This window comes from Phaseolus vulgaris, chromosome 10 (genome assembly GCF_000499845.2).
Source record: "Phaseolus vulgaris cultivar G19833 chromosome 10, P. vulgaris v2.0, whole genome shotgun sequence".
NCBI classification, from domain to species: Eukaryota; Viridiplantae; Streptophyta; class Magnoliopsida; order Fabales; family Fabaceae; genus Phaseolus; species Phaseolus vulgaris.
This window is the reverse complement of record NC_023750.2, coordinates 24,176,904-24,248,992: the sequence shown is the minus strand read 5'-3', so window position 1 is coordinate 24,248,992 and position 72,089 is coordinate 24,176,904. Positions and strand designations below refer to the sequence as shown.

The 72,089-nt window shown below is 31.9% G+C and overlaps 5 protein-coding genes across 9 annotated transcripts in view; 1 reads left to right on the top strand and 4 right to left on the bottom strand.

Annotated features, from left to right (window-relative positions):
• The window catches only part of LOC137819283 (protein transport Sec1a-like), a 20,739-nt gene extending 15,212 nt beyond the window's left edge, over positions 1–5,527 (bottom strand). The window contains exons 1-4 of the mRNA XM_068623082.1: positions 5,266–5,527; positions 4,442–4,497; positions 4,255–4,336; positions 3,426–3,504 (exon numbers count right to left, since the gene is read on the bottom strand). Of these exons, the coding sequence (XP_068479183.1) occupies positions 3,426–3,504; positions 4,255–4,336; positions 4,442–4,497; positions 5,266–5,335 (287 nt within the window). The 5' untranslated portion in view covers positions 5,336–5,527. The remainder of the gene's footprint in view (positions 1–3,425; positions 3,505–4,254; positions 4,337–4,441; positions 4,498–5,265) is intronic.
• Positions 5,528–21,667: 16,140 nt separating this feature from the next.
• LOC137819089 (uncharacterized) lies at positions 21,668–24,725 on the top strand. The gene is made up of 7 exons (XM_068622829.1): positions 21,668–22,006; positions 22,120–22,176; positions 22,360–22,485; positions 23,285–23,354; positions 23,847–23,939; positions 24,032–24,145; positions 24,420–24,725. The coding sequence occupies exons 1-7, from the start codon at positions 21,855–21,857 to the stop codon at positions 24,471–24,473; spliced, it is 666 nt and encodes a 221-aa protein (XP_068478930.1). The 5' UTR covers positions 21,668–21,854; the 3' UTR covers positions 24,474–24,725.
• A 2,441-nt stretch (positions 24,726–27,166) lies between these two features.
• Positions 27,167–33,356, bottom strand: LOC137818647 (uncharacterized). 3 transcript variants are annotated; one of them, XM_068622188.1, is made up of 9 exons: positions 32,997–33,356; positions 32,059–32,266; positions 31,099–31,206; positions 30,649–30,796; positions 29,846–29,935; positions 29,287–29,341; positions 28,867–28,989; positions 27,655–27,711; positions 27,167–27,505 (listed from the first exon to the last, which is right to left on the bottom strand). In XM_068622188.1, exons 2-9 carry the CDS (start codon positions 32,229–32,231, stop codon positions 27,381–27,383), a joined length of 879 nt encoding a protein of 292 aa, XP_068478289.1. In that variant the 5' UTR covers positions 32,232–32,266; positions 32,997–33,356; the 3' UTR covers positions 27,167–27,380. The 3 variants fall into 3 exon arrangements, with proteins under 3 accessions (XP_068478289.1, XP_068478291.1, XP_068478290.1); XM_068622190.1 differs by lacking the exon at positions 32,997–33,356 and adding an exon at positions 31,553–31,629 and having other exon boundaries at positions 32,059–32,076; XM_068622189.1 differs by lacking the exon at positions 29,846–29,935.
• A 14,313-nt stretch (positions 33,357–47,669) lies between these two features.
• LOC137817302 (uncharacterized mitochondrial protein AtMg00810-like) lies at positions 47,670–48,361 on the bottom strand. The gene is made up of 3 exons (XM_068620556.1): positions 48,257–48,361; positions 47,900–48,119; positions 47,670–47,749 (listed from the first exon to the last, which is right to left on the bottom strand). Exons 1-3 carry the CDS (start codon positions 48,359–48,361, stop codon positions 47,670–47,672), a joined length of 405 nt encoding a protein of 134 aa, XP_068476657.1.
• A 2,816-nt stretch (positions 48,362–51,177) lies between these two features.
• On the bottom strand, positions 51,178–57,728 carry LOC137818750 (AT-hook motif nuclear-localized protein 7-like). 3 transcript variants are annotated; one of them, XM_068622345.1, is made up of 6 exons: positions 57,574–57,728; positions 55,778–56,198; positions 55,035–55,102; positions 53,801–53,932; positions 52,242–52,403; positions 51,178–51,808 (listed from the first exon to the last, which is right to left on the bottom strand). In XM_068622345.1, exons 2-6 carry the CDS (start codon positions 56,148–56,150, stop codon positions 51,473–51,475), a joined length of 1,071 nt encoding a protein of 356 aa, XP_068478446.1. In that variant the 5' UTR covers positions 56,151–56,198; positions 57,574–57,728; the 3' UTR covers positions 51,178–51,472. The 3 variants fall into 3 exon arrangements, with proteins under 3 accessions (XP_068478446.1, XP_068478448.1, XP_068478447.1); XM_068622347.1 differs by lacking the exon at positions 57,574–57,728 and adding an exon at positions 56,310–57,469; XM_068622346.1 differs by lacking the exon at positions 57,574–57,728 and adding an exon at positions 57,067–57,469.
• Between the last annotated feature and the right edge of the window lie 14,361 nt (positions 57,729–72,089).

Here is a 72,089-nt window from a genome sequence, read left to right as displayed (position 1 = left end):
ATTAAAACGCATAAACGCAACAACCACTTGTGATTTAGTATGCAGTAAGAAAATCCAAATATATTTAAAATAAGTATCCAAAAACAAAATATAGTACCTCGCACCATTAGACACACAGGAGATGGTCCCCTAACATCAATATATAGAAGTTGTAAAGGAGCAGTATACACAGTAGTAGTAGACGACATAAAAGGCAACTGATGAGATTTGCTCTTAGCACAAGAATCAAAAAATAAATTATGTTTGGAAAATTGTATATTACACTGGTTTAAAATTGGTTTAACATTATGAAAAGAAGAGTGTCGGAATCTAGAAGGCCAGAGATTAAACTTGGGTCTGGTTGTGACTAAATGTATTATTAGCAGAGTAAGCAAGTGAACGCCGAAACATAGGGAAAATATAAATACATCTTTAATTTTTCCTTGAAGAAGAATCTGCTGGGTGTCTTGATTTTTAACATAATGGGTAGGAATTAATTCAAAATACACGTTATTATCTTTTGCAAATTTCGATATATTGGAAGATTCTTGTAAAATACAACAAATGATTCAAATTGAAAGCAGTATTCGAATTTGGTATAGTAACACAAGTATTCCCAACATGTTTAACCGACATACCTGAGTCATTACCTAGTTTAATAGTGTCATCGTCATGATAAGTCATTTTGTAGAAAACTTTTATCATCATTTGTAACATGATGAGACATTCCACTATCAGGATATCAAAACGAATCATCAATGGTGGAAGGCACACCCAAAGTAGACGGTTCATGATACTCATTGACTGTAGATGAGAATTGAGAAAAGTTAGCATGAGCATGAGACGATGTACTCTGTTCCCACAAATTTGACATCTGGATTTGTTGTGCCAAGAAGAATTTCAAGAACCACGATTATTATTCTTGGATATCAAAAACGCATGGAATGCTAAGAATTATAATTAAAAGGCGGTCTTCTCCCCCTGCTTTGCAAACCATTGTTGCGATATCTATCTTGTTGATTTGACAAAGACCACTAACTAGAAAGAGCATTGGCTTGGAGAGGAGATTGATCAAAAGACGATGTATCTCAAACCTCTCTTCTTGAGCAAGAAGAAGTACTTTAACCTAATCAACTAAATAGAGATCTAGACGGGATGTGATGGACATAATAAAATGATCATATTCGTCACATAAGCCATCAAAGATAGCATCAGTATGATCTTCAACCGTAATGGGAGCTCCAACAACAGTCACATCATAGTATCAACTATCTTCTTGATATCAAGGAGATAAGTATTGATAGATACTGCTATCTTTCTTCGGTGTGTTCGTAACTGAAGTTTTAGTTTCTTGACTTTGGCTCAGGTTTGAGAGATAATGACATCCAAATTTGTGAAGTAGTTTCAAGACCCACCATTTTGGTGAGAATTGGAGTTGACATCGAAACAGGAAACCAAGTAACAATAAGTTGGTCTTGTTGCTCATGGCATAGGAAAACAGGATTGACATCGTTAGCTTAAAAATCTTCAGAAGCCTTGGATTCCAGAGGTATTGTTGAATTATTCAAACTATTTGTAAGTTGAAGGCCTTGAATGGTGGAAAGAACCTGTTGAGGAAATTATCACTGTGGAGTCTAAGATTGATGGGCCTGGTGAAGGTATGCAAAACAAATGTTGAAGACAAAAAAACTCAGGATTGTGCATTGCGGAGGAAAAGAAGTCATTGTTGACTCTTGATACCATGAAATAAAAGACAAAAGACGAAGAAATAGAAGAAGAAACTTATCTTTGATTTAATGTAAATATATAAGAAAGATACAAGACTATATATATAGAAAAAGATGAGGACCGTCTAATACAAGACTATAATACAAGACTAGACAAGGATCGTCTAACACATAAAAGACAAGGACCGTCCAATACATACTAGACTATGAGAATCTAATCCATAATTACACAATATTCCAAACAAAGGGAGATGGGTGCTGAAAATACCTGGATTGTTTAAAAAAAACTACAATTTTTGTTTGACGTCTTGCATTATGCAAGTCTCATACTCATGATCATCGTTCTGTTTAATCTTTTCTGTACCTCTATGAACACATTGATACTCCAAATATTTGTATGCGCGTGCAAGACAACTTCATAATTCACAAAACATCTAGAGTCAAACACCAAAACTTTAGGAAACTTCTATCTAGTCAAAAGAAAATTTTGAATATTATAAAATCCTGGCAACATGAGAACCTTTAAGTGGTGATGGTTCACAAAAACTTTGGTTTGCCTACTATAAGGTAAGAAGAAGAATCAGCTATTCTGTCTCCTAGTTATTTCTTTTAAATTTTCTTTAACATGCTCTCTCTTTTCCCACTCATTATTATATTTACAGACTTCTATCACTAAGTTAAAAGGAAAAATATAACACCACCCTCTAGTGATTCACACATATTTCTAATATAACTCTTATGTCATTTCCATCATAAGAGGTTTTGTGAGATCTTGATTTATTTTTTGTAGGCTTTATTGTATTACATCATTACTAAGATCTTTTTATAATTTTTATTCTAATGCTAGGCCTTATAAAACCCACACTCTAATATTTTATTTGGTTATGAATAGAAATATATATTTCTAAATAGAAAAATAATATTTTTTATTGTTATGATCTACAGTGTTCTTTAAAATCTAGGGACTATTTAAGATCTAAGTTCTTAAATTTTATGTCATATCAAAATACTCCAGTAAAGAAATCTTATAAAATTCAATGATTCTCGCAATAGAGATATCCTTACTAAACAATTTTATAATCAAAATTAATTAAAAATAAACACTTAACTTTTTTTATATTTTGATTCAAGATGTAGTTGTGTGGCATCAAATAATGAGATCAGGTTATATATGAATGAATGAATGAATGTTTTAACAACTTTTTCTATAAAATCTTCTAAGACAGAAACACAAGAAGAAAAAAAAAAAATATTTTCTATAAGTTAAAAATAGCTTATACACAAGTTAAAAATAAGAATTTTAAAAACTAATATGAGAAGTTTTACAAATTAGCTTGTGTATAAGTAAAGTTTAACTTACAGAGAAGTTCAATTTTTCTTTCTATTTTTTTTTCTATTAAAAGTTCTTATGAAGAAACTCATAAAAAGAGATGTATATATATTGAAATTGAATTTGGCAAACGAGAAAAGAAACAAATAAGCAGGCTAACTATACACATTTGCAAGCGTGGAAGTGAATGCTAGCAAATTTATTGTACCTATGTTTTATATAACAAGAAATAAAAATAGAAAATGCTAAAATCTATGAAAATTCAATTTATATTGTGTTATAATGAAAGAGTCGTCCTGTAATAATAAAACAATTATTTAATTTTTAGATGATACTTCTATTTTTATTGGTGACATATATGGAGAATTCTAACTAAGAGAGGAAGTTACTTCTCTTTAGAAGGTTGCATGAAATAAATAGCATCCAAAGATGGTAACGGTTGCCTTCTCCGAAAGAGGTCTTCCACCACTGCAATATGATATTAAGAAATGATACTGTATCAATATTTTTACAGAGTAATCACAGAACAGATGCTGTTTTAAAGTGGGTTCAGTAAATATGGAGAAAAAGCATAAGATAAAATGAAAAAAAAAATCTAATTTAATGTTCTACATTCAAATCTAAAAGAGCTTGACAAATGTACATTGCCAATTGGAGTGGAGAGGACTATATACTGGAAAAAGAATGAGACTAACGATATCATGTGGAAAATGATAATATGACTTAACGAATGAAAAATGTTGTGGCAAATGATTTTATATTTTGTACAAGTTCTGTTCTTCAATCAAACGATGACAGCCATATGTTGTTTATAATAGTATTAAATAACCTCTACCAAATGTGTTGCAGAATTTTTAAAAAGAATTCCATTTGTCACCCTTGAGTTATAGAACTCGATGGTAAGGATACAACTTGGATGTTAGTTTTGTTCTTTAACTCATTATTTTTCTCCAATCCCCTAAAATAGCAAACATTTTTCTCCAATCTTATTGCCTGGCTTTTTGAAATTGTTGGAAGAAAAAGAATGACATTTGAAACCCGTTATCACTCGGTATGTGTTAGACCATTGGATCGCTATCATTAATTATAAGTTCTTCGAACAAAACCAGTGATTTTACAATCGCTCCTTCACATTTTGTGCCCTCGGTCATAGAGAGTAAGTTGGCCATTTGAAAAAGACATAAAGTCAAAAGGGATATCAGTTTGAAGGGTTCTCACAGGAAATTTCTTGGTCTGTAATATCTGCCATTTTACACGAATGTGACATAACTTTCACAGTGACTTTATCCATTATGAGCACCTGTAAAAGTAAGGAAAACGTGACCAAAATATATCAGCCTGAATTAACTAAAAATGAGATGATATAAACGTGGTAATATATCCACATTAAAGTCTGAAGACACACCTTCCATGCCTTCGAGTCGGGTGACTTTGCCGATCTAAGCATTTCAAATAATAACCCTATTAGCATCCAACGAAGAAAAATGATTACGAAACAGTCACGAAAGTGAAGCCAGCACAGTACTTAATTAAATTTCCAGTCCTTTTTTATTTAAATGTATAAAATAAAACAAGGAGAGACCACAGTTACATCATGTTTCATTGCTCACAATTTTCTCTAGATGGATTCATTTTCAAGATGATTGGACTCATCAAAATTAAGGAGAAAAAATAAAAAATAAAGAATCACAAATGCAACATTTCTTTTTGTCATCATGACATTATTGTAGAATATATTACCAATAGCTTAATCGATGACCAAAAAGTCATTCATAAAATTTGAATATAAAACTTTACTTAGTCTATCTACATTCAGTTTAACATTCGTCAAACAATTTATTATTCGCTTTCAAATGACGACAGACTTCCAAACCAAACGAAATGCAGATGGAGAGGTACCAAATTTCCAGCGAGATTCACAGTTACGAAATTCATATTCCATTTCACACAACTTTCTACCAGACATACATAACCACTGATTCATTTTCTAGATGACTGTTCGTATGAAAAGTTAGTAACGAAAAAATTCAAAAAAAGAATCACAAACGCAACGTATTCGTTAGTTTCAAATGACAGTCCGAAATTCAATTTCCAAACGAAATGCAGATTGAGATATGTTGGGATGCTGAGCTCCGTTCAACAGTGAGAAATCGAAGCTTGATTTCGAATCCTAAACCAAATACATTAAACGGAGAACGAAAAAGAAAGCGGAAAGGAAAAGGATGTTACGGTCGCGGCTGATTTGGCGGAACGGCTTGTACTCCGATGTTCCGCCGTATTCGGAATCGGAAAACGACATGGTTGAATGGTTGCAGCAAGAGGTGGTGATTGGAGGTGCGAACGCAGATTTGAGAATCGGAAGCGGTTGAGAGAGAGAACTGTTGGAGGGGTTGAATGAGGCTGCGAAAGTTGTTATATATGTTAGAGGGAAGGAAGGAGCGTAGGACGTGTGACACTTGGAACTTGAGTTTCGGTTACGGTTTTGCGCTCTCAATCTCCATTCATGTCAAACTCAAGGTGCCTCACGAAGTACCATACTCATTATTTTTAAAAAATATTATTTCCTAATTCAATAAATTCAATTTCTGTTTTATTAATCGATATAGAATTAGAAAAAAAATAAGTGAATTAAATTAGATATTAGTCTTGAATTTATATATATAATTGGCCATACGTAAATTAGGAAAAACAAATGTAAATGCAAATAAATATTTCCAAAAATTAGATAAAATACACAAATACTACACACGTGATCTAATAGGTCCTGCTGGCTTAAGTGTCAAAAAGAGAACTTTAGATAATTTTCCTTCTTTAAAATGGAATTTAATAATCCTTTGTTACGTATCAAAACTTTGTATTAATATTGAAAATGCTATTATAGTAGGTGGGTTAAGCATATCTCTTGTATCCTTTATCTATATATATATATCCTCTTTGTTATTAGAATAAAGAATACATAAAAACACGCACACATAAATGAAAATTATATATAGTTTAGCTATTGTAACCCCTTTAACAAAGTCCCATCCATCCATAAAGCTCTTCTTTTCTTTTTTTTCATCTTCATATTTTATTTATTTTAAAATTTGATCGCAACATGCATTAGTTAAAGAGTTATATCTTCATATTTTATTTATTCTAAAATTTGATCACAACATGCATTAGTTGAAGAGTTATAGTACATTTTTAATCGATTAGATTTTTAAATAGAGTAAATTCATTTTTATTCTAAAGATCCCTTATTATCTTATTTTTCTTATGATTTAGCCATCAATTTTGATGGGTACAGTTGAGAAAAGTGTTCCTCTCAACTTGTTTTACCTTATATATACTGAAATTTAATGATGTTTGGATAACATGTTTTAGATCCTTAGATTATGGAATGGTTTTTTTTTATGGAGCTGAAATCTCCACTAGAATAAAGAATTTCAAGTAAAAGATCTAGATATGGAGGGGACGTGGTTTCAGACTTCAATTTCTCTTGTACGGATGTTGTTTGATTCTATGTTGTTTGAACTTGTAATATTATATTTCGATAGTTTAGTATTTAAGTAGTCATTTGTTTGCAAATTCAATTGATTTGTGTGTTTAAATGTTGTGTGATTGTGTATATATATATATATATATATATGTTTTGTATATAAATATATATATATATATATATATATATATATATTAGTGATATTGTATGATCAATTGAATTATGCAATTTCTAAATAATATGGATTGTGAATGATGAAAGCTTTATGAAAATTGATTCCATACATTTGGTATAATGTATCATTAAGTATGAAAATCCTATGTTTTAATAGAGATCCTCTAGATTCATTGATGATCTAAGTCACGTAGACTAATGTATCAGATAGTAAGAAGCTGAAGAAGGAGTCCCTACACACTATTTTGGAATTTTCATTATGGTGGTCTTTTGGATAAGTTCTTCGAAGTAAAGTATTGCTTGGGTGGAAGTAATGAGCTTGGGGTTGGGCTTTATGGAAAATGTTGGAGTAGGTGTGTTTTAAAGTGTCATAATTTGTTCTATAGATCTTGTAAACTTAGAATACAATTCAATGATTGTATCAAAAGGGAATTGAGACTTACAACTTATCATTTGATATACATGAACATCTGTTGATATCTAAATAGCATCATATGTAATTAGACCCTGCTTTTAGGTTGTCGATAATACAAATTCCTTAATATTGTGGTGTTTAAAAGGTCCAAAGTGGTGTTTGTCCTTGAGGAGATTGAAGATGTAGTTGTATAGGATCCGAAATAGTTTAGGAGTTGCACATTAAAACTAAACACCTTTGTCACATTGTATAATTTGGCCATTTGCAAACAAAATGACAAGGACATGAATTGAAATAACTCTAAATCTTTATGATGCAGAAGTGCTCCATTTGAAGATGAATGAAGAAGAATGTTGATGCGTTGGATATAATAACATTTGATTATATTTTTTAGCGATAAATTGTTTTGGCTTTATGGAGTTAAATTGGTAAATGGTTCAGATTATAGTGTGGACATCCTATCCAAGGTCACTTCTAGTCAACACACGTTCTTAATGACATTGAGAAGTCTTGCATGCGTGATAAAAATACATTGTGTATGTGATGACAGATCTCCCGAGCACCCCAACCATATAATGCATGTCAGGTTTAGATCCCATCCAAACTTATATCAGGTCAACACACGTTCCAATGAGGTTAAGAAGTATTGCATGCATGTTAGTGTCCATAGCATATGACACGTGTCTTGAGTCACCCTTGATGAATTAATGGAGGTTAAGTTCAGGAGGGGGTGAATTGTACTTAGTTAGATTTTCGCAATAAATGGTTTACAACAATTTTGACAAAATTTTAACTGATTGTTTCTCAAAACAACATATTAATATTTTTAAAATAACACTGATTAAGAAAAATGAATTTGTTTTTATAAAAAATAATTGATTAAATTTCTTAGCACACAATTCTTAAAACACAAATTTGTAAATCAAAATCACACTTAAGAAAAATTTAAATATGTTTTAAGAAATAAATTTCAGAATTAATTTCAACAGATTAAATTTAAAAATAACAATAACAAAAAAAGAGATATTGCAGCTTTCAAGAAACAATGCAGAATTCAACATATTCAAACAAAGTTTTAAAGAAACTTTTGATTCAAATACCTTGTAAACCCAGTAATGAGTTCAAGTGTATACAAACAGAATCAATACACAGTGTTCCAAACAAAATTACTTAGCACAACAATTTTTGTTTAATTCAGAAAAACGAACAAATATGAAAACAACAAAAACAACTTATTGATTTTAAAAACAATTGATTGATTAAACCAATACGGATAATTATGCAGAAAAGTGAAGTGCAATGATAAAGAAAGCTTAAAGTACACAAAGATTTTATACTAGTTCACTCACAACAAAGTTACATCAAGTCCCACCTCACACCAAATTGGAATTCACTAAACAACAAAATTCTTTTACAAAAAGAACAAAAAAAAGTTCTTCAATACTACATGAACCAACCACTCACTGCAACACCCTGTAACAGTTGTGATTTTCACCAAGAAACCCTATCTTGGCACTTACAAACACAGAATTACAAAACAGTAATGAAAAGGAACGAATTCACATTGACTATGAACCAAGAAATATAATAGGATCTCCCAATTCACAACAACACTTTGAAGAACCTTTGACCTCTAGCTAGATGATGAAAAATAGGCACCAAGAACTCTCAACGATCAACAATGACTAATTTTTCCAAAAACACAACTCACTCTTGGATTCTCAAAAATTGTAAAAGTGTATTTTGTGTAAGCAATATTCGGAACCTTTTTTCAGAAAACAAATTCACCCTTTTAAAAGAGTTAAAACAGAAACAATTTTAAAACAGAAGAATGTATTGTCTGTAAAATCAACTGGTTAAAAACAAAACAATATTTTGATTTTACTCAAAACCAGTAGTTTGTGTGAAAACTGTTTTTTCTCAAATAGAATGTATTTAAACTGAAAAACACTTATCATCTTACATATTAAAATATGGTTTTCAGTAGATAAAACACATTATGAAAAAATATAAAAATGTAAAAATATTTTCAATCAATTCATTAGAAAGATAACAAATTGAAAAATTGTAACTTTCCAGAAAACAAAATTAAAATCAGTTGAAAATATTTTTAACCAATTAAAAAACAGTTTAACCAGTTGAAAACCATTTTGTTCTTGGACTCTTCATCATTCCTAAAGGTGAAAGATAAATCAAGATAACCAAAACAAAACTTAAGCTACCTAGACACATAAGGCAACAGGTCTTCACTCAAGACTTCAATCACTAAAAAAAAATTCTAATTTTAAGAGGAATTTATTAATGAAGGTTAATATAACCTCTTGTAACAAAGTTAATAGAGGTTTTTTAAACCTCTAGTAACACACATAGTAGATGTTTTCTAAACCTCTAATAAACCTGAACGATTTTTTATTGAACCGAAGTCAAATATTTTAATTTTGTTCCTTTTACTTTGTTGGCTTCTCCTTCTCGAACACTATTTTTCGTTATTTGAAAATGCAGCGATCTTATTCTCTTCTTTTCCTTTCTGTTTCGTCTTCTATTTTCATCATCATGTAACAACGATTCTTTTTCTACTACTACTCTTCTTCTTCTTCTTCTTCTTCTTCTTCTTCTTCTTCTTCTTCTTAAGCTTTGTTTTTCAATTTTCTTTCCTTTATTTTTCAGGTTCAGTTGAGTCTGGAGAGCAAGAGAATGGAGAAGGTGTCACCAAAGGAGAAGATCAGAAGGTTCAAGGGATTAGGCGTTCACGAAGCTCCAGAAACAAGTACCTAAGGTCGGAGACTCTTGCTCATCTTCGTTGCTCCAAGCCTTCAGGTTCAGCTTCGGCTTAAGGAAAGTGTTGATGCATCGATCTCGGGAATAAGAGAGTGGTGGTGTTGCATGCCAAGAAGAGTGTGAAGGAACATGACAAGAATGTGAGGGTTTTCGACAAGAGTCTTGTGAAGTTGTCGCCGGTGAATTTGGTTAGCCACAGTGTTGGTTCGTCGGAGCCCCCAAAACCCCTCGCCTCGATGTGGTAATTGTTGTGAGGACATGGTTGTTTTAATTTTGTTATTCGGGTTATATGAATAGTTAGGTTTTGTTCGGATTTCATTCTAATTGCTAACAAAGATGGATTCTCCAACTTATTTTTGGGTTGATAGGTTGAAGAAAAAGCTTAGGCGTGAGGAGAACATATATAGAGCATTAGAGTGAGCTTTCAACGTGTCTTTGGGAGCTTTGCTTCGTGTTCCTTTTTTCTCCCTTCCTTTTCATTAGTAATCTCTCTTCCTTTTCATTGTTAGTTTTTTTTATATAGAATTTACTTTTCATTAACTGTAATTGTAATTTTTACAAAACTAAATGTATATTATTTCAAAGGTTGTGCACATAGTGATTATTGATTAGTTATCATCCAAGAGATTCTGCATGTTCACAAATTCATAATATACTAGCTATTCAGGTATTAGTTCCCTGATTCTTATACAAAATGATGCTCTTCTCATGTTTAATTTATGTTATCAGCTTCTAGGTGGAGACTTGATATTAGAAACCCTTGAAAATCTATATATATAACAATTGAGGGAGCACAAACATGCCTATTTTGACAAGTGTCACAACCTCAATTTTTTGGAAAAAAAAATTGAAAAAGAAATTTACCCAAAGAGGAAAATTGACCAAAGCTTCACCAATTACCATATGACACCTGGACCAACCAGAGCTTGCCACGTACCAATTCTTAAAACTCACTTTTTTTTCTCTCTCTCTCATTCTGATTTCCCCTTCTCTCTAAAACCCTAATCTCTCTCAAAGCCATTCTCTCATTCCTTCTCTCCTTTTCTCTTTACTGATATTCACTAATTCGGTAACTGCTACATGTGTTATCGAAAGGCATCTTTAATCTGCACCAACGTATTTCCCTTTTCCGTGATGGCTGTGCAAATGTTGCAAAATAGAGCAGCCTTCGGGTAATGCTTTCTGAATACGCTTTTTATTTCAAACCCTAATTTTTGGCTCACTTTATCAATTATATATATAGATTAGGGTTTGCAAAAATTAGGGTTTATGATTTTTGGGTTCTCTGTTTGCAAGCTTGATGTCCCCTTATGTTTTCTTCAATTTTTTTTGGCTTTTTCGTTTTCTTCTTTGATTGGTGCTGGGTTTCGTAGCGCTGTATTTGATTTTTTAGTTTTCATCTATGTTTTTGTTTTGTTCTGACTTTGGAAATGCTTAGCTTTCGTTTTCTTCTTCATTTAATTTTTGCAAACCCTATACGATGACAAAATTTATGAACTGGCCCAATGTTTTCCTCTTCTGCAAAAATAAGGGTTTTTGGTTTTTGGTTCTTTGTTTGCAAGCTTTGGTAGCTTTCGTTTTCTTCTGCATTTAATTTTTCGCAGCACTGCATTTGATATTTATGTTTTCTTCTGTGCTCTGTGAATCTCATTTTCGTTTTCGTTTTCATTTTGTTCATCTCATTTTGTTCAGTGTTGCAATGTGATCATTTGTTGTTTAAACTGTGCTTCCACTATTGCACTTTTGATCCAAGTTTGAAAAGATTTGAAAAGATAAATGTGTTTGGGATTTTATTATTATAATTATTATTTTTATTTTTATTATTACTATTATTTTTATTGTTATTATTATTATTATTTAGATATTTATTGTTTTAGATTTCCAAAAGTTAAAATTCCAAAATTAAGGGTAATGATGCTTTCTAATTCACACCATTGACTGTGTTTCCACTATTATCATTAATTCCAATATCATTATTATTAATTATTAATATATTAATATTTCTAATTCTAATTACTTTTTTAGAATTAAAATTACAATCAGAATATAATGGGTAGTGTTGGATAGAATGTGAAACACTACTTTTGCTTTCTGATATTTACCCATTCTCTTCTCTTGCTTTGTTCTTTCTTTTCCATTGTAACCATTCTCTTATTTTGTTCTTTTTTTGGTGCGTTCATCTACAATGGCAAACGACCACCACTCATCCTGCCCCATTTCTCAAGCAAGGTCATGCAACCGAATAGGTTCTTTTTTTTCTCCTTTTTTTATTTTTTAACTATATTTTGTATGCAGTGTTTTCCCTTAATCTGTTTTTTGATCACAGTTTCAAGTTTTTATTTTTTTCATTTAATCTATTTTATGATATTTGTGTGGACTTCTTATCATATTTTTGGTTTTGTGCATGTTAATATTATTTTTCATTTTTTATTTGTGGTTTTTCTATAGTGTTTTCCCTTCATTTGTTTTCTATTCATAGTTTCAAGTTTTTATTTTTTCATTTAATCTATTTTCTGACATTTGTGTGCACTTCTTATGATATTTTTGGTTATGTGCATGTTAATATTATTTTTTATTTTTTATTGGTTTTTTATTTGTGGTTTTTCTACAGTGTTTTCCCTTCATCTGTTTTATGTTCACAGTTTCAAGTTTTTATTTTTTTCATTTAATCTATTTTTTGATATTTGTGTGCACTTTTCATCATATTTTTGGTTCTGTGCATGTTAATATTATTTCTAATTTTTTATTGGTTTTTTTATTTGTGGTTTTTCTGCAGTGTTTTTCCTTCATCTGTTTTTTGTTCACAGTTTCAAGTTTTTTTTTCATTTAATCTATTTTCTGATATTTGGGTGCACTTCTTATCATATATATTTTTGGTTATGTACTTGTTAATATTATTTCTCATTTTTTATTGTTTTTTTATTTGTGGTTTTTCTGCTGCAGTTCATATGTTCTCTGTTCACAGTTTAAGTTTTTATTTTTTTCATTTAATCTATTTTCTTATATTTGTGTGCACTTATCATAAATTTGGTTATGTGCATGTTAATATTATTTCTCATTTTTTATTGGTTTTTTATTTGTGGTTTTTCTGTAGTGTTTTCCTTTCATCTGTTTTCTGTTCACTGATTTTTGTTCTGTGGTTTTTGTTATTGGTTTTTTCATTTGTGGTTAGGGTTTTGATAATGATATAGATAGATATAGATTTATGATTCTATTGTCTCGGTTATAGTACCAGAAATAGAAAATTTCCCGAATTTGGATGATATCTTCACAATGGATTCTAAGAGAAAAATTCCACACAATGAACATCTTAAACGAGGTATGCTATGTTTTATTATTATTTGGTTATTTTATATTTTAGATTACGATTAACGAAATGTAACATGTATTTTCTTTGGTAAAGGATCATAGTTTAGTTGATTGGGCTTTTGCCATTCAGTTTGGCAATGAACTAGGACCAAATTGGTTTTTGGTTGATGACGAGAACAATAGATTCATTGTGAAGTATAATATGGATCTATATATGCCTAAGTTGATTGGAGTGTTGGGTATGAAGTCAATACCAATTAGGTTGGGCTGACTAGACACCATGTTTAGTGAGTGGACTTAATCATTGTACACAGTTGAAGCGCATGTGAACATTGTTTCGTGGCTTCAAGTGGGAGATTGTTGGGTATGAAGCCAGGACCAATTGGATTGGGCTGACTAGACACCATGTTTAGTGAGTAGGCTTAATCATTGTGTCCCTTTTATAATCTCTATTTAAAGAGATCATTGTACTTGTAATTGGTGTGCAACATGATAAAATGAAAACCTAATAGTTGCCCGTGTGGATGTAGGTTGCAGTTGGCGACCGAACCACGTTAAATCTTGTGTCGTTTATTTCTGCTGATCGGATGTCAGAGTTGTTCCAAGTTTGACGAAAAATTTGATTTTTGTTAGGCAGTTGGACGAACAGGGACATGAAGTGAAGTTCGGAAATTAGCAGTGGAAGGTCGTCAAGGGAAATCTTGTCATGACCCGTGGAAGAAAGAGAGGTTCGTTGTATATGGTCGGATTACCGAGGGAGTGACCATCCCAGTTCAGAAGATAAACAAAGTCCGGTTCACATAATCTCGTGGGCAGAAGAGGATTGTCTTTACAAGAAAGAAACCTAGAGCCACAGGTCAGATTCAGGATGAACGAGCATGGAAAGGTTCAGGGTAGACCAGTCTGAGGTACTTGTGGCAGTGGGAGCACGGGTTGTGCTTCAGCTTAGGTTCCTAGACGACAGTGGGTTAGGAGAACCAGTATTCCAGCGGTTGAAACTTCTCCAGAAAATTTCTTGTTGAATATGGAGAGTGTTTGTTCTCAAGTTGTTCCAGGATCCGGTAGTTCTTGTAAGTGGGAGCCGGTAGGAACAGAGAACGGGCCAGTGACTGACTGTTGAAACTCAGGGGAGTTTTTAACGAAGTCTTCAAAATGATTAAGAAGGCTGGTGGCAACTAAAGGTGTAACATTAAGTTCCTTCGACAGATTACAGAAGTACATGTACATAGTTGAAGTGTAGGTGAACATTGTTTCGTGACTTCAAGTGGGAGATTGGTATCTTGGGTCATGGAGGTTGGTTCCGCGTGCGTTTTTCCATCATGGAGTTTGGTCTAAAATTCGGGAACATTATGGGCTTCCCGGTGATCACGTTGTTTATTTTGATTACGTAGGAAATAATTCTTTTAAGATTACTTTGTTTAAAGGTAGATCAACATCTATATGTGTAAACAAATTTTATGATCGGATCTAGAATCGTGCCCCACTCTTTAATGGTCCCTATGTTCATTTCACTCTTATATTAACCCATTATCAATGCAATTCAAGTCACTTGGTAATTTTTTTATTGCATATTTTTTTCTTTAACTTTATATTACTTTATTAATGATTTATATGCACGTGTTTCTTTGCAGGATCTTCTTGTTGCTTTTGCGAATTACATTCGACAAAGGAGGTTAAAGTATATTGTCCTTCATGGACATAAGACTGAGGTAAAGTGCAAAATTCTCATAAGGACACCTCTCAAGCCTTCAGTTAAATTTGGGTGTGGATGGAGAGTGTTTTGTGAGATGCATTTACTTCATGAAGATGACAAGTTGATCTTTGAGGCTAAGAGTGGGGAAACTCCAACTGATATTAAGGTGTTGTTAGTGTTGTAAGAAGTCCATAATATTTTTTTTTCTAAATGTAATTTGGTAAATATATTTTTACCAAGGACAATGTTTTGTTTCTTTTAATATTTCAAGTTCTGTTTTGTTTGGTTAGATGTGTGTTTGATTTTAATTTGGCAAATACATTTTTGCCAAGGACGGTATTATTGTTATTTTAATATTACAATTTTTGTTATTTTAACATGACAAATTGATTTTAATTTATTTTATTTTACAAGTTTCGTTTCATGTAGATATAATGTATATTGTAAATTAATATAGTAAACTAATATAATGTATATTTTTAAAATACATGAAGAGAAAATATAATTATAATAATATGAAATATGGAATTATAATTTAAAGTTTACAATAAAATAATGTAATAATTATTCTTCTGCATGGACAAGTCAAGTGCAAATTAATTTAAAAGCATTTTAAGGACTTACTGTTATAAATTAAAATTAATATAATATACATAATAATTTAAAAGTATTTTTAGGACTTAACTGTTACAAATTAAAATTAATATAGTGTATATTTTTTAAATACTTTAACGTATAAATTATTACGTTACATAGAAACGTTATATTAAGTAGGATATTAAGTAATATAGTATTTCTATTTATTAATTATTTATTAAATAGTTTATAAATTTTATTGATTTCAAAATTAATGTAATGTATATTCTAATGTAATGTACATTAGAATACTTTAATGTATAAATTATTTAATTATCTTCTGATTATTTTAATATAAAAAAATTGTTTTATAGCTGTATCAAGTTCATAATTGCATCCACAAATCTATATTATAGGGTGTTCTAGGCAAGATGTATTTACAGAAGTTAACCCAGTCTTTCAATTCAAAGTTCAGATCCCGAATGGTGCTCTAAATTTTTTGAGTAATGGAAAGTGAATGTACAATAAGAGCTTATATAAACACATAATATAAGACAAAATGATGTTGCCCATCAAGTGAACCCGTTGCCGGAACTGCAAATACAAAAAAAAAAAACTTATTGCATTTTGGTTGTATTTATAACATTGTTTATGCTTTATGAGAGCAGTGTACATTGATCAATGTTTTCACATCTGTATAATGTAACCTGATTTTTTGGATGAAGTTTTGGTGGTAGAGTAAAAGGTCTGGCTTGGGCTTTCCCCAACGGTACAAATTCAATATTGAGTGATTGTTTAGGCGTATTTTATAATGCACTGATGTACAAAAAAGTATCTGTCTTTGCCCTACCCGAACTGTGTTTAAATTGGGTTCGCAAGTGGAAAGTTGAATGTGGACACTATCACAAAAAAGGTTTCTATTTGAACTGCATTTATTTATAATGAACTGTAAAGTAATCAGAATTGAGGGAGCAGAAACATACCTATTTTGACACGTGTCACAACCTTAATTTTTTGGAAAAAAATTTGAAAAAGAAATTTACCCAAAGTGGAAATTGACCAAAGCTTCACCAATTACCACATGACACCTGGACCTACCAGAGCTTGTCATGTACCAATTCTTAAAACTCACTTTTTTTCTCTCTCTCTCTCATTTCGATTTCCCATTCTCTCTGAAACCCTAATCTCTCTCAAAGCCATTCTCTCATTCCTTCTTTCCTTTTCTCTTTACTGATATTCACCAATTCGGCAACTGCCTACATGCGTTATCGAAAGGCATCTTTAACCTAATTGGGCTTGGGATAAGTGATATCTCGCTTAAGCGAAATATTGCTTGCTTAAGCGAGTTTCATGAGAAAAAGCCCAAGTTCACTGCAGTGAACTCGCTTAAACGAGCCTTGGACGAGTTCCTCTAGAGTGATCTTACTAGAGCAGGTTTGGGCGAGTTTTCAATGTTCCACATTTGTATGTTTCATCTTGACTTTAACTTGTTCATTCTCCTTTAACCTTTTGATCTCCATTTACCCCTAGATTCCTGAAATTAACACAAATTTGGGAATAAATAATTCATATTCATCTTATAATCCAAAAATATGTAAAAAGGTTCAAATTCCTATATTAGAGGTGGAATTATAACTATTTTATTAATTAAAGTCCATAAGTGTCTATCTTTTTGTATGAAATATTATTCAATTATGGCACATATCACATGCCAAGGTTACATTTGTTAAGACGATTCAGTCTTAGGCGACCGTATAATGAAAAACTTCCAAGCATGTTTTGATGATAACGAAAATCCATTATGATGAGTTATAGTGAAAACTAACAAAACTTCAAAGATGTGTTAGATGGAACATGCTTTTAAATATCAGAGGAATTTTTCAAACGAATAATGTGCTAAGTGTGCTTATGAGAAAATAAGCTTAGGTTGAGAGTACAAGACAATGATAAAGCAAATAAGTGATAGACGGTGTCTTCTTCAAACAAAGAGCATGAAATGAATTATTCATGGTTAGTAAGATCAACAAAATGAGTGGTAGACAATGCTCTCAAGACACACGTTGGATGATACTTTGAAGAAGAACATATGAAGCATGAGGGTTACACGGACTAGACGATGATCAAATGAATGTATCAAACGATGACCACACGTTGGACAATTAATTGTCAGGAAAGTTTTCAAACTTAATCCTTTCACTTTATATGTGCTTAAGTGTTTATCAAATGTTTTCTAAACTCATTTTGATTAAGCTAAATTATACAAATTATCTTTGATCAAAACGCAGTGTTTTAATTAAGATTTAAAAATATTTTCAAATAAACTTCAACGAATATATCATGCGACTAAATTATTCAATATCTAAAAACATTCTTTGAAATATAGTGAACAAAATTAATATGTTTTGAATGATTAATAAAAGATATTTTATGCATCGATTTCAAATATAGTTGTGCTTAATTGTAATTGAAATTTCTATTAGAAAAGGATTTCAAAAAATAGAATACCCATGTCTTAATTATTAAAAGCGATATTGAAATATATTTCCTGAAATATATTCAAGAGAAATTGTGATTAAGAGATCATTGTTCAATGATATATTTGCTCTGACATATTGAAAATATTAATATAATTGGTAATCACAAAGGTTTTTAAATGTGATTTTAGGAATCATAAAGACACAAACGAGAGCGTGAACAAGTTTTCTTATTGAGCGTGTAACGAGTATAATGGAGTTATTACAAAGCGATATTCATGGGAAGAAATTAAAGATATTCAAAGCTTTTGCAAATAACGAAGAGAAAGAGAATTAAAGACGCAAGTCAAAACTTTCCATAATCAACATCAAAGGCAGTAAAGCTCAAGTGGAGAACGATATTCAAAGCAAATCTAATATTACATCCAACGTTCAAATCCACACCAAAGTTAAAAAAATAGAAGAAAATTACAAATTGAAAGGACACACAAATATCAATGAAGCAAATATTTCCATATTAAACGTCTAAGGTATTTATAGTGAAGCAACATGACAGAGATATGATTGAAGAATCAGTCACATGCTTTAAAGGGTTAACGTTCACATCAGAGATCATAAAAAATACAATTCAAATTGTTTTATACACTCAAAGACACATAAAATATAATCAAAGAAGAAGTTGCCATATTCAGCATCTGACGTGAACATGATGACGAAAAGTGCACGAGAATGAAGGATACCCAAAATATTATAGTATTAATGAATCAAGTTCACATTGTGACTAAAGGAGAAACAAATAAAAATACATTTAAAGTCCAAGATGCAAAAGAATCAAATATGAGCAAGAGTTTCCATATACATCGTCCAACGACTATGTGAACAAAGAGGAGAATTAAAGCTTTAATGGTCACAATCAGAAAACTATATAAAGACCTTGAAGGCGAAGAAGACATACACAAGCGCAAACAAGTACAACGAGATTCTATATAGAGAATTCATATTCTTAGTATGTGTAGTCTTTCTGGGAGAATATTTCTAATATGCTGTTTAGAGCACATATTGTTTGGAGAGTGAGTCTTATATTGTAAATCTTCACTATGTGAAGATAACCCTGAGAGCTTTCACTGATTGCTCATTGTTGAAAGTGTTTCTCATTTGTGAGAGGTCTTGGTCTCAGGGGAGATTAAAACTGTTTGCCTGGAGAGGTGTTAAAAACTTATTACCTGGAAGGGTAGATAATACTCTTTACCTAGAGAGGTGGATAACACTCTTTATCTGGAGAGGTGGATAATACTTGTTATTTGAAGAATACTTAAGTTGATAAGGCTCTTAAGCAGGTTGCTTAAGGGGATTGGACGTAACCCAAGTTGTGGGTGAACCAATATAAATTATGTGTATACTTTTCTCTTTATCCTTTATCTTTTGTATATTGTTTTGCCTTATTAATTTTTGCAAGTACTAGATTGAGTTCAGACTCTATTCAACCCCTTTCTAGAGTCAGTTGTACCTTCAACATCCCATTCAAGGTTACTTTTGGTCTACATGCATTCCTAGTGATGATAACAAGTCTTACGTTCGTGGCAAAGTTTTGCATATGTGATAACATGTATCATGGACCACTCCAACCACCCCATGCATATCAAGATTACATCACATCCAAGCTCACACCTGGTCACCAGGCATTCCCAATAATTTTTATAAGTCTTTCATGCACAACAATGTGCATTTATATGTAATGACATGTATCCTGAACCACCCTAATCACCTAATGCTTGTCAAAGTTACATTACATCCAAGCTCACATTTGGTCAACACGTGTTCCCAATGAAGTTGACAAGTGCTATCTGTGTGGCAACATGCATGTTTATGTGATTACACGTGTCTTAACCCAACTCAATCACCCAATGCATGTCAAGGTTACATATCATCACACCCTCTTTGATTTAAGTATAAATTAGTGCATTTAGTTCAATAAAAGGATGTGACATTAGGAATTCACACAATTTAAGATGGTGCACATGTAATAATTAGATGCTTACAATTCATTTTTTGCCTCAATTGATTATGAGGTTCGCATGAATGCATTGTGTAATATTAAGGTTTCCAATTTATTTTACGTCTAAAATCTAGGGTTTTACCACCATTATTCATTTTCACACATTATTTTTAATCAAAATAACATAACTAAGTATTTCTTAAATTATTACATCATTTAAAAAAATTAACAAGTTTTCTTTAAAAAAAAATCATTGAACTAAAGTTGTACATGGTAAGGATGATTTTAGTACATTCTGATATAACTGAAGTTGTATATGACAAGTATGAGTTCAATTAATAACATTTTACAAAAATCATTTTCACATATACGATATCAACATAATTATTAATTAAAATCGTATACACCAAATACAATTTCTTCACAAATGTATTTCGCAACAATTTCTTTAAAATTGTTTCATACCCCACATGCATGATTTGCTCAATTCTGAAATAAAAAATAATAATTTTTCCATTTTACAAAATATGAAATCAAATTATACCATTTTAGAAAAAATAAATATGAATCTAATAGCTTAAAATTAATTCACATAACTTCTTATCTATACAGTTATATATATATATATATATATATATATATATATATATAAAGGATGCATGAATTTATACAAATGATAGAGTAAATTGGTGTGAAAGTGTAGTAGGTTTCTACATAGTATTTCTCTTAATAGGTTTCAAGAATGAGTTTTTTCGAAATTAGGATAATTTTGTAGGTTAATTATTGAAATTGGTAAAATTTTAAAAAATTATCGAAATGGATAAATTGTGTCAAGTTGACACCATTTTAGTGTATTGTGAATTAAAGTCGTATCATCTTAAGTATTAGTTGAAATCTGATTACATTAAGGTCGTGATAAAGTATCATTTTGATAATTTTTTAAAATTTTATCTGTTTTGATAATTAACCTACATAAAATACTCTACTTTTATAAAAAAAAAAACCTAAAAACGTGCACATTCTTGAGAAATAATATTAATAACTAAATTACTTATTTTTAGTCTATTAAATGTAGATAAGAATAATTAAAATAGTGTTTAATTTAAAAAATATTTTCTTACACAATATTTGTTATGGGATGAAAAATAATTTTAAATTTTTTTTTCTTTCACAATAATTAGCTTGAATTTTTCTACTCATTCATTGTTTTATGGCATATATATAACTAACCAACAAAGTGGTAAAGTGGTAAAGTCTTATTTAAGTAATGTGAATCTAGTAGCTTAAAAATAACTGACATAACTTCTTATATATACAGTTATATATAGAAAGGATACACATGTTTTAAACTATTTTTTATGTTATTTTAAAATTAGATAATTATATCTTTTAATGAATAAATAATCTCCTTATTTATTAACATACAAATTTTGACACATTTGTCTTGGTTTATCATATAAGTTTTGACTTTTTTTAAATTCAGTAATAGAAGCTTTATGGTTCTCACTTTTTGGTCCACGTAAAATTATAGGTTAAATCCTTTTTAAAACCAATATTTATTCGTAAAATTTAATTTATAATGATTTAGTACTTTTAATTTCAAAACTAAAATAAAAAATTATATATAGTCAAATCATAACAATTTGTAGATAGATAACACATAAAAAAAGTTTAAATAAAATGCAAGAATCAAAAACCTGTTTTTTTTCTTGATTAAACATTTCAAAAAATTTTCGTAATATCTAAATCAGGAAAAAAAATGGTGCTGAAAGGAAGATTCGCACCGTCCACCTTCTTTTATTCATCACATGATTCACATCTCATTCTCTAATATTTTAAGTGTCACGCTCTTCAATTTCCGATCATAAATAGTCCCAACTTCCTTAATTTTCTCAAAGCTTCAACTTTTTCACCTCCCCACAATGGCTTCACTGATACCTTCAAGCTCTTTCTGTAGCTATCTCAAGGTTTGCACCAAACCCAGCAATGGTAGAATCAGTGCTTCCTCTTTTCCTCGCATTCTCTGCTGTCAGAAGCACCACCATGATGTTCCCACCGACCAAATCAACCGAAGGTTCTTCATACTCTTGCTTTTCTTACTCCTATCTACTGATTGTTCATGACTGTTCATTACCATCTTCTGAAATTTATTCACTTTTCAATTTTATTTTATTTTGTATATTGAAGAGAACTCATATTGAGAAGCAGTGAAATAGCGACCATTGGTGCCATCTTCAACCTCAGGTACCCCCTCCTCTGTGTTTTGGAAGAAAAAAAGTTTAACTTTTTAATGTAAATTTAATTCAAGATTTGATTTTGTTAATGGGTAGTGAGACCCTTTTGGTTTTTAGTTTGGGTTTTGTTTTTTGTTGGAAATGAGTGGTTGTTAAAGAAGAGAACTCGGTTTGGGTTTTGGGTTTTGTGTAGTGGAAAAAAACCAGATTATCTTGGAGTGCAGAAAAACCCACCAGCATTAGCTCTGTGTCCAGCAACAAAGAACTGTGTATCAACCTCTGAGAATATCAGTGATCGCACGCATTATGCTCCTCCTTGGTAAATCCTCCTTTCTTTTCCTCGTTTTAATTTTAATATTGGTTTTATGGGATTATATGAATATGTGAATGAAATGCAAGTTTTTAGTTGTGTTTAGATAAACAACTTAAACACCTTAGTTCAGTGTTTATTGATTAAGTGCTCGTAATGTAAGTAATTATGTGTAAGTTGTTACTATGATTAAATTATTCTCATACAGCAAGTTCTAAACTATTTTCATAAGCTATTCTTGAAAATCTTGTTGAGATAAACTGAAAACAACTTATAAAAACATCATAAAGTATTTTCATTATCTTGTTCTTTTGAGCCTTGATTTTCTGATAAGTGAAATTTGCGTGTTGAGAACAATCTGGTATGCCTAATTTAGGAGATGAGCAGTCAAGGTTTATTTATGGATTTTTTTGGATTTAGTCCAAAAGATGTTGTGAAATATTTGTGAGAATCACGTTTCAATATACAAAGTGCACTTGTTGGAACAATTTATCACGTTTTAAACAACGTGAAAGTTGTGCAACTGGTGTTGGACTACTGACTGTTCAACAATGTTGACTTGACAAAAGAATAGGACTATTGGTCACACAAGTATTGGCAGGTGAAGTTGTGCAATCTTTACTTTTTCTTCTTTTTTATTTGACAAAAGAAACTTTTCTCTAGATTGGTCTTTATATTGAGTACGGTCCCACCAAATTTCCAACTTTATTATTGGATATAGATGAATCATTTTATTTATAATTTTTTGATCAGCAGACATAGATGAATCATGATGTCACTTTGTTTTAATTTTTTCCTTCTTTTTCAGGAACTATAATCCTGAAGGCAGGAAAAATCCTGTGAGCAAAGAGGAAGCCATGGAGGAACTGATAGACGTGGTAAAAAATCTATCTGAACTGAAATCATGAATTATATCACTGGATTGGAAATTTTCCTTCCCTCACTCTATATAAAATTTATCAAAGGAGGGTTAGTAGTACCCTTTGGAACTCACTATTTTTATTACACTCTCTTTTCTATTCTTGGTTAAAATCTATTGAAAACTATAAAGTTACAGAAGAAACTCATTCAATTAGGAGTGAAACCTGCAGAATTTGGTGGTTTTTAATAAGATTTTACTAATAATAATCTAAAAGAGTGTTGAAGATCCTTCTTTAACCAGTGATATAGTCAAATCAAACTATCTGAGTGGAGTGGAGATAACACTCTTCTTAATTATGAGTCTGTTTTGTAGGATTAAATTAGATCTAAACTTTAATTATGATGCTAACCTTTTTCTAATTTGTGATTTGTAACTGGGTTGTAATAGTTGGATGTTTGCACTTTTTCAATCATTGAAGTTAAAAACCAGTTCCTGATCATTTTTACAGATTGAATCAACAACACCAGACAAATTTACACCAAGGATAGTTGAAAGGAAAGAAGACTATATTCGTGTGGAGTATCAAAGCTCAATCTTGGGGGTATGTGTAACTTACATCAAAGGAAACTCATCATGAAGAAAAATAACCATTTTTCTAATTTCTTTCTCCTTTTTTGTGTCTTGTTTGAACAGTTTGTGGATGATGTTGAGTTCTGGTTTCCACCTAATAAGGGTTCTACTGTGGAGTATCGATCAGCATCTCGGCTGGGGAACTTTGATTTTGATCTGAATAGAAAAAGAATAAAGGTATGGCTTGTTTTATCATCCTATCATGTGCTTTCTCTGTATTTAAAGAAATTCTTGGTTTGCAGGAAAAAACTTCCTTTTTCCTTATATCAGTGAATTATTTTCTCTTCTAAATTAGTCACATATTTTAACTGAAGGTTAATTTAGTTAACTGTACTTTGATCAGAAATAATTGACATTTTTTCAAATGATAGAGATAAAGAATATTTGTTGTAATGGATGCAAATCCTTACCTTAAATATTTTTGTTATGAAAACATATTTGTTGGTGTCAGGCACTGCGACAAGAGCTGGAGAAGAAAGGATGGGCATCTGAAGACACAATTTGATGAATAAACTTAGGCAGAAGTCACATCATCATCATCATCATCTAAGCAAATATTAGTTCATAGACTTTGTGATCATTGAAAGCAATTTTTTCTTTGATGAACTGTAGAAATCATTGAGAACAGTACTTCAAACTCTGGGGGAAGGAATGGAATGAAGATGTAACCCCATATCTTCTTGAAATTCACTAATTTTTCCACTTGTTTACTATTTAACTGAGTTCAATCTGCAATGAATCATTGTTGTTTCAAGAATTTTGATTTCTTGTGGTGGAAAGTTTGTCTTTGCTTCTCCTTGTATTAGAAGTTGCCTTTGTGATCAATTTGGATGCTATAGGCTTTTCTAAGTTAAGATGAATCTATGCCTTGTTTCCATAGTTTTTTTTTTTTATTTTCTCAATATTTTTAAGGCAACTTCTTCATGTACCATATCAATTTCAATTTCGACCAGCAACCTTTTATCTTTTAAATTTTCCAAAACTATCTTCTATTTTGGGTTTAAAAATCCAGAATTAAAAAAATATAATTCAAAAGTTAAAATTTCGTTTTAGAAAAAAAATTTCAAAATAAAAAATACATTTTGTAAAAAAAAAATCCATAATACAATTTGAAAATGCATTTTGAAAAAAAATAAATCAAAATGTGTTCCAGAAATTCAAATTCAGAAATATATTCTAAAAAATCTAGAAGACAACATTTAGGAAAATATGTTTAAATTCAAAAATATGTTTTGGAATTTTAAATCTAGAATATTTTCCAAAAACAAGATTATGGAAATATTTTTTTATTCCTACTCTCTTTTTATTTAAAGTTATTTTTATCATACCTTTTTGTCATTTTCAATATCAGATTAGATGTAGGTTGAAATTTATATGATGTAAAGAAATTTGCTTAATTTTAACTATGGATAACAATGCAGGAGATTTGCTTATTTTTAACTACATCACTGTTTTTTCCTGCACCTTCATATTCATACGTTCCTCTCTGTAATGTGAAAATATCTTTTTATCCTTCTTGTACCACATCCATAGAATAGTTTTCAGATTATGTAATCCGGACACGTATTTGAAAAAAAACTTTCAGATCATATAATCTATAAACTAAAAAAGACTTTCAAATTATGTAATACAGAAATTAATCACGCATATGAAAAAAGGCTTCTGAATTATATAATCCAAAAATTAATTATAAATTTTAAAAAAATCAAATTATATAATCTGAAATATTACATAAAGATATTTTTAGAATACAAAAATTTATGAAAGTGAAAAAAGAACCTACGAAAGTGCACGAAGAAATAGTCTAACTACAGATAACAATGCGAGAGAAGGGTCATGTGAGGTCAGCCCACAAATCATTGTAAGAAAGTGTTGGTCGGTCTGAAGACACTTTCTTCCTACACCTCCATACCTTCTTCTGCCACTCCCATACAAAATGTAAAAAGACCATTTTCTCCTTTTTTGTGCCACCTCCATACATAATCAGGAAGCTGTTTTTGAATCCGGAAGTGCTCTTGAGATTTATAAAATCCAAAACTCTTTTTTGCATTTGAAATAAGCCTATGGATTATGTAATCCGAATATATTCTGGATTACATGATCCGGAAGTCAATCTCATATTTAGAAAAGACTTCCGGATTATGTAATCCAGAAGCTAATCACTCCTCTGAAAAAAAGGCTTCCGGATTACATAATCCGGAAGCTAATTTTATGTATAGAAAAGACTTCCGGATTATGTAATCCGGAAGCTAATCACAAAAGGCTTCCGGATTACATAATCCAGAAGCTAATTCTGGATCTAGAAAAAGACTTTCGAATTATGTAATCCGGAATATTAATAAAGGGTATTTTTGGAATATACAAAATATATGGAGGTGGCACAAGAAGGTAAGGAGGTGCAGGAAGAAGCAGCCCGGTCTGAATAGTTAAGCTTGGCAACTCGCATATGCCTGTCAAGCATAACTTGCAGTTGGCTCAGGGAGGTTATCATCTATGCATGAGGAAATCATGGGGGGCAAAAAACAATTCCCAAAAGGATGATGCACTTACACTGTATACTCTCCAGTCTTAGATGATTTTAAAAAAAAAATATTTATATAAAAAATAGAAAGTGTGATTAGTTAAAATTCTTTCATGGGTTTAAATTTAGCTTATTCACTTCAACATTTACACTAGCTCTTTTACCAAACTACTTCAAAAGTTGAGAAATATAAATTAATCATAAGTATACGATACAACTTATTAAACAAATTATTGTATGTGGAGTCTCTTATGGGGATAACATAATAGATAATTGATGAAGTTAACCGTATTGTTACAACTTTATTGGATTCTACATAAATGACATCTGGGTGCTGGCTTTTGGATGCTTAAGTATGGAAGTGGCCTAAAAAATGGTAAACAATTTGTGAATTATACACTTATAAATTTATTAAGCAACATTCTATGAATTTTTTTAAGATAATTATTATAAAATTTAATCTTATTATTTTTAAGAGAATTATAAGATGATAGAGATTCTGTCAATATCCCAATTAAATTTTAAAAAATCACTATTTAGTTATAAAGATTATTTAACAAGAGAAGAAATGTATGTCATGCAACAAACAAGTATACCTAAATTGCAATACTCAAACTAAATAATTTTACTATTTAGTCATTAAAAGTTAATTCCTATAATTTTCAAATAACTAAAAATAATTAAAAATGAACAAGATATAAATGATAATGTTACATAATACACTATCTTTACATATATGAATAACTCACTCAATGACCCAAAGTAACGTAAGTGAATGCTCTAAGAAACAAAAGAAACAAGGAACCAAATAATAATATTCTTGCGAGAGGTTTACACAATCATATCTAATAATCCTCAACTTACAGTGGATGATGATTCTACAAGAGAATTTCAAAAGGGAATAGGGTGTCTGGCAGGCCATGATTCTATCTTCTCAAAAAATTTGGGTGGAACCACGCCATCAAAACCTTCCGTCAAGATCACCTTGTTGTCCGAAATGTAAAGCTTCATACCTTCTGAAATAGGATCAAAAAAATATAAAGAAGCCTTAAGTTAAGTAGTTTTTTACTTACCATCATCAAACAACAAAGTTAATCAACATTTCAAGATGAACTTGTTTTGTTCGCATTAAGAACACATTGTTTGTAATATTGTCACATCATACCCTCCAATGCTTTTCTAACGTCAATAAAGATAAGAACATTGACATCTCGCCTCATACCTGGGAAAATCAAAATAAAGAAGTAAGTAATTGGTACAGTGAGGAAGCAAGTCTAAGTGTCAAACATTTAGAGTCTAAACGTCTAAGGAAATAGCTGAAACTACTAAAGATCATGCTACACATTAGTACTTTCCATATGAGAAATTAATTTCATAGGATGATAGGAGTGACAGGACATAATAACTCCCATGTCAACCAAGAAGAGTGATAGGAATAGGAACTGAAATTTACTAATGTTTGATGGAATTCAAGGAACTAGCCTTGATTACAATCCAATTACCATAAGAAAGAAGCAACAGAAACTGCAAAAAGAAAAAGCACTCAGAGAATGATTTCTGCCCAGTGACAACAATCACCCCACAGTGATACCCTCTCACTCCTCGGCCCCCACCCCCCTCAACCACGTCTCCTCCATGATTCCCCAGATCTGTCTCTCCAATCCCCTCATGACAGCTTTCCATTCTATTAGCCCCTTCCACTCCTTCACTAGCAGAATTCTCTTTCCCAATTACACCCTTAAGCCCTTTCTTCTTTCACTCATAAACTTTAGTTGGAGGCCCACTGCCGTCCATCAAGGAGACTTCCAATTCAAAGGTCTCTCCACCCTCCAATGGATACGTTGTGAAGGGGTAAAGAGATGCTACTAGGTCCAAGCTGGGATCATTAATGGTACTTCTGAACCAAGTATTGTTTCACTAAATTGAAACAACCACTATAATATTAATATGATTAATCATTTGGAGAGAAATAACTAGTTACTAATACTGATAGAGCACTAAAGTAAACAGACATTTTTTTTCCAAGCTTTAGGTAACCCCATATCTTTGGATGATGGACTAATTATTATTTGAATCCCTTGTACGAGTAGGATTTTAGCATTTCTACCCTGGCAACGGAGAAAACATTTGAACACAGAGGGTAAAAAGCAAAACTATAAATTGGTCATTTGGATTCCACATTTGGTCAAAGCTACATTATCAATCAAAATAGACACCTCCAGTGTCACTCCTTCTGGCTTTTAAATTTAAGTATCACCCATTCATCCTTATTATCCTTAAAGGAAAATTAACTTGCCTAACAAAAATTAAACAAAAGTATCAAAATTTAAACTTCGATATTTAAATAGGATTCATTTTAAATAGTATATCACATTACCACTAATTACTTCTCCATCTGTCGGTAAACCACAAGAGAAATGAACATGCAATCTTTTCATGCGTTTCAGCCCAGATCCTAGAATTGATTCCAAGTTCTTTCTGTAGGTTCCATGCACACAAACTGCATAAAATCACAAAATCAAGCAAAGGTAACAAATAAAATATAAATACAGAATTTTTGTTTTACAGAGTATGAGTTGAAAAGGCAGATATACAGATTTAAGTAATAAGAATTATGTTAATATAATACCGGGTCATTGGAAAACACTAAGATTGGTAACATGTCCACCATTGAAGACATAAATTTAAATTATAAATATGTACATAGCATCATCATAACATACAGAAATTAATGTGTTGCCAGCGTTCATCATAGCTTGGATCTAGTTAAAAAACCCCAAAGCTAATAATTATGCACCTGGAACTTCTTCAGCTGAAAGGATTGGCTTCAATAAGCTTTCAGTTTCAACAGTCTGCAGATGAAAAGTCAATAATTGTATTGTAAGGGCAGGTGGACAAAATTGAATAAATTCAAGATTCAAAAGTTCAACATAACATAAGTCAGAACATTACTATTTAACTGTTAAAAAATTGGAAAAAGAAGTATTAGTGACAAATCTGCTTAAGAACAAAAGGGAAACAACAGAATTTGGCAAGGCTGTGGACAACAGTACTGGCATAACTTTTTCCTGTCACTTGACGGACAATTTTTAAGATATCTCAAAATAAGGGAATATGCATACCAGGGTTAAAAAGGGTTTAGCTCATTGACGATAGAAACAATTGATAATATTATTAGAGTTTTTCATTGGCGTCTTAACATGACAATGGCAAAAGCAAATTTTAAGATAAAATTAGATGCATTACCATATGTTGCATTACAGAGTATAAACTTTAAGTTCTATTATTTCTTCAACACTTCAAAAGTAAATTGGATAGATGAAGTTGTCATCACTTCATTAAAAGGAATACACTACCGTTACTGTGTGGCCTTGATTTGCACGTATTAATAGTTCCCCATACTCTTCCATGAGGCTAAACCGCTGCTTATTATCTCTTCGAACAGCCTAAGACCAAAATATATTTTAGAATAAAATGTTTTTCTTTCAATTAATTGACATTATAATTATATGGACTTACAACAAATTGTTTACAATAATGAAAAGATAAAACCAAATATAAATAACATTTATTAGTATAGTTTAGAAAAAAAGAGGTTATATAAGCATAAATAATCATTCAAAGGAAACAGAAGCCATGTACATTACATAAGTTAAGTTAAATTTTAAGACTAGGTCAAAACCACTAATCTAACCAACATGTAAATTCTTTGGATGACAAAAAAATACTATGCAAATGTTCCTAGTCAATTTCCTAAATTATTGCAGAATTAGTTGCTGAAAGTAGAAATGATAGATCAGGTAAATTCTTACTTTGTTAGCTATATTCTGACTGCTTTTACGAGAGAAAGACAAATATCAATCTTCTAAAATTCTACAGAAGTGAGAAAGGATGCTAGTAAATCAATACAAGGAATTTATCTTTGACACGCAATAAAATGAAGTGATCTTTTATGCTTCATAACAACAAATATTGAAGAGTTCATTTAATATCAACGATACGACAATGTTATATACTTACTTTTTATATTTTCACCCAAATTCTTCTTAGATAATGTGACTCAAGAATCTAATTACAAAATAAACGATATTGGAGAGGCAGCATAAAAAATGGAATGAACATGTGCTGAAACAAAGAAAAATATATGAAAATAATTGACCTCCTTAATATCATCAACAGTGTGCGATCTCAATGGAATATTAGCAAATGTCTTCATATTCAGCTTTAACAAATCTTTAACTTTCACAAAACCATCATTCCGCATATTCAAATTCAATTCAGATGCCATATGTCGCAAAATTCGAGTCCTGCACATATTAAACAGAGATAAATGCAGTGTATTTATTTCCTAGAAGAATCAAGCACAAAACAGCGTAACTAAGACATATCACAAAGCTCACTCGCTCTGTTGCTGAAATCTGAAGGCAAACAAATTCCATATGTTTCCCAAACTTTTTTCCACACAGAAAAAGAATAACAATGCCACTGTATGTTTCATACAAAACTAAACACAACAACTAATGAAACTCACATTTGGCAGCAATGAAGGAATAAAATAAAGGCAATGTTTAAGAAAAATAAAAAATTATTAGAGAGAAGTAATGCTTACAAGAGCCTACCAAGAGCGTCAATTTTATCCTTTCCTGAGCCACTCCCACCACCACGCCCTCTTGTTTTTTCTCTATCATTTCTCATATCAAAAGCCTTTCCACGGCCACTGCCACAATTGAACATAAATATCAAAAAGCATAAAACCTTCAGCATGATTCCACAATGGTAGCGACTGAGTGAATTGATAAGTGCACATAATGTAGAGCAATCTATGAAACAGAAACTTATTCATAGTATTGAATCACAATTTGAAGTAGGAATTCCATTACATTGCAGAAGAAATAGTCAAAAACCGAAAATTGAACAAGAACTATAATGAAGCTAGTTAAAACTTAGAAGAAGAGATGTAGGGATAGATATCTAAAGTGAAGAGGGAGACTGTAGAGTGCAGCCCTTAGAAGGGAATACTAATTGATTCACTGCCTTCCCTCTCCTTTTACTCTTTTACATGCCTTTAATCCTTTTTTATCCGCAGTGCCTCCTCCAAATCCAATCCACTTCCCTTGTTTTCGGACCAACAATTCCATTCCTGTAATAACAAGCAAAAATTGATGTATACAGACCAATGAAACTGCACATCTTGAGCTTCAATCCTCAAGAGTTTTGCACACGAGAATACTCCAAGATAACTGCATAATTGTTCAAGAGTTTCGTACACTAGAATACTCCAACAAAACGCTTCTATTTCACCTCCTTGAGTGGTGAAAACATCAAAATATTGAATCACAAGAATTTATCCACAACAAAAAGATGGCAATCTCCAATACAATGATATAACCGTAATTCCAAATATTGAAAAACGACGTAGGTTGTCATTGCAAGTAGTTACATCGATACATTCCCTAAACCGAACAAATCCTTCGAAATTCACAACATTTGAACAGAGGCATTCCGAAAAGAGAAAAGAGAAAGGAAATTGGTGAGTTTGGAGGAAGGTGAAGGAGAGACGAGAAACAACCTGGGAGAGGCGTGAGCGTAGGAGGAGAAGGGGTTGTTCCGGCCATTGTCCATCGGAGCTGAGGCACCGAACCTGTGCAGGAGAGAACCAAATCCAAGATTGAGGACACGTGGACGGAGGAGAGCGCAGTGGCGTAAAATATTGATGCTGCTGTTGCTCACCGAAGCAAACATGGATATTGGAGATTGCAGAGACAGAAGAATGAAACCTGGAAGAAGATTTTGCAAACAAGTCCTTATATTATAACATTTTCCAGTTTTTTTAATAACATAAAAGAATTACCCCCAATAACACATCTCTTCCTTTGTTTTAAGTGTTATTGTTTAATATTTATTAATTTTTTAAATTTCCATGTTAAAAGAATTTTGAAAGTTGAATTTAAGATATTTGTGAAGACGATTAATATTTTTTATTTGAAAAATCTAAAGGTTTTAAAATATATTTTGAAGGTATATTACTTTTTTATCCTTAGAGTCAATATTCAATTTAATATACAATTTAATATAGTGGTTTTTAAAAAAAAAATCAAATTGGTATCAAAGTTTACAATTTGGTACTTTCTGCTATATTTCCACTAACGACGTTAATTTGTGATGATGTGGCACCATATTGGATTTCTAACACATCTCCTTCTTGCGAGAACCAGAGATCCATGAGATTAGACATTTGAGAGTACTCCGGGATGACATGATAGACACAAAAATCCAATCCTATTTCATAGACAATCCTATTCGAGGTTCTATTGTAGACTAAATGTATAGAATGAATAACGTAAATAACAAAATAAAATTGATTTTCAAGATCAGAAATATAACCCAAACAAAAAATAGAATCAAGAAATGAGTCACAATTCAAAATCTGAAAAATGAACAAAACCTATTCCAATTTTTCTAACCTACCAAACAGGCAAAAAAAAGAGAGAGAGGAGAAAAACTAACAGTCCAAGGACACAGCGGGTAACGTTGCGACCCTTGTCGAGACACTTCTCAGGGTTGGGATCCTTCTTCTTGCACTTCAGAAACTCCAAGTTCTCAGAGTGGCACCGGATCCCAATGTGCTTCGACGATGCCATCAACACCGACGACGATGGGATAGGGTTTCCCGAGGTATCTACAGCGCTCGCCATGTGCACTTTCAATCTTTGTTAGCCACAACCAAAAAGGGAACACCAATTCGATCACTGTCTTTTCCTTTGCTTCCTCAGAGAATGAAACAAAATTAATGGGAGAATGGGGAAAGAGAAAATGGAGAACGGAAAGATATTTACGGAATTGCCCTGATCCCTGCTTCACAAGATCAGAAAATAATACAATATCATATAATATATATATATATATATATATATAAAATATTTTTTTATTAAAAGTAAATAATTCTATATTTTACTGTAAATAATTTTTTATTGTGTAAATGATTTTCTATTATAGTTAATTATTTGAATTTAAAAAATAATTACATAAATTTTGTATAAAAAATTTGTGTAAATAAAAAAGTATATTCTCTATTACTAGCGGAAACCACTCTTTTACTCAACTTTTACTATGATAAAAATTTAACATACATACAAAAATAATTTTGGATGAGTTGAAATTGAAAAAGCAAAAAAGAAGTACAGAGAGTGATTGAAAATAAAGGTTATTTTATTTGATATGTAAGATTTGGTGTGAAAATGTATGATAGTATGTTCTCCATTTCTTCTTGTTGTCTTAAAATAAGGAATTAAAGGAAGAATTAGTTTTTATTTTTTAAGTAATTCATATGAAATGACAAAATATTTCATTGTATTAATAAAATTAGATATATTAAATAAAGATAGAATCGAAAAAAATTATATATAAAAAAAACAGTTATAATGGAGAATTCTCTTTATATATAGCTATAAATTATATATATAAAACAAAACATATCACATATATTTTTATTTTTATTTTCAAAAATTTCATCTCAAAAATTAATTTATGAAATAAGAATTATAAATAATTATAATTTAGTTACATAAACAATAAATGTAGATCTCTTACATACCTTTTCGCATAAAATACTATACACTTCAAACATGAAAATAAAACAAGATTTTATCATATGTAACTCAACAAATCTAGATAAGTTTAACTTGTTGTTTTAAAAAGTAAAATTTAATCGCAACCTGGAATAAGATTTGTAGCGATGAGAAATCTCCACATAAGATGAATGGAAAGGTAAAATCTTACAAGAGAATGATTATTTTATTCATGTCCTTGTTCTAGTTATACTGCTCAGTGATTGTTTCGATAAAAGATAAGACATGCCTTTATATTATTACTCTTGTTCAAAGCACAAACTGCATTTGCTACAGAGTTCAATGAATGTGTTTTCACCTTAATTAGCCAAGTTTCAACCTAGAAAACAACTTAAAATCAAAAGGTTAAAAATACAATTGATGTCATGACATGAACTACAATTTTGGACTTGTACAATAATAATTTGTTTCAGGGAAAAAAAACTCGTTGTTGATTTTTATTTTGGAGTGCTACTTGTGGTTTGACTGCCTCCTGTTTTACTTGCTACTTCAGTTGACAGGAACCACCAAGTTATCAGAAATATGCATTTTGAACATAGAAACCAAAAATCTTGTCAGTTTTTATGTTTGAAGATGTTTAGTTTTGTCCTGCTTGCACGCAATTCTGTAGAAAAAATTGAGGAAAAGAACATTGTCAATGATAATATTCCAATACTGTTGTCACAGGAAACCCAAAATCTTTCACATTCTCTCTCAACCTTAATACAAAAGGAACATCTAACAGATAGAAGCATATAGTATAAATGAGAGTGTATCTTTGTGATTACGAATAAATTATATTTGTGACAGAAAAAATGCATCAAGCAGTACTAACAATGAAAGGTTTCATCTCCAAAAAATAACATCCCTAGCTACTATCCTCTGAAATATATGGCATTCCAAGTTAACATATGATGTAATTTTAAGAACTAGCAAAACATTAGTTATGAACAAAATTGTAAGATCCATGGATTCATAATAAAATGGTGTAAAATAAGCACTTTACATGCTCAAATGATTATTTGATATGGAAACGACCACAAGGGACTTTATGTAATGTAACAATTAACAAGACAGTCCAGACATCCAAGTTATAATACTAATATCAGAATCTTGAAGCAAAGAGCCACATCCATTTTTTTAACTATAATATCAACTGAAATATCACCATTCAACATTTTCATTTATCTAGTAGACAGAAAATTCGAGGACAGGGGTATATGAGATTTTTTATGGCCAAAAGCAAACAGATATGCAAATTATCATGATATACAATTTATAGATATTCAGTGTGCTAATCAAATTGGAAGCATGTCAAAATCAATCATCAGTCTGTTGTAGATTGGTAGTTATCACTCAACAAAGAACTGGAAGAAATTTCACACACAACAACTGCAGACAACATTCCACAAACAACAGTAAAAGAGAACAAAATTTCCCAAGCTTTTCCAACTAGGTCGGTTGGTTACATGAATCAAATGATGCCATAATGTCCCATAGTGATTCATGTCAGTAGACAGACAAAGTAACAAACCACCTCTAATAAATGGTTTTGTGTCCCAGTTTGCCTCCCCCTATAGTGGCAAGGTTACTTTCCATCTGATATACTCTCTTTACTAAAGCTTCTAAATGTCTTCTTTACATAAGTCCAACCCCTAATGTTAGATCCAACTATTTTCTCTACCATATGTGATGGAGGAGGGCCCAAGCTCACCACACTATGAAAGCCAAGCTTCCAAGACTAAGACCGTCTAGCCATGATGGGAGCGTCTAGCCTCAAAAAGGAGCGTCTAGCCATGATGAGGAGCGTCTAGGCCATGAAGAGGAGCGGCTACATAAGGAGCATCTATGAAGAGTCCTAGACCGTCTAGCTTCACACATACATGGGCCAAGCTACGGTTTGTGAATAGAAGGCTTTGTTACATAAAGGCCCATTAGGGGTGCTTAGTAATTAGAGTAGTGTAGAAAGCATATTTGTACATTCTAGAAAGACCATGGAGGGGGTGAGCATAAAAACTAGACACACCCCTCCCCATGTGCTCATTTGTGCACCCATGTGCCATGTGCACCCATGTGCTTCACATTTACATTTCATTTGGCTAGCATTAGGGTTGCATTATGGTCCTCCTTAGCCTATAAAAGGAGGAGCCTACACCTTGTAATTTCAAGTTTATTGTGAGTAAAGTTATGCTGCCAATTTGTGCTCAACTTTGCTTCTCCCTAGAATCCTAGGCTCTAAACTTCAATTCCTTCATCTTTTCCCTTGAGCTGGCCGAACCACTCAATACCCACACTTATCATGCACCTACAAGATCAACACCACTCTTAGGAGGATCTTGCTCACTCTCATTCATTGCTTCCGCCCCATACTCTACATTGATTCAAGAAGAACTTCATGAAAATGCCATCATTTGGTATCAGAGATTGTGTCACAAATTTCCATTGTGTCTAAACTTTGGTATCCTGCTGTTTTTGTTTCCAGTTTTCAGATTTCCCTGTTTTCACCTTCTCTGTTTTGGCTGTTTTAACCCAGAAAAATATTTCCACCCATAGGAAAATTTTGATTCTCTGGAAAATGCAAGTTTAAAGTGTTATAGAAAGGACAAAAAAAGAATTAGGTCAAAAGAAGCAACAGAAAAAAAATGATAAATCTTTTAAGATCATAGTGCAAATCTGAAGCGCTCCAGCTGGCCTAACCGAACACCAATTTTGCAAAATTTATTAAAAAAAAATGGTGCATCCGTTTTGAGTGAATCCAAAGCCAGATTTTAGATAAGATCCTGAATATCTTGCATAACAAATTTCAGAGCCAAATTCTAAAAATCCAGATCAGCATAAATCTGGGAACAAACACGTTTTCTGGCCCACAACATTTTCCAGTGGTGCTGTTTTTTTTATTTGGTCATCTAATCTAGTGCTTTTCTTTAGGAATTCTTTTGTGTGCCAACCTTTAATTGAGTACCTTTATTTGCTTGCTTTAATTTCTTGACTCTCTTTCTAGTTGTCACAATCTAAATCCTTTTGGTGGTACTGTTTTATTCAATTAAATTTGTTTCTTGCTTTTGTTCTTTGACCTCTAATTTGGGTGCTGGAATTTAATTCTTCTTTGGTGCTTATGTGAATGGGAACTTGATTTGGTTAAGGTTTAGCCCTTTGCTAGGTGCTGGAAATTGGAGGATTAAAGGCCATCATTCTAAGGAGAAGACAAGGTCAAAGCCGAAACAAATAGTCTTGAAATAAACACTACAAACACTTGGAAGCTCAACAATCAAAGACAACAAGGAAGTGCACTAATCAAAAGAGGATCAACAAAGGGAGTTCTCTTATTTCCTTTGCAACTTGGTTTATTGTTAATTACCTTGTTAATTACGTTTTAGACGGTGAGTGTGTCTTCAAGGGCTCAAAGTGTCCAAGAAGCCTCACCTAGGGCCGAATAGTATAGCATTCTTGATTAGTAATTGTTACTTGTTTGTAATTGCTTTTCTTTTGCTTTCATAGCTACGCTTTGCATGGTTAGTTTTGTTTAAATTTGTGTTAAACCGACTAGTTTTGTTGCATAGACAGTTAACATTGTTTTTTTGCATTTATTTCTCAACTTATTTGTGTTCTAAGTGTTTCACTAAGAGAAAGTCTTGTGTGAAGATATTGGGGGATAGTTTTTGGCAAGGAAAAGGCTTGGTACTTAAGTAGTCCTTTGTGACTCACCTCCCTTACCTGGAAAACTACCTTCTTTAACTTTCCTAAACTTTCTCAAAGTAAAACACCTATATACACAAAGTTTTAGCCATGTCTTCTTCTTCTCACTCTCCAAAGTCTATTGAAAGTGAAGTAAAATCTTTGAAAACTCTTTTAAAAGAAGTATCCCAAGCGGTACAATTGATATCTTTTAGACAATTGGAGAATGAGAACAAAATCAATGAGTTGGCTAAAGCTCAAGAAGAGAAATCACAAAACTCACAAAAATAAAAAAAAAACTCATGCATCCCATTCTAAAAGTAATGAGACTCTAGGGGAGGGAAGCCTTAGAATTAATGATTATTACCAACCACCCCCTAGAAGAACTAGACAAAGGGAGCAAGAGAGCCCAAAGGAAGTAAGGGTAGACCTACCCCATTTCTATGGTAAGGAAGATGTAGAGGCCTACCTAGATTGGGAGATGAAAGTAGAGCAACTCTTTGCTTGCCATAGGGTGAGTGAAGAGAGGAAGGTACCCTTAGCAACCCTTAGTTTCCAAAGCAATGCCATGTATTGGTGGACCTCTCTAGAGAGAGACCGACGTCTTCATAGGGAGCCTTCCATAGAATATTGGAATGACCTTAGGGGAGCCCTAAGACGTCGCCACATACCTTCCTACTACCATAGGGAGTTGATGGACAAGCTCCAAAGACTCCAACAAAAGAACTTAAGTGTGGAAGAGTATAGGCAGAAAATGGAGCTCTACATGATGAGAGCATCCATTAGAGAGGAAGAAACCACCACCATATCTAGGTTTCTAAGTGGGCTCAACCTTGAAATAAGAGATAGAGTAGAACTATTACCCTATCAAGACTTGAATGATTCGGTTCAACTTTGCATTAAAGTTGAACAACAAAATTTGTGCAAAACTTCAAGTCAAAGGGTGGGTTCTTACTCCAACTCTTATCCCAAGAAAGACTTTAAGAGGGAGGGTAGTACACCTAGAGACGAATCCAAAGAAACTACCAAACCCTTAGTGAAAGATGCCTCCACCCCATACATCCGTGCTAGGGACACCAAGTGTTTTAAATGTTTTGGAAGAGGGCATGTGCAAGCGCAATGTCCAAACCAAAGGGTTTTGTTTTTAAAAGGAAAAGATGAGTACACAAGTGGTGAGGATGAACCTAGTATTCAAGAAAAAGGGGAAGGAGAAAGGATAAATCCTTTGGAGGGGGACTTATTGATGATTCAAAGAATCCTCCACAATCAACCTAGTGCATCCATCGAGACACAACGAGAGAACATTTTTCATACTAGATGCAATGTTTTAGAAAATATATGCTCTCTTATTGTGGATGGTGGGTCATGCTACAATTGCTGTAGCACTAGATTGATTGAAAAATTAAAACTACAAGTAGTTCCTCATCCAAAACCGTACAATTTACAATGGATCAATGAGGATGGAGAACTACGTGTAGACAAACAAGTGGAAATCGAGTTTTCTATAGGTAACTACAAAGACAATGTTTTATGTGATGTAGTACCTATGGAAGCTTGCCACATCTTATTAGGTAGACCATGGCAATTTGATAAGAAAACCTCGCATAATGGTCTAACTAACGAGATTTCTTTCATCCACAAGCACAAAAGGTTTGTACTTAGCCCTTTACCACATTCTCAAGTGGTAAAAGACCAAATACAAATGAAACACAAAAGGGATGAAGAAAAAATAGAAAAAGAGAAAAATTTTGAGAAACAAAAGGCGTGGGAGAATAGTGTTCCTTCCCACAAGGTCATTCAACAAGTCAAGCACATTGAAAATACTTTTACAAACATGCTTCTTGTTGAACAACCTAGCCTTTCCTTTTGTAAAGGAACACTCGCAAGCATAAGCACAAAAGAAAAGTCTTTAAAGGAAGCTTGCATAGATCAAGACTATTTCTCAAATGTGTTAAGATATCCCCAAAGGAATGACAAGTTATCTATAAGCACCTACCAATTTTTGTATGAAGTAGTGCCTAGAACAACTTGCCATGTCTTATTGAGACAACCATTGCAAAATGTACAAATTTTCATAAACCATGGTTGTACCAACAAGACTCTCTTTGCACATAAGAGAAAAAGTCTACAAGAAGGAAAACTCATGGGACAAATGAGAGTTGATAAAACTCTAGAGCTTTTAAGAGGAAAACTTTTGTCACCCATGAGAAAAGAAGTTCAAAGACATTACTTTAGGTATACCTCTTGTTTTCAAACTACACCTAAAGCAAAGTCCCAAGAACTCTATCCTCCTTCACCTTTTGTAAAAGATCCTTGGGAAGACACACATTTCAAATTAGAGCTTCCTAGGACGACAAAAGGTCTTATTTCATTTTTCATGGATAAACTCATCCTAAGAAACGTGACAAACTTCCATGATTTATTCTCAAATGAAAGAGCTTCAACATTAGCAAACATAGCTCTCCCTTTTATGCTTCACGAAATCATGAAAGACACTCACCAATCTTGGGATAAGAATCATTTTCCTTATAAGCATGCATACAATGGAGTAGTCCACAAGATTACTCATATCTCTCCATTTAAAGTTGTATGTGCCCAATGTCCTCTTGCCTTTTTAAAGTTGTTACCATTTCTTAAAAAGCTTATGCCTAAGGGAAAAGTAACTACTTTTGGAAATTTTAGAAAATATAAGAGGATTAGAGGGCACCTACAACCCTCAAAAGGGAGGTATTGTGAGAAGTTGGCCAACACAAGAGAAAAACAAAAATGGCAACTTCACACAATTATCTGTTTTCCAAAGGCTCACCCTAACTCCTTTGCTTTGTTTCAAGATTCACATAGATTGATATTTGATCCGGGAGGATACACCTTGACGAAGCAAGAGGCTGCTATCCGAGATCAAGAATGCACATCTGAGGATAGATCTTTTCAAGAAGGAGGAGATGATGGACACCATCCAGCCACAACCATCCCCCGAGCAAAAGCCTTGGATTTGAGGACAAATCCTTTTCAAGAGGGAGGGGATGATGGAGGAGGGCCCAAGCTCACCACACTATGAAAGCCAAGCTTCCAAGACTAAGACCGTCTAGCCATGATGGGAGCGTCTAGCCTCAAAAAGGAGCGTCTAGCCATGATGAGGAGCGTCTAGGCCATGAAGAGGAGCGGCTACATAAGGAGCATCTATGAAGAGTCCTAGACCGTCTAGCTTCACACATACATGGGCCAAGCTACGGTTTGTGAATAGAAGGCTTTGTTACATAAAGGCCCATTAGGGGTGCTTAGTAATTAGAGTAGTGTAGAAAGCATATTTGTACATTCTAGAAAGACCATGGAGGGGGTGAGCATAAAAACTAGACACACCCCTCCCCATGTGCTCATTTGTGCACCCATGTGCCATGTGCACCCATGTGCTTCACATTTACATTTCATTTGGCTAGCATTAGGGTTGCATTATGGTCCTCCTTAGCCTATAAAAGGAGGAGCCTACACCTTGTAATTTCAAGTTTATTGTGAGTAAAGTTATGCTGCCAATTTGTGCTCAACTTTGCTTCTCCCTAGAATCCTAGGCTCTAAACTTCAATTCCTTCATCTTTTCCCTTGAGTTGGCCGAACCACTCAATACCCACACTTATCATGCACCTACAAGATCAACACCACTCTTAGGAGGATCTTGCTCACTCTCATCCATTGCTTCCGCCCCATACTCTACATTGATTCAAGAAGAACTTCATGAAAATGCCATCAATATGTTCCATACAAACTTTCTCTAGAATGCTTTCACTCCTAATCTTATCCTGTCCAATCATCATCCATTTGTTTCCAGTGGCACTGGCGCTTGTGATGGCATCACAGTGTATTATGTCACTTGTCCACAGCAGTACTCTCATCTTTGTTACATTAAGTGTATTCTCATCACAAGAAGAGAGAAATAAATATTTTCTGAACATAAGTTTGTTTTCCACCCAGCAGAATGGACTTATTTCTATTCTTCAAGAGCATTACATAGATATGAAGTGCCAAATAATTTACTACAGTAGGCTAGTTGGAAAATAAATTTTGGTTTCTGTTTCACACACGTTTACTTCTTCATAGACAAATACTATTCGAGTTCAATTGAAGAATAAATATAGAGAATGGTAACATAAATAACACAATAAAATTGATTCTCAACATCAAAAAGTGATCATATAACCCAAACAAAGAAATAATAAAGAAATGAATCACCACCACTTCAAAATCTGAAAAAATCAGCAGAAGCTATTCCAATTTTTCTAACCTACCAAGCAGGGAAAAAAAATCAGCACAGACAAGAAAACATACATAAAGTCCCAAAAACCCTCTTAATTGTTTTAAGGTTCGTTGTAGAGGCCAGCTTACCATAGCAGCAACTTTGTTGGAGTCCGTGGAAAACGCCCTGTGCATTAATAATATGGCCTAAGTACTCCACTTCGAAAACAACAAAATAGCATTTAGATCTCTTGGCAAAAGTAGAATGGATACGGAGAGTCTGCAACACTTCTTTTAGATGTTGTATGTGCTCTGTTATGTTTTTGTTGTAGACTAGAATATCATAAAAAAAAACCAACAAAAAATTCCTTAAAAACCTCTGAAAAATGGAGTTCATTAATCCTTGGAATGTAGCTGGGGCGTTGGTGAGTCCAAATGGCATCACCAGGTACTCATAATATCCCGAGTGTGTTCTAAAAGTTGTCTTCAACACATCGTCAGGATTTTAGAAGAATTTTTTCATGTGGTATTTGATGAAGTTGATCACAAAGTCTTAAAACCCTCAAAGATCAGCACTAAAGAGGATGAACAGAACATCATTATGCAGAAACTGGATTGTTGTTCAGAAAAAAAAAACGATTGATTCATCGAAACAACCAGTTGAAATTCTGCAGCAGGATGAGCTGCCTAAAGAATGGAGAATTCCAAGAGATCTTTCAGTGGAGAACATCATTGGGCAGATAAAGGAGGGTGTTTCTACACGTAACTCTATCTCAAACTTCTGCAGGCACACTGCTTTTGTCTCTCAAGTTGAACCAAAGTCTATTGAAGAAGCTCTTAAAGATGAAAACTGGGTGAATGCAATGCATGAAGAGCTGAATCAATTTGCAAGGAATAATGTGTGGTTTCTTGACCCCAAGACAGATGAGATGAACATCATTGGATCTAAATGGGTATTCATAAACAAGCTAGATGAAGCTGGTGTGATTACTAGAAACAAGGCAAGGCTAGTTGCCAAAGGTTACAATCAAGAAGAAGGTATTGACTATGGTGAAACCTTTGCTCATGTTGCAAGATTAGAGATTGTGAGGCTGTTGTTGGCTTTTTCTTGTATGAGTGGATTCAAACTCTTTCAAATGGATGTGAAGAGTGTTTTTCTCAATGTTTTTATCAATGAAGAAGTGTATGTTGAGCAACCACCGGGCTTTGAGGATCATCAACATCCCAATCATGTTTTTAAGTTGAAAAAGACATTGTATTGGCTTAAGCAAGCTCCAAGGCAGTGGTATGAGAGGCTTAGAAACTTCCTTTTATCTCATGGCTATGAAAGAGGGATGATTGACAAAAATCTTTTCATCAAGAAAGCAAATTCTGAAATTATTTTGGTCCAAATCTATGTTGATGACATCATTTTTGGTGCTACCAAAGATAATTTGTGTGAGGAGTTTGTTGCTGCCATGCAAGGTGAGTTTGAAATGTCCATGATGGGAGAGATTTCATTCTTTCTTGGGTTGTAGGTTAAGCAATCAAAGGATGAAATTTTCCTATGCCAATCAAAGTATTGCAAAGAAATCCTCAAGAAATTTGAGATGGAGAGTTGCAAAGAACCTAGCACACCTATGCCTTCAAGTTGTTATATGAATGCAGATGCTGCTGGAAAAGGGGTAGATCAAACAAAATATAGAGGTTTAATTAGTTCTTTACTCTATCTCACAGCAAGTAGACCGGATATCATGTTTGTCGTATGTCTTTGTGCAAGGTATCAAGCAAATCCAAAGGAATCTCACTTCAAGGCTGCAAGGAAGATTCTCAAATATCTCAAAGGAACAACCAATGTTGGTTTATGGTATCCTTCTTATTCTCCTATACATTTAATTGGATATTCAGATTCTAATTTTGCAGGGTGTAAGCTGGACTGAAAAAGCACAAGTGGCACTTGTCATCTTCTTGGATCAAGTCTCATTTCTTAACATAGTAAGAAACAAGCTTGTGTAGCTCTTTCCACTGCAGAAGCTGAATACATTGTTGCTGGAAGCTGTTGTGCACAAATCCTTTGGCTTAAATAGTAGCTTGCAGAAGTTAATAGGTTGGCCCTTTTGAACAACCGTTTGAAAGGCTTAAATAATTGGATGGAAAACAAAGTCAAGACCTTGGAAGAAGAGTTGAACAATTCAAAAACTTATTTTGAAAACTTGGAAATGATTTAGAAGAACTCTTTTTGCAAGTGTGATTCTAGCTTTTGTGAAAAATGTGAAGCTCTTCAAAAGAAAGTCCATTATCTTTTAAAAACTGTGGACAAGTTTTCCAAAGGCCAATCAAACCTTGAAACTATTCTTGCATCACAAAACTGTGTTTTTGGGAAGGTTGGACTGGATTTAACCCAAACTACAAGAAAATATTAGTTTCAAAACCTTTTTCCAATTTTTTTGAAAAATAACCGATTGTTTTGTCGAAACAACCTGTTGAAACGTGCTTTTATTGCATGAAAAAGGGTCATATTGTTAGATTCTGGAGAATAAGAAGGTTTTTTGTTCCCAAAGGTGTTTTAAAGTGAGTTCCAAAGAATTCTAAGGTTCATAATGTCCCAGTTAATGTCCATGGACCCAAATTTGTAAGGGGACCAAATCTTGCTTCTTGATTTTGTTTCTTGTAGGTATCCTTGAAAGCCAAGAATCATATTGGTGTAGAGAATGAAGTCTCAAGGGAAAATATCTAAAGCCAATTCTTGTGCCTGAACTTCTCAATTACATACAGCAGGGTTCTTTAAGTGTCAAGTGACATCCTTGGCTCATGCATAGTGGTTGGTCAAAAGAGAAACTTCAAGAATTAAGAAAATATGTGTATTTTATTTCTCAACTTATGTGTGTGCTTCATATGATCAAATGAACATTCAAATGTTTTTTCTTGGCTAAATCTATTGAGGAATATCTCTATACAAAGGTATAAGTAATTTACATAAAAGCATTTCTCATCACTGTGAAAAATTATGTGCTTTGAAAAACATTCACTTGTTGTCACAGTAAAATAACCGATTGTTTTCACGAAACAACCAACTGTTTTACCCCTGACACCTCTGAATTATGTTGTCATGGATGTTTACTCATGGTAACAGTTGTGTTTCTTTTCAAAACCTGATGTGGGTCAAATATGCATTTAATGTACCTCAAAATCAAATCATAATGGAATATATTCTATGGTTTCCTTGGAAATTTAATTTGATCTTTATAGATGGTCAAATTAAAATAAAGGGACTATAAAAGTTGTATCTTTTTGGGTCTGACGCACTGCATATTCCCACTACAACAAATTCTTTTTCTTTGAAAAAACAACTCACTAAAAGCCAATGTATCTTGATTGCTTTTTCTGCTTATATATGTGTGGTTTCAACTGAATATTTCACATAAACAACCCATTGTTTTCTGCTACCTCACTTGAAACTTGTTGTCTCCACTACTTCTTCTCAAAATTCATCTTTGCATCATGGCCTCAACACTTCCCTCATCAAAAAGGATGAAAACACGTGTTGTAAAAAGGGGTGGACACCTAGAGAATTGGTTTTCGGGTGATGATGAGAATATTGAAAAATTCTTGCATGAATTAAGTCGGAAAGCCATCAATAACCCAAAGGTGATATCCTTCAACTAGCTGAAAAGGCAGAACCTCAATGATATGAGAAATGTTTTGAAATAACAACAGTAGAAAAGGTTTCTTGAAATTTCAGAGAACACATATCCATATCTTGTGAAGGTCTTCTACACAAATCTTCACATTGATGGTGAGAACTTGTGCTCACATGTAAAAGGAGTTTATATGGAGATCACTCCATATGTGTGGATTGTTGTCACAGGATTGAAGTATGTTAGGCTGAGAATCAACAAAGGAAACATTGGTGTAGTGGAGGACTTCAATAAGATGTAGTATTATAGGAGAAACATTGGTGTAGTGAAGTGACTATCACCAATGCAAAAGTCAATGAGGTTAAGTGACTATCACTTCTCCTATATTGTTCTTATTTCAAAATTTCTGCAATACTTTGAAATTAACCTTGAAGAAGAATTATCTGAGGTGGTGAAGCCATCTCATGAAGTTAATAATGAATCTCTTAGAAAAATGGGATTCATTAAGGTTGGCGGAAAATGGGTAAGTAAAGATGAAGAACAAGTCAGTCCTTCATGTGGAAATGAAGTTGAAGCAGATGTGGAAGATCAAGTTGCCCCAAATACTGGGCTGGATGATCAAGACAATAAGTTTCCAAGTGAACATGCTCCGGGTGAAGCCTATGGAGCTAGTCCAAGTGCTGGAAATATGAATGATTATGCTGCTCCTACGTCACCTTTTAAAAGGTTGATGATTAATCGCTTGGATATTATGGCCTATGATCAAAGGAATCATCATGAGTTTTGTTTTGCCAGATTTCATAATCTTGATGAACAAATTGAAGTTGTGCAAAACCAACTCTTTGAGCTCCAGTATGGCAAGGAAGATTGAAGTGATTGAAGGGTTTTAGTGCTTCAATTTTAAATTATGTTTAGGTTGATGAACTATTTCTTTTAATCTGTTTCGGTTATTTCTTCTTAATTCGGTTTTTATCCATTTTCTTTGCTTTTTTTTGAGACAAATAGGGAGAGAAATTGGGGGTTTATGTGTTGTAATTTTGCTACTCTATGGAGTGTCTAAATTTATTTAGAACTGCTACCATTATGCTATGATACACCATTGATTATGCTTCTTAGTTCTACTGCCTACACATTGGTTTTGGCACTGTGTTTCTAGTTTTCTGCATACACATGTGCAGATCTGTGTGTGCCTTTTAAAATCTGATTTATCCTGTTGTTATACATGTCTTGTCTGCTATACAATTTTGTTTTACAAGATCTTTAAAGTTCAAACACTACAACACAAGAAAACTAGGGATTTGTCTTCATCAAATAGGGGGGAGATTGTTGAACAAGGTGCTTTGATGTCTCCAAATCCAAGTGGAAAGCTTGAAGACCCTGCAGATGAGTGTGTTGTTTAGTTGTTTGAAACTTGTTAATTCACTCCTTAAGATGATCCAAGGTTAATTGAATCTTAATCTTTTTGAAAATATGGGTTTTCTAAAAGGGTTTGAAATTTCAACCTATTGAATGTCAAATCAACTGGTTGTTTGACACTTAGTGATTTTTAAAATGGTTTGTAAAAGCTTTGTTTTGTTTTGGCTTTGCTGTCAAACAAATTCAACCGGTTGTTTCAAGAAATCAACTGGTTGTTTTTCTGAAAATCTTAACAGAATTTTGTTAGGTGGTTCTAGTATGTTTTTAATGATTTATTTAACTTATTTGACTAATTGATTGGAGTATAAAAAGGTTGTTTTACGCTCCTATGCATTAACTAAGAAAGAAAGATTAATCAAAAATAGTTTTCAAGATTTCAAAAGCTTTTGGATCATCTCAAGTGTGTGGAATAGGATTGGATTTTGTACTTTTGAACTTTAAGCTTTGATTTACCAAGGTGTATTATATTCCTTTCTTCCTTGAACATTGTATTTATGTGTGTTCTTATGTGGTGCAATTTCAAAAGGTGTTTCTGGAATCTGTGTGGTTTGCCAAAACTGGTGTGTGTTTTTGAGGGGTTCAAGATCATCACTTTTGGTGTGTATTTTGTAATCTAGGTTTGATTACATAGTGAATTCTCAGTGGTTTGTTGAGAACTGGATGTAGCTCTTGTTTAAAAGTGAACCAGTATAAACATCTTGTGTAAATCTCTTTATCCCTACACTCATTAAATTGTTTTAACTTTGCTTTTCAAATCTGCTTGTATAAACAATCGATTGTTTCGTGAAAACAACTGGTTGATTTTCCAGAATCAAACTTAAAAACAGTTTTCTATTTGGCTGAACAGTGGTCTTACAACCCCACTTACCAGTCTCTTTAAGGAGATCAAGGATGTATTTCCTTTGAGAAATAAAGATGCTCTGTCTAGAGTAAGCAACCTCTATTCCAAAGAAGTACTTCAGCTTCCCAAGATCCTTCATCTCAAATTGAGCAGTCAGTCTCTCACTCAAAGTTTGTTTTTCATTCTCATCATCACTTGTAATAATCATATCATTTACATAGACCAAAAGTAGAGTGAGTTTACCATCCTGAGAATGTTTTATAAACAAAGTATGTTCACCTTGGCTTTGTTAATACCCCAAAGATACCATAGCTTGAGTAAACCTTCCAAACAAAGCACAAGATGATGGTTAAGACCATACAGGGCCTTCTTGTGTTTGCACACCTTATTCCCTTCATTAGTAGCACCATAACCAGGTTGAATCTCCATGTATACTTCTTTCTCCAAGCTTCCATGCAAAAAGACATTTTTAACATCAAATTGATGCATCTCCCAACCAAAGTGCACGGTCGTCAGGGAGAAAATAATCCTAATTGTATTTAGTTTTTCCAATGGAGCAAAAGTCTCCTCATAATCGATCCCATAAGTTTGAGTGTACCCTTTTGCAACCAACCTTTCCTTATACCAATCCAGTGTGCCATCAGACTAATATTTAACTGTGTATCCACCTACAACTGATTGCCTTCTTATCCTTTGATCTCTCTACAACCTCTTAAGTCTCATTATGCTCTCATTTCTTCATTCATGGCTCGAACACAGTTCTCATCTTTTAAGACTTCTTGTATTGATGTAGGGATTCTGATAGAATCAATAACTGAAACAAAATTCTGGTGTTGCATAGAAAGCTTTTTTGTAGACATAAATTGGAATATAGAATATTTGGTACAAGATATTTTTTCTTTTCTCAAGACAATAGGTAAATTATCTGGTTAGGTTCAAAAACAATATTTAAGGTGCCCTCAAGGGTCTCACAGGTATGAATTCTTACCTCCGGTTCAGACAATTAAAGTTGTTATTCGACCAGGATGGGTTCTTATTGTCTTTGTTGATATTGTTTCCAAAAATATTTGTTCTCATTATTCTTCTCTGATAATGATGTTGGCACATGATCTTTGTCATTTAAATTATTCTCAAATGCATTTGATTAAACATCTTCCTCACATTACCCAAAATCCCACTTTACATTTACATCCAACAATCACCAACGCAACTCAAGCATAATATAATATACAGTAAATATAAATCAAATCAGTGCACAATTATGAATTTGACAAGTTTAGTATTGAAGAAGGTCTTCCCTTCTGTGTGTTCACACACTTTGTGAATGAACAAAATAAAGGTTAAGAAAAATAGTATGAAACCAAAATTATTTATTTAGAAGCAAAAACAAGAGTGGTGATGTAAACAAGAGTCTCTTGAAATTTGTATGCCTCGTCTGAAAAAATAAAGTGGTGGAGAAGATGAAGACAAACATAAATTATAGCAAAAAATTATAAAGTTGTAGGTGAGAAGAATCATATTTTATGTCTTAAAAAAAAGAAAAATAGAGAGAATACTCATTTACCTCAGTGTGAAGAAGAAAGAAAGAAATAAAAAACGAAAAGATAATTTTTTACCATAAAAAAAAACTTGTTATGATAACTCTAATTTAAACCGTCAAAAAAAATTACTTGATAGTTATATTTTGAACTGACATAATAAGTATAATTCTTTTAGTTTAAAGTGACATAAAAAAAATGACTTTCTAAAAAAAATAAGTACATCAAAATTATTATAATAAGTACTTAATATGCTATTTCAAATTAAAATTCTCTTACAATATTTACAAATTTGTCACCTAATCACTTATTATAATAGGTTGCTTTCTATATAGCAACAAATTTTATTAAATATTATTTTTACACTCGTATATGATCATTTGAAGTTGATATAGCATATCATAAATAGTTATTTTCTATATTAATTATTTTCATAACCAATTTAAAATTTATAAAATATTTTTATAATTAAATTTTAGTGAAAAGTTTAATCAATACAGATTGTGCACGTTTTACCTCAGATCTAGTTGTGACAATGTAAAATTACATATTATAAATGTATGATAGAATATTTCATTTTAGGGTAGCAACTCACTTTTCCTTTGCCTACAAAGTGTTCAACAAATGTTACTTTATTTTATAACTAATTGAAAATATTTTAGGATATGATACAAATTCATGATAGAATGTACAATATGAAAAAAAAATGAAGCTATAAAGTGTAATTAAATTAATTAATCTTTAAATAGAATTATAAGAGCTTAAAATTAAAGAAAAACTAAAATTACATTTACTGAAAAATTTCTAGTATCCATAAAATAAAATAAAATTGTATATGAAATATAACAAACATATTAGTTTTTGTTGTCTTATGTTTATTAGCTACTTCAACTAATACTAATAATGTTATCAAGTATTTTTAATTTAATAAGTATCTTAACTATTTTCAACCTTTAGCTTTCAACTACCTTTTCACCTTTAAAATGTATTTCAAGTTTCAAATAGTTTTTCAACTACTTTTATTAAAACTTGTCTTGGGAGATTAATTATTATGATTGAAATGATGAAGATAATAAATTTTCAACATAAGTGAATTTAAGGAGTTGCTGACTTTTTTGGCAACATTACCAAACTTGAGTAATAAATGTTCGTTTTTAACTTCATTTCTGTGATAAAGAAAATATTTATTCAATTATGCAGAAAATTAAATAACCAAATTGAATAAACAAGATTGATTCACAGGAAATTGATTTGGACTTCCAACAGAGAACTAATGATCATGATTATTTAAGAAAAAGTGAGGGTTAAGCTTCACTAAATCATGTCTTAATGCATGCAATTATTCTTTCAAATCATTAATATGTTTGTATTTAACTTTGAATTACATCATAAGTTTAATCAAACAACCAAATTCTCAACCTAACAAGTGACAAGAAAGCTGTTGAACACCTCCAATAATTACAAATTTGCATCAAATTGTACCTAAAACTACAAATGCATTGAGATTTTGTTCAAAAGTCTATTTTTCCATAGCTTTTGCCCAAAGCAAATTTCTTTTTAACTCAGTTTTTAGGTTGATCATCAAGGCTTCTAGTTTTGTAACTCTTCAAATCCCTTATAATTCCTTTGATGTATAAGAATAATTTTAGAGTACACAAAAACATATAACATGACAATTATTTTTTAAATATTATCAGAACACATCCTTAAACGATAGAAAGAACCAACAAATCTCAACATAGCAATTCTAAGGAGAGAAAAAAGAAATGCTTCAACAAATTCAGTCATAAATATGCAAACAAGTTTTCAATACATCCGAATTAGCCTACTCATAATTCTGCAGAGTGCAGCATCTACCTAATCAGCCGATAAATATATCAGATACTCTACCTAGCTGCAACTTACAACACTGAAACTACATCCTATGGTAATAGACATCAGACATGTTTGAAACAATCTTTAGATGAGAGGAGAACACTGTAGACATTAAATAAAACAGCTGAGTCATGAACTTTGTCAGCAAGAGTGCTCGAGGATAGAAGAGTGCAGGTTTATCTTCAACTTAACAATCAGGCAAAGATATGTTAATATCAGTAGCTGACTTTCTTGAGTCTGGCATAGAGTGCATGTTGACCCAGTTGTCTCTTCTAAAGGCATTGGGAGGGCTGAGGTTAGAGTTAAGAGTTCCAGAATTTTGCAGCACATGTGCTCCACCCATTAGATTAATATTCACATCCTCTTTTTCAGCATTGGTTGGAGGTGGTGGTGGAGGTGGTGGTGCAGGAGATACTGCAATAACTGGAGAAACAGCGGCTGCTGCTGCTGCATAATCAGTAGACTTGGGCTTCTTTAGTTTCTGTTCTTGCTGGCTGCTTGGTAAAAAGCTTCCCACCACCACCTAAACATAAAGAGGACATGCATGCATAAGTCATCATCTAAGAGTAAGTATTAGCAAGCAAACTTTGTTTTGAACATTGATGTTACAAAATTGGTTTTGATTTATTTTGAGAAACTTTTATCTCAACTATAGGAAGCAAACTTGATTTTGATTGATTTGTAATAACCGAACATGATGACATTTGTTGTAAAAGCACATTTATAAATATTAATGCATGTTTGGAGAACATGCAGCCATTGATCCTTTACTTGAGGAAGAATTATACCTCGACTTTACCAGAATCTACAATAAAGTTAATCTATGGATCATGTTTCCATGGCAATCATGTTAGTTTCCCTTCAATACACTTGGGGAAAATATTATATGGTTCAGTTTTCAAGCATTCAGGTACACATGCCCTTGAGAAGATTGAGAATAGAGGAAGATCACTTACCTGCACAGGGCTAGCAGCTACAAGAAGACCGGCAACTCCACCACCGACAACTCGGCCATCAGGGCTAGCCAACGAGACCGACATTCCACCAGACCTGCTTCTTGTACCTTGGTTGTCAGTAGGCATGAATGATCCAGACAAGGAAAGTATCTCAAAACGACCCTACAAGAGAAAATGCTTTCAGAAAAACTGTAACAGTTGTTATATAGAACCATCATCATGTACATGTTATATAAAACTGAATGCTCCAGTCTTGGACTGATAAATATGGCAATCCTTATTCATTTCTTAAGCCCCACATTCATATGAAAATGATTTAATAAATATAAATGTAACTAATTTCTCTGTCATGTCACTGAAGATATCAATAAAAGGCTGCCAAGGAACTCATCAGCAATTGCAAGTTACAGGAGGGGATAGACCAAAAGCATTGGTTACAAAAAAGATGGTAATAGGCAAAACATTTGACTATGAATTAGAGATCAAAGCAAAACAGATCCATATTTAAGGAAACTGGTAGTGGAATAGTAATGGTAAAACTCTCAAACCAAGTTAAATTTAAAAAGTGGAAATCAGAAAGAGAACTTAGGATGAAAAAACTTATTTTATACACACAAACACATACATATATATATATATAAACTATTTATAGACTTAGTAGAGACTACTTATGACAAGTAATACAATTTCCAACTTTCTCAAGACTAATACCAATGAACACTGATGATCTATTTGGATACGTAGATAAGAATGATATAAGAAAAATATAAATCTTAAGAAAATAATCGAAGAAACTTTTCTCTGCTTGTTCAGATTAGGAGAGTCAGAAAGTAATAAATAACTTCAATGCAAAATGTTTATACACTAATTAAAAAAATTAAATATAAGATATGTTTGGACAATCTTCTCCAGAAGTACTACTTGGAAAGAGAAGCAAGAAAAAGTATTAAATAAGCTTATTCTTTCAATCTGTGCATAGCTAACTTTAGCTTACAGAAAAACTCATTGCATTCTTTATTATTTTTCTCTTCTAAAGAAGCTTATCCAATCAGACCCTTTACCAAAAAAAGATTAAAGTTTTAACACCATTACTTTTTTCTTAATAAAAACTACTTATTTTGTTTTAGCAATTTGCTATAAAAAGTTTATTGAACTTTTTAAGAAACTAAAAAAAAATGAAAAAGATAACCTACTTCCCTTCTCCTATCAAGCAAACAGTGAAAATTGGTATTTCTATCATTTCTCCCTTTTCTCTATCCCCTTCCTCTCTAATTACACCCTAAGCAAACATATAAATTCATTAAACATGAAATACATGAACATGTAATTTCCCTAAGTACATTAAATATCATTATTCAACAAACTGCAACAACCAAAAAAGTTTTAGCATAAGTAAAAAAAATGAATGCATCCACTTGTTTATCAAAGTTTTTTGTTTAACTGTCATTCAAAATGAATTTACAGGCTTAAACAAATTTGAGGATTCTTATGTAAAATTGCATTAAAATATCAGTGTGAAAAAGAGAAAGCTCACAAAAAAAAAAATATTAATGTCACACCTCATAAGTTAAAGTACCCCCAGAAGAATCAGGCTGTCGAAGTGTAACATTTGAAATTACACCATTAGCAGATAAGATACATATAGCTCTTGGCCCTTGTTGAGAGAAGGATATCACCTTCATTGTAATGTCCTACAAAAGCCAAAGAGTGAAGCAAGATAACATCAATCAACTATCTTTAAGAGAGTTTTAGCACATAAGCATTGCTTAGAAAATGTATAAATGAAGGCTTTTTTTGTGAACCAAGTAGTTTATCATCCGACAAGAATAGCAAATACTAAATTAATCAAAACAAATCAAACTATACTCCAAGAATTAAATAATTACATCATATTCTTCTGCCAATAAGGATATTTGCAAGAATAAACAAGCAGTACTTTTTCTAATAACTATCCAAATAAATACATGAGAAAATAAATGGAGCAAATCAAGCCAAACAAATGGAAAAGTTATCTCTCTCAATGCAAAATGCCTAAGACCACCACAACATCATGGCCACTTTATAAACAAAATATGCCCTTGTAGTATCCTTGTGAAACAGGTGTGTGTGTCAAAGTCAAACAATTTTGATAGTCCTAGCAGAAATTTTACAACTTTTTTCCTTCTATATTTAGAAGGTTTATACCAATATAGATGAAAACACCACAATCATTAGTTGGTAATCTTTTTTTCCAAGTTACAACCAGTAGAGGTAACTTTTAAGACATCAATTTTTCAATTAAGTCGATATTTGATTATATATTTTTGTATTAATTTTATGAACTGTACTGTATTCATTGAATTTATGGTGTACCCTTTCTTTGGAAAAGACCTCAATAAAGCATAAACACAAAATAAAAAAGGGGAAAAAAAGAAAGTTTAAATCCAGTTCATAGTTGTCACCATGCATCTAAAATGGGCTTTTACTTACAATACATTATCCATGTTAAAATAACGTGCACCCATTTGATCTGAATAATTTAATAGTATTCTCAGTGGTTTTTGAGGGTGGGTGAGGGCGACAATGGAACACTAGTAATCAATGAACTGTCTCTTGAATTTCAATTTTGAATTGCTAACTACTTTCACAGAACAAAGAAAAAGTTGTATATATTTGTAATCCACAAAACTACAAATAAATAAACAAAAAACTGCAGAAACAGATATTAGAGTAGCAAATGTCTACTTGAAAACCGAAATGTAAAAATTTCAATTCAATGAAGCTTTTCCTTTGCCCTGTCTCATAGAAGCATACCTCACCAGCATTGACAGTGATGATGTGTGGCATAAAATTTGTACCATCAGAGCATGAATTCAAGTCACCTACAGAAGCACCAAGAATAGATATTACAGAACAGAATTGAAACTTAGAAATTGAAAAAACCAATCAATAATATCTATAAAAAAGACTCATTTTCACTGGATATTTATATTATTTGAATTAACTTAGAAGTGGTAGGAAATTTAAATTTTAAATAAAAGCAATTAGGATTTGGAACAGAAGCCAAGCCATTCAGAGATAAAGCAATGAACAACCTCTCAAGAAATACCACGCTATTCAAACGGATGCTTTTAATCTCAATCTCAATGATGATAAATATCTCATCATCCTCACAAAAGATGTAACAAAATGACAGTCACAAGGTAAAGACTCCCTTGCTAACACAAATTAACTTAATTATAAAACAACAAAATTCAAAACTAATTCATTGCACCTTGCTTAACAAAACATTTTGGAACAAAAGGATGGCTTAAAAGGCAAAAAAAATGAGAACTCTGAAAGATTTGTGGAAAGTAGTTTCAACTCCACAGTTAGACAGGATGCAAATTCAAAGAATCACAAACAAGTAATTCATAATCAGAAACAGAAACATACTTGAAACTTCACTACAAGGCAAAGGTTAACAACAAAATGAAAGTCATTTGATAAACCATATTAGTTACGAACAAGAACAATCAACATTGAACTCATCAAAGAGACAAGGATCCATAATTTACCTAGATAATCCAAACCAAGTTTTTTCGACTGCTTATACTCCATACCCCGCATTTTCCCCCGCTTGCCGGATGAAAAATTATTAGAAGACGGTGCAGAAGACGAGATTGGCATTGGAGACAATGCCATAGTGACAGACCCATCAGGCCCATATTTCCTTGGTCTACCCCGTTTCTTCTTTGTTGTTCCATCCAACCCCACACTCACAGGTGAGACACCAATAGCTGCAGCACCACCAATGCCGCCACCGCCTCCACCACCATCAGGGACATGAACCTGGTTTGGAGCTTCACTTCTTGGAGCCACATGATAAGCTGATGGAGCTTCTGCCCCTATCACTGTAACCCCAGAACTGATACCTTCTCTGGCTTCCATGCAAATATTGATTTTTCACTCCCCGAGCCTGTATCACCAAACCAACACCTACAACCCCATAATAGAATAAAGAACAATTAGTATGTAAACGGAATATTACAGCATAATTCATTAAAAAATTATAGCTTTTGCCAAAAACATCAATGCCCTCAGGCAAACCTTCTAGAGCATGTCACAAAGACACTGTGAAAACCCATCTAAAGATCTCACTGACGATCAAGAAGGTAATGAAAAGATGCAAGCTTCAGTTTTACAAGAAGCTGTTTCACTTTATTAGCAAGATCCGTTGGGAAATCTAGCTATGCAATAAGAAAAAAAATCAAAAAAAAAAAAATCATCACTTCGGGTTCTGTGTAGGAAATCATAATAAGAAATGCAGATATCTGCTAGGAAAGTTAAGATTTTTGGTCTTTGTTCTCATGTCTGAAAAACGGGTACTTGGTTTCAAACACAGCAATCAGAAATTTACCTCCCAGCAAGAGTTGAAAAAGAAAAAGAAAATATTATCCACTAAAAGCAAAATAACAAAAACTAGTAAAATAGTACAATTTTATAATTTTTCAAAAAAAAATCACCACTAGGCCAAAATAATTATGAAAAACCTGGTAAAAAAAAATTCATCCATTTGTTCAAATATTTCTCAGGCTGTAGTTCAAAAATAAACAGAAGCCATAAAAAACATCATAGGCTTCTCAAAAACAGAAAAACAAATAACACCCTTTGACATAAATCTGCTTCAAACCCAGCATTTAACCAATCTTTAAAAGACAGAAAGCTGGAACAAAGAAGGAAAATAGTAATAAATACCAAAAATAAAAAAATAACATTATGAAACAAAACTCCTTATATATATTCTCTTATGGAAAGCATATCAACATCAGGGTGTGGATATTCTTCAGAATGCAAAGATCATGACCTGTCACTGTGATTCCACACTTGAGCAAGCTTCTTCCGAAGCTGAAAACTTGTATTCAGATTTCTTTTTCAGCTCAACAAGAAACTCATCAACTCAACTGTGCTCACCCCAGAGAATGAAAACACAAAAGAAAAAAAAAAACACAAAAAAAGAAGAAAAAAATACACTGTTTTGCTCTGGAAAATAGTAATAAATACCAAAAATAAAAAAATAACATTATGAAACAAAACTCCTTATATATATTCTCTTATGGAAAGCATATCAACATCAGGGTGTGGATATTCTTCAGAATGCAAAGATCATGACCTGTCACTGTGATTCCACACTTGAGCAAGCTTCTTCCGAAGCTGAAAACTTGTATTCAGATTTCTTTTTCAGCTCAACAAGAAACTCATCAACTCAACTGTGCTCACCCCAGAGAATGAAAACACAAAAGAAAAAAAAAAAAACACAAAAAAAGAAGAAAAAAATACACTGTTTTGCTCTGGAAAATTGAAGGTCACTTACAAATTTCAGAAGGTGAAAAATACTTGTTGGCTGGTTGGTTTTTCCAAAGCTGCTTGAATTGAGAGTTGAAAAAGAAAGAAAAATGGAAAGCTCAAAATAAATACTACTGTTACAGCAATTAAAAGCTAAATAATAATAGTAGTAGTAATAATAATTCAGGAAGAAAAAAAGAAGGGTAATAATAAAGTGTGTTTAAATTAAATAAATAAAAAATATATTAAAAGGGTTTTATTTTGATTTGAATAAATTCCTAAACCCGATAAATACAATTTGGTTAAGAAGAATTTGGCGTCCGTGAGGGGCAATTAAAAATTCTCAAAAATCAAAATCAAAATCAAAATGTGTGTACACATTTGAATCTATGGTTAATATGGTAAATTTGTTATAAAGCAATCAAATTTATAGAAAATAAAGTGTTCTCTTTTTCTTTTTTTATTCACAAATTAATTAATTTTCCTATTTAAAGCTGCAAAGACAGTGTTGGACGGCCAAACCTTTATGTTTCCGCTGACCTCCTTTTTGTCTTTTTTCTCAAAAACGAAAGATTGTGTAACATATTATGCCCTTAATCTTCCTCTTAATTACCATCTAATGCCACTGAAGTGGAACTCTTTTTCTTCCATTTTGTTATTTTTATCCTTTTCTATCAAAAAAATTTGTTAAATTCATTGAATGTCTTAGTTTGGTGTTAATTAGGGTTCCTTCCATTGACAAAATTGAAGTGTGACCAACAAAAAGTTGTTGATTTTTGTTCATAAATACCCACCAATTATTATAATATTATTTTATATATATATATTGTTTAAACAAGAATGCTTGAAGATTAGAAAGAGACAGATAAATAAAGACTCCAACTTTCAAAATATATAATGCCAATTACTTCTTTGAAAATATCAACCTGACAACCATCTTAATTATTTGCAGAAAAAGTTAACAAGAAAAAACATTAAATTAATTTTAAGACAATTTAATGTTCCCCTTTTGCTTTTGTTTTATTTGAATCATAATATTTTTAAATAATACAACAAATTGTATTAATATGTAAAAAAAAATATAACACTTTAAACTCCTCAAAAATCAGCAAATGTTTTGGTGAGTGATTAAATCACCCAACTTAACACAAAATCTGAAACACTATCCTCAAATTAATCTATTCATAATTCTTATCTCAAACATCCTTAAAATTTTCAACATCCTCAACAAAATCTAACACCCCAACCTAAACATAGTGGTTGGAGGGTTTGGTGATTATGCATGTGCAAGTGAGTTTTGGTGAGGATATTGTGATCTAAGATTGAGTTTCTCTTTTACAAGTAGTGATCTAATTTGATGTTCAAGAATTTAGTATTTAAGAAAAAGAAATGCAATGGGGTTAATTTTAAACTAAAGAAAGAACCATTTTAGACCACTTAAAAAAAACATAAACATAAATCTTGATTTTTTTTTATAAGATAATATATCAAATTAAATTAAATATTTAAAAAAAATGAAAGAATCATTTATCACCACCTATCTAATGCATTGTCTTCATATGTACTGCTTAATATAATGTATTATTAAAGTAAAATTGGGTGTCATTAGTTTTTAAATCATGGTTGTATGGTTGTTTATGTAGACAATGATATTTAATAATTTCTCAAAATATATAATTGAAATAAGAATAAATCACCACTAAAAAAGTGCTATTAAAAATATATTTTTATTAATATATCATCAAATAAAAAACTAACTTAAAGTCTTGTCTAAGATAACACTACTAAATAAGTTACTTTTATTTGATATGGCAATGTGAATGCCCCAAACCTGATCTATAGAATGAAGAAAATTTGGAATAACAAGTTTTTTCTATCAAAACTGTTGATAGAATTGTTGATGGAGGTTGTATACATTTCATAATAATATAAAAGTGAATTAAATTTTATTTTATATTCAGTTTTATAAAGTTAAAATTAAATTTTAAGTTATTTTTTAATAATTATAAAAATATTAAATAAATAAATTAATAATGATATTTATATATAGATTATATTTATTTTGCATGCATTCCATGTTGAATTAGCATTTATAATTACCCATAAATAAAATTTATATATATATATATATGTATACTTTTGTTTCGCTCTAAAAATATAAAAAAAAGCACTTTTATTTAGAATGTTGAAATTGCTAGAAAGTCTTGTTTAAGAACAAAATCTTTTTCCAGAATCATGCAAATAAAAACCCATTACTGCAGAACTAAAGAAGTGTGTTGTTCATAATATTACTTTATAAGATGCATCTGAGTTTTGTATTTCATGTGTTTCCCTTTTAAAATACAAAGAAGACTTGAAAAACAAATTAATATTTTTTATTTATTTTACATATATTACTACAACGATTAATTTATTTTTAAAACATAAATAAAATAATAATTGATACATGACACTTATCTTAAGCACAAGAGAAAAAATAATTATAATTATGTATAAATAAAAGAAACTGAATTATGTACACTCAAACTAAAAAACAAACAAAACCTAAACATTAATTTATTGTAAAAATCATAGTACTAAGCAAGAAAAATTGAGTAATTTTTTTATATGTGGTAAAAAATTAATTGAATTTAATAAAAAAAGTTAAATATTTGTTGGTATTGAATAAAAAGGGAGTGGTGTATTAATGTTTATCCATAATAAAGAAAAAGAGGAGAGAGAGAAAGAATAGAAGATGGTGTCACGTGAGTGTGTCACGTGGGAGTAGGGATTGGTGATTGTAGCAGGTAGCCACCTGCCTTACCCGTGAGTTAGTGACGGAAATAAAAAATTATTATTATTTTTTAGATAAAAAAAGAAATTAAGAAAAGCATATCTTGCCCACAAAGTCATGCCATCCATCAACAAATTTAAAGTTACGTTTCATCTAATCTAAGCTAGATCTTATTATTATTATTATTAATAATAATAATTGAAAACAAAGTTTCAAATTATTTTTAAGATTCAAAGATAAGTTAGAATCCAACTATTCAAAATAAATAAAATAGATTTTTTTTAATTAGTAGAAAATGAGATGAATTTTTGTGTATTAGTGTAACAGAGGTTACATATTGTAGGGAATAAATATTTGCAGTATTAATATTTATTACTAAAAAAAGTTAAAGATGCCCAATGGAAAATGATTGACATGAATCATATTTATATGCTCATGGATATTTGTGAACTTGGTTTACTTCAGAAATACTTCTTTAAAATATAAAATCAAACAAATATTTAATTTTAAAGTATAATTTAAATAAAATTGTATGATAAAGTATTACTATAAGCATATCTGGTGTTTTTAAAGAATAAATTTAAATAAGTTGTGCTATAAAATATAAAGTTTAAAAAGTAATCTTCTTTCATTTCATAAATTAAAATAAAAACATGAATTTAAAAAACTAAATTCTAAATATTTATTAAATTATCAATATTTTTCTTAACAAAACTTTTATTTTCCTTATTTTTCTAAAAATATCTATATAAAGTGTATTAAATTTTAAAAAAATGAATCTCCTTTTTATTTCATAAACAGAAAATTCTAAAATTAAATTCTAAACAATTCTTAAATTATCAATTTTTTAACCAAAAACTATTACTTATTTTTCTTCAAAATATTTATATAAAAATTACAGATAATAAGTATATGCAAGTTGATATCATAATATATATATATAAGTACTTATTATATATCATTCATAAATATTTATTTCTTACAAATTTTACCAACACATATCCATTATTTATCTACCTTAAATTAAACTTGTACATATTAAATATTAATATAAATTATTAGTATTATTATTAAATTATTGAAATAATTGTTAATATATTTTCATAACGTTTCATCTGAATATTTTTTTAATTATAATAGGAAGGGGAAAAAGGTAGTGTGAAAAACTAGATGGGTGTTTAGTTTTAGGTGGGATCAATTTTCAAACAATGTTAAATGCTTATCATGGTGGGTGGAAATTACGTGCTGGTCCCTTAAACTTTATCAAAAACAACACTTTACCTATATTTATTAACAAATTATTATTATTCTAACAACCCTTTTTTTATAATCAAATTTTCATTGACTATAAGAAGGGTAGAGAAGATTATTAATTATCTTCTTTTTTTTTTAAATTGAAGGATGTGAATTCTTTGTACAAACCAAACCAAATTTAACCTGAGTTAGGGTGCATTTGACATGTTTTATTCCTATAACTTATGATCAATTTAAAATAATAATAATAAATAATATGTTTAAAAGAATATGTTAGAGGGTTATATGCTATCTTTTTTTTAAAAGGGTTGCACGCACTTTATAAAATATTTTTTTTATTCATAACGTGAAATTTCCAAGTTATATTATGTTCACTTTTTTATAATTTTCAATTTTTTTCTGACAATGAAAAGAAAAAAACTGTTGTTTTAATGTTTTATGTACACACTCTTAAGTAAAAAAAAGTTTTTTTTTTAATTTCAAAAAATAATCGAGATTCATATATTCAGAAATAACAAGTCATTATAATTATCTAATTATTTTGGTATAAAATGTTAAGAAATAAAGTATAAAATATAACTAAGCATTTGAAATATCCATATCATAAAATTATAATATGATATTAAAAGGGTTATTTTATAGAGGTTCAACAATTTAATCAAGTTTACAAAAAGACAAAGTTACTTTTCTTTAGTAAATTATTTATATAGGTTTTCTTTCAGTGGAAGTAAAACACAAGTTAACACAAATGGAATAAAGTAAAGTCTAATTTTTAATAGGTTTGGCCTAAAATGTTTTCTTAAAGAAACCTCAAAGTGTGTAAAATGTTTATCATTTAGAACAAAGAAAACCCTAATAGCATTTTAAATTTAATTATTTAAATTATAAAAAATATGTTCATATTTAACAAGGATCACAGGCTTATCTATTACTATAATATTCATTTTATATTATTTGATTCCTTAAAAAATACCTGATTTATTATTATCCTTTGAGTAAATTTCCCCTTTTTTCAACTATTTTTTTTTATTTACAAATTCGAAGTGTAATTAGTTTCTAATTAACATGTGTTAATTATAATATTAAGAATTCAATTTGAATTGCAAGTGTTGGTAGTATTAGCTGTACATCAATTTAATTTCAACATAAAATATTGAATCCTTTGCCGTGATAAAAACGATTTTGTTATCTTAAGAAATTGGCATAATTAATAACTTTATTTTTTTTTCTGTGTTTTTAATGAGTGTAGCATCTCTGTCTAATCTTTTCTTCCATTGAAATTTCAAACACAATCATTAACATCAGATTTTCTTAATAAAGAATCCATGCCTTTGCTTTCTTTCAAATCATTATAATTGAATCTGGAAAATATTTTTGTTCAAAAACCAAAACTTCAAGTTAAATTAAAAGTGTTTTTTAAAAATTTCTACTCGGAATTAATATATAAAATAATATTATATATAGTTACAAAATAACATGAATTTTTTTATAGGTAGAAGTTTAGAAGAAATGGTGGATAAAAATAATACAGAGTTTAAATAAAAGAAATTTTAAAATAACGAGATAAATTATATTATTTTCATTTTACTACTTCACTTATTTTTTATATTTTTGTTTTCTTTTTCAATCAAAACTTTTTAATTTTAATTTTATTTTATTTTCTCTTATTTCTATTCGCGCTGCTCATTTTCAAATTTTTTTTATCAAATAGCCTTAAACATATTCAGTCAATTTTTTTTAGTATAAGTTAAATATTAATATAAAATAAAATATTTCATAATAATTATTATAATAGTGTATTTTCATTAAAATGGTTTTACTATGAAAATTACTTTTATTCAAAACACAACTTATTTCTCTAAATTGTGAACTTTAAGACGTAAACTTATAATTTAAAGAAAATATTATTTTGACAACGTGTAGTATAAGAAAAGATAACCTATAACTGGTATGATATTTTATAATTTTAAAATTGTTTAATTTTTTTATGTGAGATTCATATTTTAATAAAAATAAATTTATTAATCTCATGTAAATTGCCAATATATCAATATTTATAATTTAATTTATAAAAGAGAAAAATCTTGCTTTTATTATTGGATATATAAAAAGTGTTTTTTATAATATAGGGTACATTCCTATAAGAGTGAAGAACCAAAGTCCAATGTTGTGTCCCTACTTTATCCACGTGTAGGACACCCATGTGAGAAGTTGGATTTTGTATTGAGGTATAAACCTAGACACTTGTCCTAGGTTGCTTCACCTTTCATATTCTCTCTCTTATCTAATAGTGCATGCCACATGCTTTGTCTAACATAACACTTAGTCAAACCCAACATCATGCTACTTTCTCTTCAACTCATTCAAATCCAAACATAAATTTTCAATTCACTCATGTTAATTTAAAAACATCAATTATATACCTCATTCACCCAATTCAAGCATTTTTTCATTTTTCTTTTCTTTTCAATTCCAATTATATTCTAAATATGAAACACATTTCATTAAAACATATATAATCTTATATTTTTTTATATTCATTGATGCTTAAATCTACCTATAATCATAGATTTTGAATTTTGTATTTAAAGTGATTATTTGTGACTTCATGTGAATTTTGCTTATGCTAAGATATATTTAAATCATAATTAGCAACTTTTATGTATGCACACTAAAAGAAACTACGTGCAACTTAATTTCATAGGAACCCATTTTGTTTAGATATTTAATACAATATCATATTTATGATGTTTTTTTTACTGGTTGGACATGCTCGGTCTCACCTGCATTTAAATGTGTTATCTTAACTGGTCAGACGTAGGGAAAATACTTAACTCGGTACAAAGATACATGGTAAGTGTAGCATCCCTATATTTTCCCATATCTAATAACCATAATCTGTATGAAATATTAAAATAAATATATAAAAATAATACAAATATATCTGCAATTTTTTCATATAATTTTTCAAATTATCTCTCTCTTTACAAGACTTGAAACATTTACATAAAATTAAAAACAAAATTTCAAAAGAAAATAAACATTTTCCACCATCCATCTTCTCACCGAGAAACTTTATCACATCTGCTCCCGTGTAAAATACACGATCATCACAGATAAAAGAAAAACAACCACAAAACAAAACAAATGGTAAGCTAGGTATTTTTAAAACTTATAACATAATATAACTTTAAACATCCGCATAAATTCATCATTTCTCATGCATTCCACATAACCATCAAGTGTTTATCAACAATTTCAATATTCATCTTTCTCATGTCAGACTTCTACTGACTCATAACACATAGACACTTGACTTATACTTTCGGAAGACTCATGCGTTGACTTATACTCAGAGATCTGTACCTGTCACACTACATCATTGTGAAATCCACACAGTTATGCGCATAATTAATCTCAATATCATCTCTCTCCTAGAATGACAGGGTTAACTCATACACTACAAGAAAATCATGAAATAGAAACCAATTTTTAGAGACCAAAATAATTAGTTACAATAGAAACTAAAATAGAGACCATTTTAGAAACTAAAAAAAAATTGGTTTCTAAATTAGTTTCTATTATTTTCTATTTTTGTTAAATAGTTTCTAAATTGGTATCTAATTAGCAACTAAGGTTTTAGATACCAATTATTTAGTTTCTAAATTTAGTCTCTAAAACCTTGGTTGCTAATTAGATACCAATTTAGAAACTATTTAACAATAATAGAAAATAATAGAAACTAATTTAGAAACCAATTTTTTTTTTTAGTTTCTAAAATGGTCTCTAATTTAGTTACTATTGCAACTAATTATTTTGGTTTCTAAAAATTGGTTTCTATTTCATGATTTTCTTGTAGTGATATAACAGGTCAAGTTAGTTATCTTTCAAACAACTTACCCATTCATATGAACCTCATTCGACTCTCACCACCTGAATAACTTCATCTATATGATTCCATTATCTCAGTAGAGTCAAGATATCTCCTTATAGACGAATCCCTAGTTAATGCACATCCTAAACAATCTTAACACGGTATTTTCTTTCTTGAAAATACTATGTCTTGATTAAAATTCATATTTTGAACCTCATAATATCCAACATCAAACAATCAAATCATACCAATGTTTAGAATATCCAAAATACACAACAATTCATTGACTAATCATATAAATGTATAATTAGAGAGATTTTCAATTAACTATACATGAAATAAAAGTTTACATACTTTATAAGAAAAACTATATAGAAATAAATAAATCAATCTTTTAAAAGAAAATAAAAATTAGTTTAATATTTTTATTTTCATTTATTTATTTATTATTATTTTTAAACTCTAGCTTGAGCTAGAAATTCGCCAGAGAGCAACCAGAATTTTAGCTTGAGCTAGAATTCGCTAGCTTGAGCTAAAACCCACCAGAGAGCACCCAGGATTTTAGCTTGAGCTAAAATTCGCTATCTTGGGCTAAAATCCTCCAGAGAGCACCCAGAATTTTAGCTTGAGCTAGAATTCGCTAGCTTGAGCTAAAATCCTCCAGAGAGCACCCATAATTTTTTAACTTGAGCTAGAACTTGCTAGCTTGGGCGAAATCTGTAGAAAATTCTGCATAACTTAATATACTTATTAGATTATAAATCAATATCTCATTCAATTCATAAATTATAAATCTACACATTATATTGACAGTTCTTGTTCAGCATGATACAATCACTCTCATTGAATCATTGAGCTATTCCATCTATACATATATATGATTTCTAATTCCAAAACCATTTAAATCAAACAACCAATTCTCAATCACAACACTTTCAATTTCAATCAAACTACAATCTACTCAAAATAGGAAATCTTGCAACAAATTTGGAATTGGTGACCACGTCACACTCACATTCAAATCTTCTAACCTAGGGTTCTATTGAAGATTTTAAACTAGCTTCCCTTACCTGGACTTTAGCAGATGCTCACTAAGAGCTCCAAACCCACCAAAAGCTTAAGGATACCCTAACCTGCACCACAGAGTCCTGATCACAAATCCAACTATATCACTAAGATCCTGAGCTAACAGAGACTAATTCTGAAGATAAAAACCTCACATGCAAACTTAAACTAAAAGGCAACCTAACCAGATCAAAACTAACTCAAAGGAAAAGGAGACAAGAAAGAACTTACTCTATCTAAGATTTTGATCGGTCAATCTTGTAGAGTTCACTGCCAGGAGTCCAATGGCAGACTCCGATCGTTGATCTGATGAGCGAGGAGGTCAAAATTTTAGAGAGAAGGTAGAGGAAAGGAAAAAGAGTTTTTAGAGAGATGATGGTTCTTTTAAAATGAAACCTGAATAACTAAATTTCTATTTATATAGCCTTTTCACTTTAATAATAAAATATTCAGGTGCCATTTTAATTGTACCATTTATACTCTAAGACTATTTTTCTCAGTCCTTACAGTAAGCCCAATGATACATCAAGTGGTCGGTCCAAATAGCTGGTAGCCCATATTAACAAGATAATAAAGAATAACCAAATTAGTTAAACACAAATAGCTTGAGATAATGTTCTACCTGTAACTAGGGATGGCAAAGCGGGGCGGACCGTGCGGGCTGGCCCGCGGCCCGCAGGTAAAAAATGCGGGGCGGGATGACCTTTTCAACCCGCTAACCCGCATTAGCCCGCCCCGCATTAGCCCGCAACCCGCGCGGGTCAGTAGCGGGGCGGGGCGGGCTGGCCCGCAAACCCGCAAGAAAAAAATATTGACACTTAGTAGCAGCAGGGCAACCTAAACTGGGTCATGCCAATTAAATCGATTTCAAACACGATAAAGGAGCAAGACACCAATTAGAGAAGGAGAAGTAAACAGAGGGTATTTTAGAAGTTATCCATGACCAAGCCTTCAATTGAGCCAAAAGTTATCTTATTTTTATTGTATTATTTTTATGAAAAATTAATTAATTAATTGTCATTGTTTTAATATATGCAGATGACGGGGAAGATTATAATTATGAAAAAATGGATGAAGGTTCTACTAAGGTGGCATCCAATGTTATTGAAATGGAAGAATGTCAATAATGTTTATGTTTAATGTTTTTGAATTAATGTTTATGTTTAATGTTTTGGAATTAGGTATTTTTAATGTTTTGGAAGTGGAAGAATAGTGATATTTGATATTTATCTTAATGTTTTGATGTTTGACTATATTTGAAAAGGAAGGAAAAAAAATTAGGTTTGATAATAACAAATATATAGGTTTAATTTGACAATTTTTTAATAACAAAATGTAAAAAAATAAATATTTAATTTAAAAAAAAAAGAACGCGGGCTGGCCCGCAAACTTGCGGGCCAGCTCTTATGCGGGGCGGGTCGGGAATTCTAGCCCGCAATAACTTTGCGGGGCGGGCCAACCCGTCCCGCATTTTTGCGGGCCAAGCACGGGGCGGGCCAATGCGGGGCGGCTTGGCCCGCTTTGCCATCCCTACCTGTAACCATAAAATAAAGGGATATATTAACAAAATATTGTTATGATTGTTAACTCCTGAAGGGAGATCTACCAACGTTATAAAAGGGTCTGAAAACCCTAAATAGAGGTAAGTTTTCAATCTGGTGATACTACACTCATACAGATACTCTATATTCAAATACTAATAGTTATATGCTTCCATTGACTTGATCGTCAGAGTCTTGTCAACAGGTGGAACTCCCCTCACTGTGAATTATTAGCATCCCAAAGCAGCAACACCAAAAAAGAAAAAGTCAGCCCAGAGTCCACCACCAAAGTTCGATTCAGGTCAACCGACAAGAACATTTGGCGCCAACCGTAGGACCTGGTAAAAACTAAATCCCACCAACACTTACAACTAAGAAACCTGACGTGATGAGGAATACTAGGCAAGGGGCACAGGGACCTAAAGGGGACGAGAACCCAGCCTTGCAACAAATCATGGAGACCATGAGAGCTCTCCAGCAGGAAAATGAAGAATATCGACGTGAGCAAGAGCAAATTTGGGAAGAAGCCCGGACCAAGTAAGAACGTATGCGAGCAGAGGCCTGAGTCGACCAAGATCGTCTTCGGGAGAAAACACAACTGAATCAAGCACACCTTATGGCGGAAATCGAGGCCTCCCGAAAGACTATAGAAGAACATGCACAAGCCAATGAGGAGTTGCGCAAGGCCAATGAGGAATTGCAGAGGAACATGCACCGCCATGACCGACGCCCCGCTCCAGAACATTCCTCGGTCATATGCTCGAGAGATGACCCCAAGCCGTTCTCTCGACAAATCATGGAAAAGCCCATACCGCCTCACTATATCACGCCCAAGATTGCCCTTTTCTCCGGTGTGGAGGATCCAGAGAGTCACTTAAAGGCATTCAGGGCTCAAATGATCATCTATGGAGGATCGGATGTCGTTCGATGTAAGATGCTCATGGACACGTTTACAGGAACAATTGTGCAATGGTTTGGTGGGATCCCGAACGACTATATTACCTTTTTCCCTCAATTCTCCAAAATGTTTAAGGAGCAGTTCCCGGTCAATAAAGTCGATCTCTTGCGGTTGCATGATCTATTTGACGTCAAACAAAGGGAAGGAGAGTTGCTCAAAGAGTACTTAAATCGTTTTTGCGCAATCTCTATGAGGCTTCAGACTCCGAATGAGGAAATGGTGGTCGTCGCTTTCATTAAAAGGCAGGGGAACCTATGCAATCACTACCCAATCAGGAGAACCAGGATTGATGGACGAAGTCGCCCCTGCAATGAAAGGTGACCTGAACCTATTGGGGAAGTTCGAGAGTTGGAGATAAATAGAAAAAAGTTCAAGCTCGACGCGTCACTTTGCAAGGAGTTGGAGAATGAAATTGTCGAGGTCATTTCAAAGAATATGAGCGCTTTCGCCCGGTCCTCCGCCGACATGTCGAGGATTGACCGATATTTTCTATGCCATGGACTCACCATGGACGAGAAGGTTAAACTTATAGTTCAGAGACGAAGGAAATTCAATGAGGAAAAACGCCTCGCCATGAGGGAGAAAACTCAAAAACTCCTCGTTGTGGGCCACATAAAGGAAATTCAATATCTTGAATGGTTGGAAAATGTGGTCATGGTGAAGAAGGAAAACGGAAAGTGGAGGATGTGCGTCGACTTCAACGATTTAAATAAGGCATGCTGCAAAGATTCTTACCATCTGCCGAGCATCGACTACCTAGTAGATAGCGCCTCAAGCTGTGGTCTATTAAACTTCCTGGATGCTTTTTCAGGGTACAACCAAATTCGCATGCACCCAAAGGATGAGAGTAAGACGACATTCATGGCTAAAGCCACCAATTGTTGTTACAAGGTCATGCCCTTACACTGAAGAATGTGGAGGCGACTTACCAGAGACTCATGGATCGGATCTTGTCTCCAATGCTCGGTAGTAATGTTCAAGCATATGTAAATGACATGGTTGTCACCTCAGTAAAGGCGGATCAGCTTGTCACCGACTTAGAGGAGTTGTTTGCCACTATAGCAAGGTATAACTTGAACCTCAATCCCAATGTGTTTTCGATGTCCCGACAGGGAAGTTCCTTGGTTTCCTATTAACTGAAAGAGGAATAGAAGAAAACCTTGATAAATGTGCAGCGATTATGGAGATGAGAAGCTCGACTAACGTTAAAGAGGTGCAACATTTAACTGGGTGCATGGCCGCCCTATCACGCTTCTTATTGGCCAATGGTGATAAGGGGTATCCTTATTTTCAATGCCTCAAGAAGAACAACTGTTTTATGTAATATCCCTAATTTTTACCATATATACAATAAAATAAAAGTAAAACAAGCTCTATCTACTTAACATATGAATATATACAACTATCTCATAATTGTATCTCAAAAAAATATCCCTCTTCATAGGGATTTTAATATATACATCAAAAGTTTTAAAAACAAACACATAATTCAAATTAAAACTATCACATCCTCCAGCTGCTCACTTAGGAGCTTTATTACCTGCAATCTCATATGCTCTCGTGTACAACACGATCATCACAGATAAAGAAACAACACAAACAAATAACAGGGTAAGCTAGCTATATAAAAAATTTCTATATAATTTCAATTTCAAAATTAACACACAAAATTCATCAAGCCTCATACAATTTCTCAAACATTTCACATAACCATAAAGTGTCTATCCAAGAAATTCAGAACTCATATTTCTCATATCAGACTTCTACTGACTCACAACACATAGACATTTGACTCTACTTCCGGAAGACTCGTGTATTGAAATTAGAATCCTGAGACGTGCACCTGTTATACTACTCGTTGTGAATTCATATGACCTGAAAGACCATATTATATTTTAAATCGCAGGCAAAGTCAGATGAACCTCCATCGACTCTCACTAACTGAATAACTTCAACTATGTGATTCCATTATATCAGTAGAGTCGGGATCGTCTCATTGGATCGGGACTTGACAAATCAATAAATCCTAATAACAATCTCAACATGGTATTTTCTTTCCTGAAAATACTATGTTTTGATCACACTTTCTCATCATTACACACTTCATATAACACATCAATACACCATTCAATCACAATATATTTTAAACTTTCTAAACAATCCAAACATATCTCAAAATTCACTAAAACACATAACTAAGTTCCTTTAATTATATTTTTAAATAGGATTTAAATTTTTTCACTTAAAAAAATAAGCAATAATACATTAGGCTTTCAAGAGCATATATATATATATATATATATATATATATATATACTTATAGAGATTCTAGCTTGAGCAAGAAGGGGTCTTGTTTAAGCGAAAATTCTCTCGCTTGAGCGAGAATCAAGTCGAGAGCCCCCAAAATTTCATCATAGATCTCGCTTGAGTGAGAATCAAGCCGAGAGCACTTCTTTTATTCCATCTTATTCTCGCTTCAACGAGAATTATCTCGCTTCAGCGAGAATTATCTCGCCTGAGCGAGATATGCAGAAAGTTATGCATAAACCTATTTAAATTCTAACCCAACATTTCATTTAACTTGGTTCAACAAACCATTCAATTACATTCAACAACATCTACAATATCTACCATTTCACATTTCACTTTCAATCAATTTCTAATCAACTTAAAACAAGAAATTATATAAACCCATTTCAATTTAAATCAATTTCCATTTGACTCAAAACAAGAAAATCCTGCAAACAAATTTTTGAACTGGTGACCATGTCACCTCCACATTCAGATCTTCTAGCTCAGGGTTCTATTGAAAATTTAAACTAGCTTCTCTTACCTTTACACTAGGAGCCCCAAGCCTACTAAAAGCTTCAGGAGTAGCTTGACCTGCACCACAAAGTCTTGATAAAAAAAATCTAACTATATCATTAGGATTCTGAGCTAACAAAGACTAATCCTAAAGCAAAAACGGTCACATGCATAAACTTAGATCGAGACAGATCTACAAGTTCAAAATTTAACTCAAAGAGAAGAGTAAAAATTGAACTTACTCTATCAGAGATTCTAATCGGGTAGTCTTGTA

Bases quoted from the DNA above. Each gene is read 5' to 3' on its own strand.
- LOC137819089 (XM_068622829.1), top strand. From the start codon at position 21,855: ATGGCTTCACTGATACCTTCAAGCTCTTTCTGTAGCTATCTCAAGGTT. The intron at 22,177-22,359 runs GTACCCCCTCCT...GGTTTTGTGTAG, and splicing joins GGTGCCATCTTCAACCTCAG to TGGAAAAAAACCAGATTATC. The intron at 22,486-23,284 runs GTAAATCCTCCT...CTTCTTTTTCAG, and splicing joins ACGCATTATGCTCCTCCTTG to GAACTATAATCCTGAAGGCA.
- LOC137818647 (XM_068622188.1), bottom strand. From the start codon at position 32,231: ATGTTTGCTTCGGTGAGCAACAGCAGCATCAATATTTTACGCCACTGC. The intron at 30,797-31,098 runs GTAAGCATTACT...TAATATGTGCAG, and splicing joins GACGCTCTTGGTAGGCTCTT to GACTCGAATTTTGCGACATA. The intron at 27,506-27,654 runs GTATGATGTGAC...ATCCTATTTCAG, and splicing joins CGTTAGAAAAGCATTGGAGG to AAGGTATGAAGCTTTACATT.
- LOC137817302 (XM_068620556.1), bottom strand. From the start codon at position 48,361: ATGCATCAATTTGATGTTAAAAATGTCTTTTTGCATGGAAGCTTGGAG. The intron at 48,120-48,256 runs GTGTGCAAACAC...AAACATTCTCAG, and splicing joins CTACTAATGAAGGGAATAAG to GATGGTAAACTCACTCTACT. The intron at 47,750-47,899 runs GTAAGTGGGGTT...TAATGAGTGTAG, and splicing joins TGATCTCCTTAAAGAGACTG to GGATAAAGAGATTTACACAA.
- LOC137818750 (XM_068622345.1), bottom strand. From the start codon at position 56,150: ATGGAAGCCAGAGAAGGTATCAGTTCTGGGGTTACAGTGATAGGGGCA. The intron at 55,103-55,777 runs GTAAATTATGGA...GTGCTTCTGTAG, and splicing joins ACTTGGTTTGGATTATCTAG to GTGACTTGAATTCATGCTCT. The intron at 51,809-52,241 runs GTAAGTGATCTT...CTTTATGTTTAG, and splicing joins TAGCTGCTAGCCCTGTGCAG to GTGGTGGTGGGAAGCTTTTT.